The sequence below is a fragment of the Schistosoma haematobium genome, chromosome 6, assembly GCF_000699445.3.
Source record: "Schistosoma haematobium chromosome 6, whole genome shotgun sequence".
Lineage (NCBI taxonomy): Eukaryota > Metazoa > Platyhelminthes > Trematoda > Strigeidida > Schistosomatidae > Schistosoma > Schistosoma haematobium.
The window spans coordinates 4,922,009-4,994,097 of record NC_067201.1 but is presented as its reverse complement, the minus strand read 5'-3'; the positions used below and the strand labels follow the sequence as shown (position 1 = coordinate 4,994,097).

Below are 72,089 nucleotides of genomic sequence, written 5' to 3'. Positions count from 1 at the left end.
GTGCCCAGACCGAAACAAGTGATCTCCTTAAGGGACCACACTCGGAGCCTTCGACTTAAAGGTGTGATTCACAAGGTAGTGGAGCAACGTCAGGCAATACAATGCCATGGTCCCATGGGCATTAAATCACCTGCTCAATATAGCCAGTATATAACAAGTTTCATAGAAGAGATGAATGATGGTCTAACAATCAAATACATATCAAACATATTGTAATTATTATTACAAAGAGAACTATTTAACTATAAACTAAAAGAATAATATTTTGTTTTCATTAATTATTTCTATTACTTTACAGTTGGGAACAACAACAAAACAGTAATGATGATGATGATGATGACAACAAAAGCGGTTTAGTTAAATGACTTATTAATCAACTTATTCAAAATAAAGCATTTCTCATTGTGTTTAAATTTACCTCTCATCTAATTACAAGGACACTATTTCACTTGTGTTAAAAGTCTTTGTTTGGTAATTGTAAATAAATTATAAACAACAATTGCAATAATGATAATAATAGCAGTTAGATAAGTGAGTATTGAGAATAACCGTTCGTAAATAATGATAATTGTTGTTTCATTATATTTTTATTGAAGTGGATAATCATTGCTACAATAGAAATCAATGAATGAATGGATAATTACAGATTGAGGGGTGGGGGTAGCGAATAGCTGAACACGTTATTTCATGTTTTAAACTACGAAAACCGAGTTGTTACATATGTATACATATTCCTCGTGAAGGAGTATAGGCTGCTCACCAGCATTATCTACCCAACTCTGTCTTGGAAAAACATTTCCAGTTTCTTTCAGTTGCTATTCATCTTTTTCATGTCTGCTTCCAATTCTTGGTGCAGTGTATTCTTTGACCTTCCAATTTTTCGTTTCTATTTAGGATTCCAAGTTACTGCTTACCTCGTGATGCAGTTTGATGGTTTCTGTAATGTAAGTCCTATCCACTTCCAAAGTCTTTTCCTTATTTCCTCTTCAGTTGGAAGCTGGTTTGTTTCTTCCCATAGTAGATTTGTGCTGACGGTATCCGGCTAACGGAAATTGAGGCTGTAGCTCTACTAAGGCTACTGCCTGTCCCAAGCCCAGGTAAACGAGGAGGGTTGGGAGTGGGGTCGGTAACTCCATCCCGTAAAAAGCAACCATGTTAAAGAAACGCTAACTATATATGACAGGTCTTGGATTTTGACACGTAATTCATTCATCTAATTGTCTAAATAGCCTCCTGGCATTTTAGTTGATGTCAGTTTGTGATAAAAACGCTAAATCTAATTCCTAAGCCTAACTATCAACTATAAATCACAATCCTTACTCTTCATACTGCTTTATAACCATCATTTAGCCCTAGTAGGTGGACATTCACAAGATCAGTTCAGCATCACTCAGAGGTCGTCCATTAATTATATTCTCACCAATTAAGCATCTTGGTAACAGTTTATTTTCATATAACAAAATATAATGATACCACTTTTTATAAGTCTATACTCACATAACATTCGAGTTTGTTGCTAAGACACTATACTATGGTATTTACCCCCGAAACCATAATAATAATAATAATAATAATAATAATAAGCACACTTTCTTTTGATGGTGCCTTATACTCTGGTCTGAAAGGTTAACAGTGGAGCTTTTTTATTGGCTTCATCGTTATGGATATAATCTAGGTTTACTTAAATTTTAAAATAAACTTATGAGTGTAATAAAGTCATTATAACGAATTACCATTGTAGTGAACGAGAATACACAAGTGGGGACTAATTGAATGTATGTGAATACAGAATTGCAGAACGTCTTAGTAAAATATGAGAATCACACAGTATATGCTTCATTTGAGAAATATCAATTAGTTGTCTTACTCTTCACTGTTCCTCTATTTCCATAGTGATCACTCTTTGTTCTTATTCTCTTTTCCTCAATCTTCCTCACATTTTAACTCCAAGCATTTCATTTTCGATTGATGATACATAATACTTATATCTATCGACATCAGCAGCACACGCCACATCATAATAATTCACCACATTTTAAAGTAAATGCTATGAAGACTCAGTAGCTAAGTGGATAACGCGATGACATTTGGAGTGAACAGTATTTAATTCGAACCGCACAATGAACGTCAACTCTGAGATATAGGGTATATCCGACTGACGAATCCCAAATAGGACGAAACGCGCGTCAAATTGGATTCCACTTCTAGCCACCATTCATCTTTGCATATAATGCTAAATAAAATTTTCAAATTTATGCAACATCATCTTACTTAACCAATCTAATAACAATAAACTTATTTGTAAGCAATGATGGATATTGGCTAGCATTGGAGTCCAGGACGCGCGTTTCGCCCTATTTGGAACTCATCAGCTGGAGGTACCTGCATCTCAGAGTTGATGTTCACTCTGGAACTCCAACCCATTACCATTCGCTTCAAACGCCATCGCGTTATTCACTCAGCTACTGAGTCCTGATAGCCACTTGCTTGTGCAATGGGGTGAATTTAAATTCACTTGGTATTGTTTTGCTTGTATCTTCCAATTGAGGTTTAAGACTGCAATTGATCAGGACGAAATGCGCGTCAAACTGGATTCCACTGCTAGCCACTATCCATCATTGCTTACAAATAACTTGTGAATTAAGGCAATATCGAGGCATACGCACAGTATGTACATATGCCAATAACAGACTGATCAATTGCAGTGTTAAACCTCAATGGGAAGATACAAGTAAAAGACAATATCAAGTGAATAAACCTATTTTTATGTAACGGGATTATTTACTTTATCATTACAATAATCCTATTCTTTACATTCCATTTATAATTTCTTTCCTAAGATTATGTAATTAATTAGGCTATTCAATTCATTATGGAATTTTTATATGTTATATCAGTAATTAATTCATTTATTTAAGGTATCATAATTATCATGTAACTTGTAATACGGTCATTATTACAGTAATCAAGTAATTATGTTATACCTTAAGACTAAATGTTTTTTTTGATTATCAATCTAATCAATATTGCCATGGTAACAATGTTTATGAAAAAAATAGACCTAGATACTTATCACTAAAGAATTTTATTAGTGTTCACATTAATTTCTGAATTTCATTACATTTTTCTTTAAATATAGAATTCCACAGAAATTCACCTGAATTTACTTTTAGTGTAGAAATAAAAGAAAATAAAATAAACAGAGATGGATGGAATACTAGAACACGTGTTAAGTCTTATTTAGAATTCATTAATTAAATACACCTAAGGCAGTATGTAGCTAAGTAGATAATGTGATGGCGTTCGAAGCAAACGGTACTGTATTCGAGTCCTGGAGTGAATATCAATTCTGTGATGTGAGTACATTAAACTGATCAGTCCTATATTTTATTGCTAGCCACCATTCATCTCTAATTATAATGTTTGTGACTTAAGATAATATCGAAGCAATCCGAACAGGATGTATATTTACTAACAAGAGATTAATAAATTGTAGTCCTAAACGTCATTTTCAAATGCCCTGGTACGGCAGAGAGTGTGGAGAGTCACATGGTCGCGTGCATGCAACCAATATCAGGAAAGTTCTACTCACTAACTTCTCGCGGCATTACTGTTTTTACGAAATTTGGAGGACGAAAAGTGAATGTCCAGCGATTTAACCGGGTTGGTGGACACAGAGAGCTTACCTAGGTGAGCTGAAAAATCCTTATTTCAAAGCAATTGTGCACATGGACTCCAGAATCCTGAATGAATACATGGAGTATAAACTTATTGTTGGTCACCAGCTACCATGGTACTATATTTCCTAACGTTGCTCCACAGTCTTGTAGATAAGACCTTCAGGTCATAGGCTTCAATTTATATACTTCACAGTTCAAATAATCTTTCTTTACTGTCATTAACTTTGTTTCCGATCATTTAAATAGTTTGGAAAAGAACTAAATCAATGTTAATAATTCAATGATTCTAGATTAGTCTTTCTTGAAATTGAACCAATGAAAGTAAACTTTTAGTATAGCATTAAAAGTACTATTAAATAAATAATATCTGTTGGTTGGATACTGTCAGTAACAGTGTACTATGGGAGGAAACAAACCAACTTCAAGCTGAAGTGGAAATTAGGAAAAGACAATAGAAGTGGATAGGACATATATTATGGAAATCACCAAACTGAATCGTGGAACAAGCGCTAACGTGGAATCCTGAATGGAAACGGAAAAGTGGAAGGCCAAAGAATACATTACACCAAAAAAATAGAAGCAGACATGAGAAGGATGAATAGCAACTGGAGAGAACTGGAGACGATTTTCCAAGACAGAGTTGGATGGAGAATTCTGGTGCGCGACCTATGCTTCTCCACGAGGGGTAATAGGCGTGATTAAGTGGGTAAATAAATAAATAAATAAATAATTTTCTTTATTCTCGTTTAGCAATCATCAACAGTAGGTATATATTAACTAACTGGAAATTAAAGAAGATACCCATAGAAACCTTAGGTGAAAGTTGAATAGACTTTTTTGGCATATGTGAATCCTCAACAAATTCACATAACTCAGTGAATAAAAATTCACCCAAATCATCCACCTGATGTACAAATCTCTTCTATCATCTTGGAAGGCTTTTTGACGCACTTTAGATGCTTACAAATACTGTCATGATATGCGGTTTCAAAGCCTGATACGGATATGCAAACTTTCTATGCATACACGCACTTGGCCACTCGAGTGAAAAGACTGAAAAGGAGAAGGAAAGTCAATTCGCTAAACCGAGTTGATGTGCTTATATATATATATTTTTTCATTTCTTAAAAATGAAGGCCGTTTCTTATTCAATCACTTGTGATTATTACTCGGCTGATTTCTAATTGGCCCAAAGTGCCGAATATAGTTTATATTTAGCGCCATATTATGCAATCGGTGACTTATATCATCACTTCAATTGTTTGATATCAGTTCACTTAATCATAAATGCAACTCCGCCTGGAGCCTCTCTGGGGCTACTGACGGTCGCAAGCCCGGACAAAGGGGGAGGGTTCGGTATGAGTTTAGCAACTCCATCCGTAGAAAACGAACTCCTTAAAAAGACTAGCCATAAAAATAATCGTAAATGCACCATTCTGTAGGATTTTAAAAGAAGAAAAATGAATAGTAAAAAGGCGTAGTAAGAGAAAAGATAAAATTTAAAAGTTTTACATAACTTGTACACAAAAATGACCAACTAACATTACAGCGCTTTTTAAACGAAAGTTGAAATTTTTAATCAGGTAAATATGTAAACGTTTTTTGTGTGGATATTATAGTAAGTTCAATGGTTGAGATCATGAGTCATTTGAAGTTAGACCACCATGAGAAACCTGAAAGCACTCGATGACCGTTTTGTCCTAGAATGAGACTCTTAAGAAGTGTGAATTCACGATCCCACTCAGCGAGATTCGAACACAACACCTATCGGTCTCGCGCGTGAGTGCTTATCCTCTAGACCATTAAGCCAAGCGGCATCCAACGGTGTTAATGTCTAACTTCAACTAATCCACAAAATTGAGTACCATCGTCCACCATTGTCATCAGTGAGTTACTATTTCACAATAGACTCGGTTGAACTCGAGTGGTTACTGGTTCTCACTAGAACTCCAAGAAATACCTTTTGGAGCGTTTATATACTTCCGTTGATGCATAAAGGAAATCAGCTGAATATTCGGACTTTGATATATATACATTCTGAAAGTATTGATTCGATATTGCTGTATATTCACAAGTTTTCAGTAAAGTTTGATAGTGACCAGCAATGTAATCCTATTTAGAATTCGTTATCAGGATGTACCTGACTCTTAGTATCGATATTCTCATTGGAGCCCGATCGCAGTACATTTATCTTTGTATGTACATTCTGTAATCCACTGACAGCTACTGTCAAACTTTATGAAAAACTTGTGAACATATGGCAATATTAAGGCGATTCTTTCAGGATGAATATATGCCAAAACGAAAGTGAATAATTGGAGTTCTTCATATTGACAGAGGAACAATATAAACACATAAAATTTTTATTCGTTCCTATTGAGCAAATCAATGATCATTTAAACTCATCAGCTTAGTTTATAAATGGTATGAGGTGAAAAGTACTAAGTTCGAGTCTCTGTAGGATTTCACTGATAAAGTATAGGTTTATTCAGTTGACTAGCTACTAACCAACTCTCCTAAAGACTAGGTAATGCTAAGATTCTGCCGGTTTATTAATTAAAAACCCATGTAAATATCCACATTTTTTCTTATGATTATTAAGTTTGCGCGGTTGAGTTAGATTTGGGAACAATTTGAAACACTTAGATTTATGGACTGGTGATCAAATAAAACTTTCACAGATTGAAATCATGAGTCAATTGAAGCTAGAACGCCACGGAAAGCCTGAAAGCGCTGGACGGCCGTTCCGTCCTAGTATGGGACTCCTCGGCAGTGCACATCCACGATCCCGCACTCTGCGAGTTTGGAACCCAGGGCCTATCGGTCTCGCGCTAGGCGCTTAACCAACTAGACCACTGAGCCGGCATCCAACGGTGTTAATGTCTGACTTCAACCAATCCACGAAGTTGCGCCACCGTATACTATTGTCTTCAGTGAGCTGGCATCTCACAACAGACCTCGTTGAACTCCACTGGAATCTCGTGGGGTGCGGGATCGTGGATGCGCACTGCTGAGTAGTCACATACTAGGATGAAACGGCCGTCCAGTGTTTCCAGATTTTCCATGGTGGTCTAGCTTCAATTGACTCATGATTTCAATCTGTGAAATTTCTAAAATCTCCACAAACCCCTTCTGAAAATAAAAATTTATCCATTTTGTCCTTTTGGTTTACTTGCTTCAAACTATACATGCAAATACACAAGTATTACTGTAGCGAAACAATATAAAACGTATGGAGTAGACCTAATTATGAATAGGAATCTTTAATCATAATATTTCAGCGGATAGATTTACCAGGTTTATAATTGGCAAACCGTTCAGAAACAGGTTTTTTTTAAAAAAAGTTTCAAGCCACGAAGCATGAAGTTGCCTAACGGAAAAATAACGTTACATTTCATTCTTAGAGATTCCTATTCGAGTCCTAACTCATTTTGAGATGTTATCAACTAAGGATGTCTTCCCGAGTTGATATTTCGATACTAGGTACAGAAATGGTGTTATTAGAGTTTGCTTAGGAATATAGTCAATTTAAAGTAATTCATCGTAAACTTCAGTAGGAACAAATCAATATTCACGTTGGCAATGCACTAACTGAATGCTTTCCATTGCAAAACATTGGCTTATCTCCATTCATCAATAACAAAGCACAGATTGTACAAACTGAAAGATGTTTCATGTAACATGTTCTCATTTTGCGTTTTTATACATAAACTTCAGTATTAGGACATATAAACATCTCTTTCAACTTTTTATTTCAGTAGTGTTTTACTGTATAACTTCAAAATTTTGTCGATATACATTCAAACAGTTTTGAACCTATGAAGAAGATGAACTCGTAAACCATGAGTTACATTTGATGACACATTAAGGATAACTTGAAAAAGTCCTATTTATATCTTCTTGTTTTTCTGTATTAATTAAGTAAGATTAGGGCATTTATTCATTCTTATGCCTAACCAGGTACGCTAGTATTCGCAAATGAATGGACGGACTTCTTGAAAAATCCTCCCTACATACTGAGCGGTTGTAGCTTATTTAGTCAGTTTACTTATTTTTCAGAATTGTAATAATCAGATGATTATAAGATATAGTATTTAGCTTGACTGCAATGTATGTTTTCTGTTATACCTTTTCGTATTTCGGTTCTGGAGATACTGATATCTTCGAAATAGTTACTGCCGCCGGTAATATTTTCAGCTGGTTTCTGTGTTTATTAGTTAATTTCTTTGATCCAGGCTAAGATAATTATATAATTTTTCTTTAATGGAGTTGTTGAGGTACATAACTTTAGCATAATGAATCAAGATTTTCGTAAATTTTCTCTTCCATCTAAGATCTATTGTTTATTTGACAACTTCCCGTTTGTGTCTTATTCCGTCATCTTGATAACCGGAGATCTAAAAACGAGGTGCTGTTATTTTATTTTATCTCTAAAGTGAATGTGATAGATGAATAAATGGCCATAAATATTTTGAGCCATTTATTCTTTTCAACTTTATCATAAACGTATCAATAATAAAGCAATAGTAAAATGTTATATGGTTGATTACATGTTTAAGCAACCCAGTTTCATGTTCTGGAAGAATGAATTCTGAAAGTAAATGACTCATTAGTGATCCCATAGCTACACTATCCGATTATCTATAATACTCATTAATGAAATAATAATAGAAATTCGGCGAGACTCTAATTTATGGACGAGCCAATCAGAAGAGTTTTAGAGATTTCAAGGTAACGGAGACAACTTCAATGATAGTTGAGCAGCTATAAAAAATAAAACAGCGGGACCATAATTTGTGGGCGAATTAATCAGGTATAAGATAATAGTTCTAGGATTTTAACACGAGAGCCTTTCATCCATTTAGCTAAATAAATTTCTGGCATTATAGCTGATGTCAGTTCGTGATGAGAACCACATATATAATTCCTAACTAAGGCAAATTACGAATATTATTGCGAACTGGATGATAAAAGCACAAGTAACATTGGCTGCAGCCAGGTGCTACAATATATACGGGTGTTTGGAGAGCGTACAGACTCCTACGTAGGCTTGCTTATGTGCATCGTGTCTATATCCACAAGTAGCATTTTGTGCACTCAACAACCGGAGTGCACATAAACAATATTGAAGCTATGTGGTCGAGGTTGAAAGAATATTTGAGACTTGATCATGACTCCAGAGGCCGACTATTCTGTAGCCATATGGATGATTTCCTCTACTCCATGCATTACGATTTTAGAACCTCTGAACCTTTGAACCACGTGTGAGTAGTGTATTCACTTTATTTCCTTGGTTTCGTATAACATATTTTTACTCTATACTGACTGTGTAGTGATTGGCTAATATTTCTCGAGGTCACTTAAGATTCGTTCAAAGGTCGTCCATAAATTAGAGTCTCGCCGGACATTCATTACACTAACGTAATACTTCTAGACTATACAGTAATCTATATGAATATTTATATGTGAAAATTATATTTGAAATATTCTCAGCGACTGAAATATAACTAGTTCCAACGTTTCGTCCAGCTAACTTGTCTGGACTTCTTCAGGGTAATCATCAAAATCATCAAAGAAATATATAGCGTTTTAACAATCAAATCAGATCAGATCTATACTGTGTTAATCCAATTATATTTGGATGTTGATTTCAGTACATAGAATAACATGAGTCAGTTAAATGCTAATCGTGTTTTCTCGCTGTTTCGTCATACTGTGGAACTCCTCAGCAGTGCGCCATCCAATGCTTCCAGGCTTTCCATGGTGGCCTAGCTTCAATTGACTCATGATCTCAATTATTAACATAATTGAATTGCCTAAAAAAAACTCACACTCATTTCAGTCAAAATAACGATGCATGTGAAATAAACAGGTTGAATAAATAAAGGGCCCAATCACTTGAGAATGAATATTTGCCAAGTAGTTGGTAGCTGAATATCATCCTTTCTGTTTAGGCTGTTCTTATTCGTCCATATATACAGCGCTTCTGATGTCAATCTGTTTTTTATAAGTGTTAAAACATTTTTGAAGTTATTCGGTCCCTTCAAAATTAATCTGTTACAAAAACGAACTGGAACAATCTGTTCCTTTGAACATAACTGACTTCACTAAATAGATTTTAAATATTATTATTAAAGTTATACAACATTTAAACTTTCAGATGACTAATGTTTTACATTTTATTTAAAATCTGAGAATCAAGAAAATATTCATAACGACTTTCTATCATTGGCTGATATGTTGTAACAAATGCTCAGATGTTGAAATGATCCATTCGAGAAATCTGAAACGTAGATACTACTTCACAGTACTACTACTACTACTACTACTACTACTAATACTAATACTAATACTAATACTAATACTACTATTTCATGCCTAATCATAATCACTGTTACTACATGATCTCAACTTGATATACTTCATTATGTGTAGTAGGAGAAAAACATTAGATCAAATTATCTGTAAACGATCATTTACGGTCGGTTAAATTAAAAGTGGATATATGATATAACTACAATTGATTGATCGATGGGTGGTGATCAATGTCATGTGTGTCAAGTCCTTATTTAGTGCAGATCGAATGCTATCGACCATGTGGCAATGTGGCCACCAGTCTAGGTGACTCGACACTGCGTGCTCTATATATTCAGATTAGATAGTGGTTGGAGGTAGTCAACAGGAAACCCTGGACCCACCCAGTTATCAATCAATTATGATTACATCTCAGTCCTACAGGAGTTCAGTCAAGGCCCGGATAGCTCAGTGGTAACGTCTCTGACTGTAAAGCGGGGTGACACAGGATCGGACCCGCCAGGGAGCACCAGTTCCCTCAAGATTACAGGTACACCTTGCTGACGAGTGCCATGTAGCACGAAACCCGGGTTCAGGGTTTCTTGTCGACTACCTCCAACCACCATCTAATCTCAGTATGATATAACTAACACTTTTATAAGTAGTTCATTCATAATCTTGAAAAATATTTAACAAATGAACATATCTAAACAAAACAAAAAATAATAACTTGGCAATAAAAAAATAACAACCGATCATTAAACCAGTTATGACGTGCAAAAATGTACAAAATCTATTAAATTACTATAATATCCACAAGACCTCTCTCAGATTATAATCATCACATGTTCACTAGTGACGATCTCCAAAAGGTATTTCTTGAAGTTCTAGTGGGAAGCAGTAACCACTCGAGTTCAACCGAGTCTATTGTGAAATAGTAACTCACTGATGACAATGGTGGACGATGGTACTCAATTTTGTGGATTAGTTGAAGTTAGACATTAACACCGTTGGATGCCGCTTGGCTTAATGGTCTAGAGGATAAGCACTCACGCGCGAGACCGATAGGTGTTGTGTTCGAATCTCGCTGAGTGGGATCGTGAATTCACACTTCTTAAGAGTCTCATTCTAGGACAAAACGGTCATCGAGTGCTTTCAGGTTTCTCATGGTGGTCTAACTTCAATTGATTCATGAATTCATCTACTAAATTACTAAAAAAATTATAGATTTAATTAGTTTCCTAGTGAAAATCAATAAAGTAAGAGGATTAATCTTTTATCCTTAGTATTATCGATTTTACAATTATATTATCTCACTTCCTAAGTGTTATTATAATCGATATATAATCATATGCTTAGATTACAATATTTCTCTTGTATAATTCAATATTAGAAACCAAGTGTATTATGTCCTGATTAGTGTGATTTCAATCTATGGACAAAAAAAGAACAAAGAACACGTTTCAATTATATAGTCATTGACATGTGACTTACAAAATGCATGTAAAATAGATCGTTTTTATTTAAAAAAAGTTCTTTTAATATGGTCAATGTCATTTTCTGACACAAGGTATTAGGGAATGATGGTAATCTAGTTGATGAGGTTATGAATCTTCATCGACTGAGATGATTAGGCACATGTTACGTATGCTTGAACATTGATTACCACGACGTGCAATGCTGACAAGTGTTGGAGATGGTTGGAAGAAAGTTAGAGGGGGCGGTCAAATTGGCCAAAATATGATATCAGTTCACAAAGTCACGAACTTCTAATCTAAACCATGTTGGTTAATGCAGACTACTTGGTCGGAGTGCGCGTGATGACTATCGTGACCAATGGTTGTAGACTGTGTGTGACATGGTTCAGAATCGATCACAATGGTGTAGGTGCATACACTCTCTGTATTCTCTTAAATTAAGAGATTGAAATCGCTTCATACTTTCTTTCTACGAACGATTTTTTTCTTCCTGTACTATATCCTTATTACGATCTTTCTTTTATATATTACTATCATTGAAGTAACTACTATGAATTTGGTATTCATCTTATTGTGCTAATGAGGTTTGGCAACTTGGACCGATGCATATATGTGACTGATCCTACGTTGTAGTTGACTGACTGACATTTGCTAACGATTAAATAAAATTTTAAAGCTTTCCATAATTAATTAAAGTATACGGATCGATAAATGTGAAGCGTAATGCAAAAAGTCAATTTGGAATTTAAAATCTACATTACGTTTACTTTGAAGCCTGTTAATTAATTTTAAGGAAAAAATGCAAAAATATTTTGTGAAATGTGTGTAAAATCTCAGTCTCTGATTAGTTTATAGGGTTTGGTGAAGTCAACGTATCAGTCAGGAGTTGAAGAGGGAGAGTGATTATGAATACAGTGATCTCGAGTGGTGTTGGAAGTACGAGGGTGGTTAACACTTCCCGGTCGCTCACTCCCTGGAAGGGTTATTCTAGAGGTAGCTGAAAAGAAAATTGGGTTAGAGGTGGCCTTAGTGATCTGAGAGCGTGACCGCAGTGCTCAGAGCACTACTGTTTGAGGGCGGTCACACACGACCTTTTTGTGAGTAATTTTCGTGTTAACTCCGTAATTGTTGAGACCTTACCGCCGGTGACAGATATCCGTGGGATAAGGTGAGGTGTGCATCTTTAGAGTCGACCTTTTCTAACCCCACTCTTCCTCGTGGGATGGCAGCATCGCTATTATACTGGTCGTCTGAAGGAAACACCTTACTGCTGTCACACCTCTGTACAGTCAGCAGTACAACTTCGCCTTCGGACCTTGGGTTTGCTGCTTTTATTCTTAGCGTTTTTCAACCTACCTGCCTGGTATAGTAGGATCTTGAGGGACGATTGTTCCAACCGTTATAGCTCGACCGGTTCATTACTATAGGCAAGCCCGACCGCCACATCAAAGTAGCAGAAACGGTCAGCAAATCAATGTGTACCAGCATTTGTTTGATGAATATTAGTTGGACAAAGCATGAATGATCATTTGATAACATTTGTAAGTTATAAGTTAAATAATGTACACCTGAATAGCTAAAGAAGTGTTCAACACCTTATGGAAGCTACATGGATTCAAATAGAAAGATGAAAGTATTGTACTATAAAAGTATTGATATGATTTTCTTAAATCCAAAAGACATTAACATATTCAGTCAATAGTGTAAGCAAAATTATCAACATCATGGTACAATTTGCTAATGTTAGCTGGTTGAATAAAATTAATAGAAAGGTTTGAATTTAAAGGTTTCTCTCTAGCTTGTGGTATTCAGTAAACTGTACCTACAGAATATGCGTAATCAATGCCATCAGTACGATTAAAACCAGCTTCAACCATTATTTCTATCATAATCACTAATAATGAACTATTCCGAGTTTGACTGATCCTGTGTAGCACTGGGATATTCACAGAAATTAATCTCTGTGTAATCGATCTTGTATTTCCTGGTCCTTATTTCAGCTCAAGCTCAATATCTCAAGTTTTAATATGGTTATTGGTCTTAATGGTTTTATATTATTGTGTAGATATTAAGTTATTCGGCTTAGGAACAATAAGGACTCTCAGTGACAAGTTTGGATCTCACGAGTGACAGATATAATTTTCTGTAAAGTCCCATCTATCATGAAATTTTGGTTCAGAGTCTCTTAATAATAACACGACTATAATCAAGTAAGTCATTCAAACAAGTTACTCTATGGAGATCGAGAAAACATTCACTTTGTATTGTTTCTTTGAATCTTCCCATTGATATTTAAGGTTGCAATTGATCAGTCTGTTATTGGCGTATATGTATACTGTGCGGATTGCCTCGATATTTTCTTAATTCACAAACATTATAAGTAAAGATGAATAGTGGCTAACAGTGGAATCCAGGACGTGCATTTTGTCCTATTTAAGACTCGTCAGATGGATATACCTACATCTCAGAGTTGATGAGCACTCCATAACTCGAACCCAAGACCATTCACTTCAAACATCATCGCGTTATTCACTTAGTTACTGACTCCCGATATAGCCATCTGCTTATGCAATCATATGAAGTTTATATTCACTTGGTATTGTTTTCTTAAATCCTTAACTGTATCATTTGAAAAAATCAACTAGCAACTAACACTACAAGTGTATTTATGAATAGAAAAAAAGCAACAAAAAAAAGAAGTTAAAACTGATCTACAAATCTAGTAACTAAATAGATAAACAAATAAAAGAAATAAAGAAAGAAACACAATCGATTACGTAATCTTTCTTTTATTCTACAATAAAGTACTCTCTTTACAAGTGTCATGTTTTGTTTTGTTATCTTTGAGTCACGTTTTTGGTTGCTTACTTAAATTTGATTGTAGTGGGAAGATTGTTTTTTTTCTAAAAAAAAGGCATAAAAGTAGTTGTCAAGATGGGAATTAGAAATGATGTAATAATTATAATAAATGGGAATTGGTAGATCATGACAATGATGATGAATTTTGTTTTTTTTTATTATTTAAAAAAAAACAATGTAATTGGTATATAAAGTAGACGATAAGATAAATGATGTGCGTGCGTGCGTGTGTGTATGAGTGTATGTGTTTCTTTTATTGATTGATTGATTGATTAATTGATGGATGGATACAAAGGGTTCGAACAAACGGTAAAAAAGAAAGAAAAAGAAGAAAAGGTCACCAATATGCGATGAAATCAATTGTTATTTGGAATTTGAAAATGTATATCTTCTTTTGAATGATGCACACAAAAAAGACGAATTCAGGCCGAAATTTGGTTGAAAAAATCAAAACAAAAATACGATTTTTCTCTACTGTCGAATGTTACTACTACAGGGACACATAAATCTAACTATCTATCTATCTATCTATCTATCTATCTATCTATCTATCTATCTATCTATCTATCTATCTATCTATCTATCTATCTATCTATCTATCTATCTATCTATCTATCTATCTATCTATCTATCTATCTATCTATCTATCTATCTATCTATCTATCTATCTATCTATCTATCTATCTATCTATCTATCTATCTATCTATCTATCTATCTATCTATCTATCTATCTATCTATCTATCTATCTATCTATCTATCTATCTATCTATCTATCTATCTATCTATCTATCTATCTATGTATCTATCTATCTATCTATCTATCTATCCACACATCAATCTATCTATCTACTATTGATGTTTGTTGTCAGTACATTATCTAAATATAGTAAGAACAAACAAAACAAAAAAGAACTTGTATTCAACCTGAAATGATGTGTATATTTATTTAATTCTGTTTAATGAATACAAGAATACAATAGAACAAATAGATTGTTATGCATACATATTTTAATTATTTTATCTTATACAATTCTATTAAACTATGTGCATAGTAATTAAATAAATAAATAAATAACCGAAATGTCACTCAATTACAAGTTAGAAGATGTAAACAAACATGTTGTGCAATGAAAGATATGTACGTTTATTGTATACACATGTATATTGAAATAAAGATTCATGATTCAATTGAATGAGTATGATAAAGTTTTGTTTTTGTTTCTTGAACTGAATAGATGAGTTGTGGAACTTTCATTTATTCTCTTCTGATTAAATATCATCAGAAGGGTACAAATTTCTTCTATATATATAACTTATAGCTTTTCTTCGGGATGTCAATGTGTTTTGATGATGATATCGTTCAGAAGAAGCTTCACAACTCAATTATCTAGTTTAAAGAATAAAACTTTATCAAAATACACACCCACACACACATATCGTTTCTTTTCTTTTTTGTTGTTGTTTTTCTTTTTCTTTTTCTTTTGTTTTTTTTAACATTTTTTTAATTTAAATTAAATTTTGTTCATTTTTTTTTATTGTAAAATGTTTTCTAAAAAATTTCATAACATTATTAGCTGGTGTTTTTAATACTGTAATAGAATTTTTATGTTTTGGTGAATGATTTGATCCTTTTCTTTGTAATATTACCATACGATCTAATCGTTCACGTTCTTTTTGTACATTTTTTTGTTGTTCTTTAATAGAAATTAATATACCAACTAATAAATCATCAACACGATGATTAATTGATGTAGATATTTCATAATAATTACATGAATAGATTTGAGCTAAATTCTTTCCATCTATATTCAATTAAAAGAAAGCATATGAATTACATAAGAACATTGATAGGTAATTGAAATATTATAATATATATAATTACATTTTAATGAATAGTTATTACAAAGGTTGAAATCATGAGTCAGTTGAAGCCAGACCACTATGGAAATCCTGGAAGCACTGGATGACTGTTTCGTTCTAGTATTGGACTCCTCAGCACTGAGCATCTACGATCCCGCACCCCGCGAGATTCGGATCCAGGATCTACTGGTTTCAAGCCCGAGCACTTAACCACTAGACCACTGAGCCGGCATCCAATGGTGTTAATGTCTAGCTTCAACCAATCCACAAAGTTGCGCCACCGTATACCATTGTCTTCAGTGAGCTGATATCTCACAACAGACCCGGTTGAACTTCACTGCTAACGGCTTCTCACTAGAACTCCAGGATTATCTCCTGAAGTCTAGCTTCAATTGACTCATGATTTCAACCTGTGAAATTTCTAAAAATCTCCACAAAACCCATTCTGAGAATAGTTATTACATTGTATTATGCAACACTGATTACCACGACATGCAATGCTAACCGATGTTGGAGATGGTTGGAAGAAAGTTAGGGAAGGTGGCCAAATTGGCCAAAACGTGACATCGGTTCACAAAGTCACGAACTTCTAGTCTGAACCATGTTAGTTAATGCAGACTACTTGGTTGAGGTCCGCGTGACTATCGTAATCAATGGTTGGAAACTCTGTGTGACATGTTTCGGAATCGATCACAATGATGTAGGTGTATACACTCTCTGTATTCCCTTAAACTAAGAGATTAAAGTTGTTTCATATCTTTCTTTCTATGAACTAATTCTTTCTTCCTGTACTATATCCTTATATATAATCTTTCTTTTATATATTACCACCATTGAATTAACTACTTGTATGGATTTGGTATTCGTCTTGCTGTGCTAATGAGGTTTGGCAACTTGGATAAATGTATATATGTGACTGATCCTACGTTGTAGTTGACTGACTAAAATTGTATTATGATATTATTCAGTGGTAGGTTATTGATCAAAGTATTATGCAAAAATTAAGAAACTATGATTTATCATTTACTGTGTCTAATTCAGACAAGTATTAGTAGCTCTTGAAGATTTTAAATGACTCTTAAACTGATATCAACTTGATAAATCGTACGGAATATTGTAATATATAACATAATATCGTTGATAAAACCCAATTTTATTGATTATACTTCGGATCCATTGGTTAGACAAAATCAGAAACAACCTACTATAGGAGATAACAAGCCACAATCCAATGGAGGAAGAAATCAGGAAGAAGCACTGGAAGTGGATAGAACACACATTGAGGAAAGCATCAAAGTACGTCACAAGGCAAGTTCTTACATGGAATCCTCAAGGCCAAAGGAGAAGAGGAAGATCAAAGAACACATTACACAGAGAAATGGAGACAGACATGAGAAGAATGAGCAACAATTGTATGGAACTAGAAAGGAATGCCCAGGACAGAATGAGTTGTAGAATGCTGGTTGATGGCTTATACTCCATTGGGAATAACAGACGTAAGTATGCAAGTTACTGATTATCCAACTTTGCATGATAGAAAATAATTGTGATAATGTGATGAAAATGACTGTTTATTCAATAAATTTTCTTGAAATGTACCTAGTTACACTTTGCATAACTTGAGATAACTAACTGTAAATCCCATTATTTCATTAATAAACATGCATATTATATTGAAGTCTTTAATATATAACAATACTCCTACGGTTAATTTTGATTATGGTTAACTTTTGTCAAATCCTTTTAACTAACTTATTTAAGAGACAATGTTATTTGGATAGTAACAATTTCTATGTATGTTTATGATTACTATCTTGTCTGTATAAACGTGTACACCTGATCACATGTGACAGCCTACGCATATATTCCTCATTCTACCTCAAATACTAAAGGATTAAATATCGCTCAATGAATCATTGTTTTTCCTCATATACATATATATACTCAAATCCTATTAATAGCCTTTACTGTGCCTAGTTGCGACTTGAGTCGATTATTCCGTAAGTATCAAGTTAATATCTATTCCATCATACATTTCATGACTGCTTATTTTTGTAGATTTTATGATCTACATAAACTTTTGTATTCCTGCATTTATTAGATTTAACTCTGATCATGTTAGTGATAAATCTTATTAAGATGAAACGAAAAATTTGATCAGTATCGATATGTCTATGGGTTGCAGACTCATCCTAATTCTATACTTCTACAAATTCATTTGAAATTAAGATTAACATTGATCTGATCAATGTCATGCATGTCAAGTTCTTCTTAGTGCAGATCGAATCCTAACGACTAAGTCACAATGTGACCACCAGTCTAGGTGACTCAACATTGCGTGCACTATGTTGAGATAAGATGGTAGTTGGAGGTATTTAACAAGAAACCCTGAACCTAGGTTTCATGCTACTTGGTACTCATCAGGAACGTGTACCTGAAATCTTAAGGGAACTGATGCTCCCTGACAGTTTCGATTCCATGTCACCCATCTTCACAATCAGAGACGTTACCATGGCCCAAATAGCTTAGTCGTATAATGTATATCTTCAACTAATCCATGAAATTGAGCGACACATCTACCATTGTCTTCAATGAGTTACTATCTTACAATAGACTCGGTTGAATTCCATTGGTCACGGTTTCTCACTAGAACTCCAAAAAATACCTCTTGGAAATCGTCACTAGTAAGCATATGATGAATGAAGTAAAAAAACAAAAGAACTTATGAATAATCTAGAATCTTGGGAAAAAATTTTCGGGGGATGGTGGTGAGAGAGAGCGAGAGAGAGAGAGAGAGAGAGAGGAAGACAAAGAACAGATGTATCAGCATCATTACCAAAACACTTTCAAACCATATCTTACAAGTTAGTGATTGTGACATACACATATTAATTTCATGTCTATCACATGATTAACACAATGAACTATTGATAGAACAATAAATAGGGAAGGATAAATGGGAGGAATATATATGTATATACATATACATATATATACATCTATGTTGCCAATAACTTGATTGAATACATAAATAAATAATGAAATATTTTCTTGTTTGTTATTTTTTTCGTTGTTTTTTTTCTCTCTCTCTTTTAAAAGCAACAATCAGATAAAGAGAACTAAAGAGAAACAAAACTGATGAATAATTCATTAACATAACAAATGAATTAATTCAATTAGTTCAGTTTATTTATGTATACATAAGTCATTTTATTGTTGTACATAGATATACATCAGTGTTTTGATGGTTAATAGTAATGAATCCATGTCATTTCATTTATTATTCTTATTCTTAATAAAACGAGAATGAAAATTAGTAGAATGATGTTCCGTGAATTGGTTACACTTATACATGAATAATGATTGGATGTCAGTCGGCTCAATAATCTAGAGGTTAAATGATCGCGCGCAAAACTGACAAGTTCTGGGTTCGAATCTTATGGGATAGGATTGTAGATGCACACTGTTGAGGAGTTCTACAATAGGACGAAATGACCGTCCAGTGCTTTCAGGTTTTCCATCGTGATCTAACTTCAATTGACTCATGAATTCAACTATTAAAAATGGTTTTATTGATTGATTCAAGTGTTCAAATTCGTTTCAATTATTGATAAACTCAATCCAATTTTTTTGATTGAGATCATGAACTGATAGATGTTAGACCACCATTGTAAACCTAGAAGCACTGAATGGCCGTTTTGTCCAAGTGTGAGACTCCACGATCCCTAGGCTTTCGGTCTCGCGCGCGAACTTTGAACCTTTAGACGGATTTGACTTCTATTGCAAAAAACTATTGTAAACTGACGTAAAAATGAACGAAGTTTTCAAATCACTTCTTTGTCCCAGTATAAGATATTTTTTATGCTAACGATATATGGCATCTCTTTGAGAGTAAAATTATAAATTTTAGAACTTTTAAAGAGTATGTTATTCAAAGACTATCAAGTTGATGTTTATTAGAAAGATGTTTCAAATTTAGCAGTCTAAATAAATTAAAATCCTCCAAGAACTATTCATGAGGATAGTTATGTTTCGATTTCCTAGAGATTTAGTTAAAACACTTTATCTATGGAAGTAAGGAATATATCGATCAACAGTTTCCAAAGTCATTGTCCTTTTCAAGAAATATTAAGTCTTCATAAGCTAATTATGTGAACTGTTGTCATTTGTTGTCTCTCAAGATGAGCAGAGAATAGGAACAAAACTTTTATCTTGGAAAAACATTTGATAAAACGCCAAATAGAGGTAATTTGCATAGGATTATCATATACCAACAGAGATTAGTCAAGATTCAGCCAACAATATCGAAGTTGATATAGTGCAAACACTTTCAAATCATGATATAAGCATCACACCTGTAGAAAGAGCTGGCAGCAATCTGAACTCAGTGGCTCAGTGAATAACTTATTGGTGTCCAAAATGACAGATACTAAATTAACATTAAAACGCTAATACATTCAGCAATTCAATCAGAAATAAGGTTGAACCTGTATCCTTGATATCACTGCTGATCACAATCCATCTATTTCCCAAAAGCATCTGATTTACATCGAATATATAGTATACTTCAACAAAAAAGGTTTTAGTAACTTCATCTTAGTATTATGAAAGCTTTACATAAAGAGAGCACAAGTTATCAGTATGGGGGTTTGTGGAGATTGTAGTATTTTCACAATTAAATTCACGAGTCGATCTAAGCTGGACCATCATTGTAAACATGAAAGCACTGGACGGTTGTTTCGCCCTTCAGATGTGCGCATCCAATCCATATCGGGTGTGAGACAGATATCCACCTCAGACAATAGATAAATTGTTGCGTGTGATAATGAATTGATTGAAGTTAAACATTAACACCGTTAGGTGCCAGTTCACTTGTATACAGGTTGAGATCGAGAGTTCTGAATTCGAGTTTCGTGCACTGGATAATGGGTGCGCAACACTCAAGAGTCCCATTCTAGAATAAAACGGCCTTCGAGTGCTTCTATGTTCTCAATGATGTTTTATCTCAGATCGACTCATGAGTTCAACTGTGAGAAAACAAATTGTAAATAATTTAACTTACCTTCACTAGATACTACTCGTGTTCTCACTAAATCAGATTTATTGGCTGCAAGTATTATAGCACTGGAACGTTTACATTGACTTAACAACAAACCGATTATTTTTCTTGCTGTATAAAATGAACCACGATCATCAACTGCGTATATAACAAGATAAGCATCGGCTGTATCAACAATCTATTTAGTTGAAAAAAATAAATGAAAAGAAACATTTGATACAATCATTAGAATAAAGCAAAATGTTAATTAGTGCATTATAAGATAAAGTATTAACTCATAAGTATGATACAGTATGATAGGAAATGATAATATATCCCGGGATTATATATGTACTTTAGGTACATTTCACTTTAAAACAGAGTTATATAACGGTTAACAGTGGAATATACGATGCATATTTTGTCCTATTTGAGAACCGATAGGTGGATACATCAACATCGCCAGCGAACTTTAAATGTATACAGTTGACGAGTCACAAATAGGATTAAACATACATCATGAATTCAATTGATATTATTTATCCTTCTCTATATAAAATGCTTGTAGCCTGGTGGGAATGACGAAGCAATCTACAAAACAATTATACAATTAGTATCAGAATGAGTTTTGTGGAGATTGTAGTAATTTCAATAGTTGAGATCATGAGTCAATTGAAGCTAGATCACTATGAAAAGTCTGGAAGCACTGGATGGTCATTTCGTCCTATTGTGGGACTCTTCAACAGTGCGCATCAACAATCCCGCCTTGCGAGATTAGAACTCATCACCTATCAGTCTTGCGTGCAACCACTTAACCACTAGACCACTCTCCGTGTTCTCCCAAATTCCAATCTTCTGAGTTCTTCATGTCCCTTTTTTCCTCTTTCCAAATTTATTTCACTGGATTATACTCTTTAAATAACATCTCCAAACCCTAATCTTCCCGATTACTGCTTATACTCTTATTACCTCTACCACTACGGGATTTGAATCGACAACTGCATCTCTGTGCTAATGTAATGTGGCAACTCGAACTGATGTACGTACGTACGAAGTTCTACGTTGTTACTGACTGACTGACTGACTGACTAGACCACTGAGCCAGCATCCAACGGTGTTGACAATTGTGTTATACAATTGTCAAAAGAATGTGATCAATTACTGTACTTAACATCAACATCTAGAACAAAATGACCCTATAAAAGAATCGAAAATGAGTTTTATTCGAAATGTATTGCCAACTATTTAAGCTTCTCAGTATAAGTAACGAAATTAATGTTTTGTATTATCGTTAGGAAGAATAATTTCAAAATTCAATTAAAAGCAATCTAATATAACATTGAATTATCAGATTTAGGATCACAGATCTCCGATTTTGACTCGAAATTCACTCACCCATTTGGCCAAATAGTATCTTGGCATTTTAGCTGATCTCTGATCGTGATGAAAAATTATAAATTTAATTCCTAATACTAACTATCAACTATGAATCATAATCCTTATTCTTTAAACTACTTTATCACCTACATTTAGTTAGTTCTAGTAAGTAGGTGTAGACATTGTGAAAGTAACTTTGGCGTCGCGCATAGATTATAATGAACTAAATAAAAACATGTAACCAATTAGTTATTTCATTTTCAGATTTGTAATTTTGATAAAAATCTGATCATTTCATCTTATCAATTACCATCTGGATAGTAATCTATAGATAAGATAGAAAAAAAATTACAATGTATATAACAATGAATGAAATTGTAGGTCTATAAAAATGATTAATCACTAAGAAAAACGGGTGGGTATATTCAACGTTTACAACTTTTCATCAATATCTGTGATAACAGTTAGTATTACTTTGTCTACACGGATGGGACATTAATTTACCTTAGACGAATATCTACACTAGACTCCTTCTGCCAGTGTCTATTCTACAAGACTTCAACACAATGCAGATGATCAAGAACACATCATTATTCTCTTCCACATATCAAACTCTATAAGGAGTATAAAAAACTGAATTTCAGTCCTTGTAGCAATCATGATACATTGGGTCGACCAAGTTAATATATAGAATGAGATAAATCGTTCATCGTTTGTTCTATACCCAATATGATTAAACAAAAGTTTTCATGGATTCGTATTGTAGTGAACGAGAATACACAAGTAGGGACTAATCGAACGTATTTGAATGCGAAATTACAGAATCTTTTAGTAAAATCTGTGTACCATACAGTAAATTTCTCATTTGCAAAATGTCAAACATTTGTCTCAGACTTCATTGTTCTTTCGTTTCCACATCAATTATTCATTGTTCTCGTTCTCTTGTCTTTGATCTTCGTAAACTTTTGCCTACAAGCATTTCACTTTCGATTGATGGTACATACTACTTATATCTGTCGACATCAGTAATACATACCACAATACTAGTAAGAAATAATTCAACATTCCTTATTTCAACTCATAATAGAATTGTGGATGCATACTTTTGATGAGTCCTATCAAAGAGTGTATCATATTTACATTACAGTATACTATTCATTCATTATCTTAAGTTATTTCATGTTATGAACAATAAATCTAACAAACTCTACAGAAGCATTTCTAATAATAAATTTAATTTTTGTTATATCCCAAGTGAATAGGAGCGAAAAATGGCATTTCAGACGTTTCGTGACTTAATATAAGCCACTTCTTCAGAGTATATAAAACACATCAAAAGATTGATCAAAACAAAATGAATATTTTATTCAGCTGTTCAAACTCATGTATAAATGTAACAAATTTCCAAGTTAATTTTTCACAACAAAAACACAAAGAAAAACAAAAGACTTTTTAAGCGAAAATGGATAGTGGCTAGCACTGGAATCCAAGTAGCGCGTTTCATCCTATTTGGAACTCGTCAGCTGGATGTACTTGCATCTTAGAGTTGATGACCACTCCGCGATTCGAACCCAGTATCGTTCGCTTCAAACGCCATCGCATTATCCATTTAGTTACTGAGTCCTGATAGCCACTTGTTTGTATAATGGGGTGGAGCTTGAATTCACTCACGAAACGCGCGTCCTGGATTCTACTGCTTAAAAAGCTTATGACTTCAGGCAATATCGAGGCAGTCCGCACAGGATTTATATAAACCAACAAGAGACTGATCAATTACAGTCCTAAATAACAATGGGAAGATACAAGTAATATCAGAAGGGGCTTTTGTGGATATAATAATAATTTTTTATGGTTTAGATCATTAGTCAATTAAAGCTAGGCCACCATGGAAAATCTGGAAGCACTGGATGTCTGTTTCGTCCTATTGTGGGACCCCTCATCAGTGCACACCCACGATCCTGCCTCGCGAGACTCGACCCCAGGACCTATCGGTCTCGCGTGCAAGTGCTTAACCACTAGACCACTGAGTCTGTCGGCATCCAACAGTGTTAATATCTAACGTCAACTAATCCACGAAATGAAGCGACACACAAGTAAATCAACGCCAATTCAATGTAAAACAATAAACTCTACAAAATAATAATTCGTACCATCTTGTGAATGTTTTAATCAGTTTAACTTTTCTTAAATTAAAAAAAGAATAGACAAATATTTATACTACTTAACTTCTTTTTTTTCTAGTTTAATTTAGTAATATTCTTGTCTATTTTTCGTAACCATAATACTATAGTAACTATGTCACAACATTGTTATCATAAATGGATCAGCTTGTTTATATTGAATACATATTTTCTAGGGAACTAAATTATTGCCTGTTTGACATAGCCTTGTAATGAATGGGTGGTATAACTACCTAATTACATGCATACATACATACACACAAACATACTACATACATACATAAACATGTATATCAAAGGAGAATAAGTCAGTAATTTCGACTACGGAACAATGACAAGATTTGTTGAGATTATTTATGGATAGGTAAAGAAACAGGAAAACGCAAGCTGATCAGCTGATAATATTGACGGAAAATTTAACATAATTATGTATTTATTTTGTTTTGAAATACTAAATAAACATGTAATAACTATTAGTATACGGTTGTGGAGATTGTTGAGTTAGACTATCAATGAAAACTTGGAAGCACTGGATAGTTGTCTAATCCTAGAGTGAAACTTTTCAATAGTGCGCATCCACGATCCCGCACTTACGACTTGAATGCAGGATTTTCGGTCTCGCATGTGAATACTTGGAATCTAGACTACTGTGCCGGGATCCAATGGTGTTAATGTCTAAATTCATTAATAATTACAATGTAGAGTCACCATTTTGGAAGTTTGATATCAATAAATAATGTGTATTTCGATGAAGCGAAAATACAAAGCGCGTTAGTTTTGCGAAACGAATATTTCAAACATTTAAACATAGTTTATATTATGAACAGAAGTTTGTCAGATAATCAGTGGAAACTTATGATCGTACTGGAAATAAGAAAAAGACCTTCTACTTTATGCTGTGAATGGGTTTCTTTGAAAGCACTATGTTGAAATCCAGTAGTTTTCATCTCAAACTGTAATCCATTTGCAATGTAACGTGATAATCATACATGGCTATAGATATTTGTTACAATCTGGCGCCTAAACATAATCTTTAGATGGTGGTTTGAGGTAGTCGATAGGAAACCCTAGATCCGGGTTTCGTATTACTTAGCACTTGTCAGCAAGGTGTGCCTGTAATCTTAAGAAAGCTGGTGCTCCCTGACGGATTCAACCCCGTGTCGTTCATCTTCACAGTCAGAGATGTTACCACTGAGCTATCCGGGCCGCGGGTGGTGGCCACATTGCAGCTTGGTCGAAAACATTCGATTCGCATTAATAAGGACTTGATACACATGACATTGATCACCACCCAGTGATCAATCAATTGTGAAACCTAATCTTTCTCAAAGCTTATTACTTATGAGTTAGTTATTATTGTTAGAGTAGGATTTTTGTAGAAAATTTCCACGATATGATGAATGAATTGTCCAACCCTCCATGGTTTTCAGTTGTTGATCAGTAAAAGTCAGTCTGTGATAAGAATCTGTTTGAGTAATAAGAACAGTGTATTACTAATGATCAAAATGGGATCAAATATATAGTGTTTCACATATTCTCAGTATTACACAAGCCGATCGTAACTAAATAGTAAAGGAGATTCTACTATAATACTAAAAATAATCCTTTTTTAATGTAAGGAATTTTCAGATTCAATTCGTTTTTGTATTGCTTGTTTGAATCTTCCCATTGATATTAAGGACTGAAACTGATCAGTCACTTATTGGCATATACGCGTCCTGTTCGGATTACCTTAATATTGCCTTAAGTCACAAGCATTATAAATAGAGATGAATGGTGGATAACAGTGGAATACAAGATACACATCTCATCTGATTTGGAACTGGTCAGCTAGATATACCTACATCCCAGAGTTGAAGTTCAATGCAGGACTCGAACCCAGAAGGTACATCGAGCTGACGAGTCCTGAATAGGACAAAACGCGTAGTCTAGATTCCACTGTTAGTCACTATCCATTTCTACTTATAATTTGTAGATTATTTAACAGCACTGAAGCATACACATAACTTCTAATAATACAATATTCAACAAAGCTTCATATTTAACTAATCAAACGGCGAGACTATAATTTATGGACGAACCAATCACGTATAAGATAACAAGTCTCAGATTTTGGCGCGAATTTCACTCATCCATTTGACCAAATAGCGCTTTGGCATTATAGCTGGTGTTAGTTCGTTATGAAAACATTAAGTCTCTTTCCTAACCTTAACCATTAACTGTAAATTATAATTCCGATTCCTCATACTGATTTATAACCTTCATTTGGTTCTGGTTATTAAGTGGACACTCTCAAGTTCAGTCTAGCGTCGCTCTAAGGTCTTCCACAAATTATAGTCTCACCATATTTTCTTTAAATGAAACTGTAAAATAGAAAACATCATATTTTATCTAAATGACATTTATCCCATCTGTTCGAAAATTCAAATCTTGGCGTAGGTTTTAAATAATGCGAAAATACAAAACATTTTTTAATACATAAAGATTCCTCATTTTCATCTTCCTTTTTTTCTCAAGTAAAATCATCAAATTGTTTTATTTTTAATGTTGGAGATTGGTGTTATTCAATAGGAAACTGTAAGCCTAAGTTTAGTGCTATTTGGCACTCGTCAGCAAGGTGAACATGTAATCTTGAGAGAACTGATGCTCCTTGACGGATTCGATCACGTGTCAGTCAATTTTACAGTCAGAGACGTTACCACTGAGCTATCCGAACCGTGACTAACCTCCTGTAAGACAGAGGTGTATAAACAATTGATTTATGACTGGGTGGTGATTAATATCATGTATGTCAGGTCCTTCCGTCAAAAAAGTATTTCATTTATGAATCTGTGTCATTAAGATTAGAGTTATTGTTTTCTTTTTATGTTACAAAGTCTAGAATAGCAAACAAGTCGTTGGCAAACATTTAGTTCTCATCATAAGTTATTACATCAATCAGAGTAAAACTAAATGTTAGCAGTTAACTGAAATCAAACGGTTATTTTAATCTAAACGGGGTTTTGTGGATAATATAATGATTTCATAGTTGAATTCATGAGTCAATCGAAGCTAGACAACCATGGAAAACCTGAAAGTAACAGACAACTGTTTCATCCTACTATGGGACTTCTCAGCAGTGCGAATCCACAATTGGTTGAAGTTAGACACTAACACCACTGGATGCCGGATCAGTGGTCTAGAGGTTAAGCGTTCGTGCGCGAGAGCAATAGGTCTTGAGTTCAAATCCTGCGTGCGGGATCGTTTATGAAGACAATTGACAATTACTTTCATACAACAACATATCAAACTGTAACTTGTTGACAAACAAAATGTAAACTAGTCACTGAATAATACTGTATCCTTCAAGTGGTTCAGATATAGTTGTTTCTCGGAATTTACCAATAAAACAAGGTTTGGACATTTATAGAAATCAAATTTTTAGTTTTTAGATGAAAGATCAAATACAAATTGCAATAAAATGTTCGTTTAAAGACAACTATGCACATCATCTCATCAATTTTTGGTTTTGATTGGTAATATGTGTTGTGTTCTATGAAGGAATTGAAATTAATCTAATGGAGCATTATGGAATGGCTGATTTCTTGTTCACGTTTTGAAGTGTGTAAACACAAGCCTGTTGAAGTTGCAGGATATAGGCATGTCCGAATGATGAGCGCCAAATACAACGAAATGCACGTGTTGCATTCCACTGCTAGCCACCATCCATCTCTGCTTATAATAATGGTGACTTAAAGAAATATCGAGGCAATCTGAACTGAACGTGCATATGCCAATAACAGACTAATCAGTTAAAGTCCTCAATGTCTATGGGAAGATTCAACACAACCAATATATGATACTTTGCCTATACAAGTTAATTAAGATTATATTAAAGAACAAAACATAACGTAATCATTTGTATTTAACTTGATTTAATTAATCATCATCATCATCATCCATCTGACTATAAACCGATTCTACTAAACATTGATATGTATGTATATAACAAAAGTTTAGGAATTTGTCTTGTTGTCATTATTATTATTTCGACACATAAATATCGGTACAAGAGGACACCAAATATATATGCGCCACACCATATTTGTGTGTGTGGGCTGTGATACGCCCCGGGTACTCAGACCGAAGCAGGTGATTTTCTTAGGGGGCCACACCCCGAGCCTTTGAACTAAAGGTCTGATCCACAAGGCAGTTGAACATCGTGAGGAGATGCATACCCATGGTAGCCGGTGACCAGCGATTGGTTCATACGCCATTTGCTCCCGCAAAATACTGGAGCCCATGTGCACCATTGGTTTGGGATCCGGTTAAAGTGCCGAACATTCGCTTTTCGTCCTCTCAGTTTCGTAAACAACATCCTCGCCACGAGAAGGCAATGAGTTGTTAATTCTATAGGAAGATTCAATTGAATTCAACTAGTCAGTTATTAGGTAAAAATTATACTTTTAACTGTAGTCTAGACCACTGATAGAATTTAGTTTCTTTTTTTCTTTTTCAGTTAGAATATTGTATAGTTAAAATCAATAAGACAATAACAGTTGACATGAATATTTCCGGTTACATAATATATATGCAGAAAATGGTTGTAAGAAGTTTTTGAAGAGGAAGGTATTGTAAATCAGTAGACAAAATTAGTAATATATAACAATGTATATATATATCTATAATGATAGGAAACCATTTTCACCTACCACAGAGTTAAGTTCATCATCTGTATCTTCCACATTTATATCTGTTTCCATAAATACAAGACTTGCTTTCAAGTTGTTAATTTCAACTCTTACCGGATTTAATTGTTCATCACCATGAACTATATTAAAGAGAAAAAAAAGAATATAGGCAAGTTAATTAAGAAGATAATTTGATGTAGAATAACTTTAAAAAAGAAATGAAAACTGTTATATCCTAGTGAAGATTCAATTACGGGTATCTTCGGAGACCTATTCATGGACTAATATTCTATAAATATTCTTATTGTATAGCTATTCAGTAACTCGATTATGTATATCTATATTCCTCTTATTATAAGCTTCATTTTGATCTATAGATTATCATTGTACGACTTACTGTTCTTAAGTTATACTCAGCTTATTAATTACTGTCTCCCACGTTCACAACCACTTTCGGCTATATTTTGTACGAGTGTTATTTTCCATTTTATGGCGTGTTGTGGTATGTTTGTTTGGTATATAAACTCAAAATGTCTGAAATAAATGTTTTGCATAGTGGAGGCTGTTACTGGAATTCTGGACTCAGCCAAACGGGTTAGGCGAGCAACGGACCAATAGGACGCTAGGCTGATCAGACCGAACGAACGTCATTGCTTTAGTACAGTATAAGAGCGAATAAGTCGTATTTTGATTGGCGAGTAGATTACGTGATAACTAGCGGGTCATAAAGTCGCAACCAAAACCGCTAAACAGTTAGGGATGCACTTTAATATCGAATGGTACATGTAAGGTGAGACTGGTTTATCTATATTGTAGACGTGATACATCTTGTGAACGCAAATGATTTTATAAAGAATTGATGAAAATCACATAATTTTCTAGTGAATATCACGAACTAATTAACCTTTGAAAATGTGGAAGTGTTGGATAGCTATTTTGTCTTACATATGAGATTCTTCAATGGTGAGCGTCTACATCCTCATTGAATGTTGAATTGAGAATTTTCACATCTTGAAGAAAGTGTTTAATATTTGAACCAATGATCTATTCTATAATAGCTTGATTGTTTAACTCCAATTCATTCATGATATTTTATGATCGTCTCACAGTGGTATTGATGAGTAACTACCATACACTCGGTATCGTTATACTATACTAGGATTCTGAGAATCAGCTCACGTAATCAGTAGTCAGTGATCGCATCAATATTATTTTGGAGACTGTTGGACTTTATAGTCAACATCACGGTTTGATGATAATGAAACGGCTATTATAACACCGAAACCAGTGTTTCTACACTACTGGATAGTCCCATACTATGATAATACAACTATACAATCCCTTCTGGTTTTTAATGATTATTTAACTAAGATCAAACTGTAATGTTAACTATAAAATTATTACTATTACTATTGATAGTTATTAAAAGTATTACGTAACAGAAGTTTATTAAAATTAGAAATATTTATAACTTCCTTAGTTTGGTTATCTTCCATAATGTTACCAGTTAAATACAAGAGAATCTGAGTTTCAAATTGTCTAACTCATGTACCTGCATATCAGAGTTAATTTTCACTCTAGGACTCGAACTCAGTACCATTCACTTCAAACGCCGTCGCGTTATCCACTTAGCTACTGAGTTCTGATAGCCACTTATTTGTGCAATGAGATTGAATTTCAAATTGTCTAACTAATGCTTATCAACAATGTTTTATAGAAATTGTCAGAATTTGGCATCGTACGATTGATTAAGTAAAATGTATTTAAAAAATGGTAACTTCAAAACTAAAGTTTAATGATCAATAATGAAAGAACAAAAACTATGACCGCTATTAATGATCATAAACAAAAAAAAACACTTCTAAATGAATGATGCTCTTGGTTGATAAAAGATACACAAGATGATCAACATTTGTATAGTAAAACACTTTACAGATTTCAAAACCTTTATAGCGTTTTCTTTAGTTATCAGTATAGGGTTCTGGAGCTGTGACCAGTGAAGCTAATTCGTGTCGGGTAGAGACAGGTAACTACCTCAGAGCAATGAAGGATGGTCACTCAATTTCATGGATTTGTTTAGGTTAAACATTAATACCGTTAGATGTTGACCGGCTCCATGGTCGAAAGCTTAAGCGTTCGTGGACGGGACTGAAGGTCCTGGGTTCGAATCCTGCGGGTGAGATCGTGGATGTGCACTACTGAGAAGTCCCACAATAGGACGAAATAGCCGTCCAGTGCTTCTAGGTTTTCAATAGTGGTCTAACATCAATCGATTCATGATCTAAATCATTTTCTTTCATTATTGATATTAATCAGTCAGTTATGAACAACAAAGAATCTTGAATGGTTGTTCAGCAGTCAAAAAAGCCTTTTTTCTTATTACACAACTATAGTTAAACTGAATATTACTAAGGTGAAAATCGAATAGACTCGAAACAATGAACAGCAATAGTTTAAGAAAAGTTAAACACTTTAATGTTATCAATGTTTTCAGGGTAAAGAAATTCAATGATAATTTAAAAAATAGTAAAGATTTACAAAAGAAATAAGTAATGAATTTGGGATATTATGGTATATGCTACTTATGTCGACAGATATAAGTATTAGATAACACCAATCAGAAGTGGTCAACTTGAAGAAAATAGAAAGAGAAATAGAAGGGAATTATGAATTGAAAGAATCAGACAACGTGTGAGTGCCAATTCATGGACCAATTGAAAATGAAGTGTTCATTATATGATTCTCAGATTTTACTAAGAGATTTTGTAATTTTGTATTCAAATACATCCGATTAGTGAGATGGTGGAGAACGAAGAACCAATCTACATCGAGGTCTACAGGAGAAGCTATGAACCACATGTAGAGAAGTTCGAACACTTCACTTCTACTTGAAGTTTGTGCTGCTGATGTCGTTCAGAAGAACGATGAAAGCTCCACGACTAAACCATCCAGTTCAGAGAATAAAACTCCATCAAAAACATTCCATTATTCCCCATTTGTGTTCTCGTTCACTAAATTATACTTCTCAACATCTAGAAATCAAAGGTTTGATTAACCAATGCACAAATTATGTATCAACTTATCTAATATTGTAGTCAACTTTCATATTGTTCATTACGTCTATATGACTTAAAGTTGCTTAGAAAAATTCATTTACATCAGATGGGTTTTCGTGGAGATTGTAGTAATTTCAGTGGTTAAGGTCATGAGTCAGTTAAAGCTAGACCACCATGGAAAACCTGGAAGCACTGGACGGTCGTTTCGTCCCATTGCGAGGCTCCTCAGCAGCGCACATCTACGATCCCATCTCACCTATCGGTCTTACGCGCGAATGTTTAACATCTAGACCACTGAGCCTATCGGCATTCAACGGTGTTAATGTCTAACTTCAACTAATCCACACAATTGACCGACACATCCAACATTGTCTTCAGTGAGTTACTTTATCACTTGTATAAACATTTATGCTTCAATATTGCTTATCATTAACACCGTTGTATTCCGGCTCAGTGGTCTAGTGGTTAAGTGCTCGCGCGCGAAACCAATAGGTCCTGGGTTCCAATCTCGCAGGGGGCGAGGTCGTGGATGCGCACTGCTGAGGAGTCCCATACTGGGACGAAACGGCCGTTCAGCGCTTCTAGGTTTTCCATGGTGGTCTAGCTTCAACTGACTCATGTTCTTAACCATTTAAAATTCATTTACATTGATGGCTTTTTTCCTTTCTCTCTTTTTCTTTCTCTTTCTCTCTGTTAAATTCAGGTTGTTTAATTATCTTTACATTTTTTTGTTTGTTATTTCTCATGTTAATTATATACTGCCTCATAGAATTTAATTCCTGTATTTCTCATTAGAAGCAATATAACACATACGCACACACACAGACGCATGCACATACACATATACACACACACGCACACAAATATATCAACAAAATGAGGATCTAAAACTGTTTTCTCTCCACCCCCAATTTTTTGTTATCAACCAAGGAAACCACATATGGCAGAGAAATGTGATAATTTCCATAAAAAACTGTATTGTTTGTTTTAAATTATATTGTGATTAATGATGATATCAAAATGAGATCAACTTCGTTTTAATGACATGGAAAAATGAAAAAAAAATGTAAAAATTAAAAAAAAAGGAAAACAGAAAAATATTTCGAAAGAAACAAAAAACACATTTTTGTATTTGCATTATGTTTTCTGACCAATTATGTCAGATATTTTGTTGTTTACTCAATAAAGATAAGGTAGAATGATGATGATGGTGATGGTGAGAAAATTGTTCAGTGTATAAGTTAACTATGATCTTAATTCAAAAAAAAATTCACCTTAATTATGGACAGTTAAATTGTGTATCAGTTCACATTTTGTGGGGGTGTGTGTGAGAGAGAGATTGTCTAGCAGAAAAGGGAACAGATTATCATTTATTTTCAGAAGGGATTTGTAGAGATTTTAGAAATTTCATGAGTGGATGCGCACTGCTGAGGAGTCCCATATTAGGACGAAACGGCCATCCAGTGCTTCTAGGTTATCCATGGTGGTCTAGCTTCAATCGACTCATGATTTCAATCTGTGAAATATCATTTATTTATTTATTGTAGTTTTACAGTTCTTGATTCATGATTTTATTTTTATTAAAAGTCTTGTTTTTTGTTGTTGGCCACATTTTATTTCTTCATTTCATTGTCTACTAATTATCTCCTTTTTATTTTTGTATCAAGAAGAGAGTATAACAGCTTATGTATATTTGATTTTGTTCATATATAATTTGGTTAAGCCCTTTTATTAACTTATTTAACAGACATATTCATTTGTATAACAACAACTTATCTATACCACTGTACTTTTTATTATTTTTAGTAGTTGAGATCATGAGTTAATTAAAGCAAGATCAACATGGAAAACCTAGAAGCACTGGACGGCTGTTCTTCAGCAATGAGCATCCATGAACCCACCTCGCGCGATTCAAACCCAGAACTTATCGGTCTTACTTGCGAATGTTTAACATCTAGACCACTGAGCCTGTTGGCATTCAACGATCTTAATGTCTAACTTCAACTAATCCACACAATTGACCGACACATCCAACATTGTCTTCAGTGAGTTAATTTATCACTTGTATAAACATTTATGCTACAGTATTGCTTATCGCCCACGTACATATTTATTCTACTATCTTTAGTGTTAGTTGCTTAAATGATTAGATGACTCGTTCATTTTCCTATGTAATAATATCTATGTACATTTTAATCCTATTTAATAACTGATTCTCGCAGTTGCTCTTCGGCACTCGCATATCATCCTTACTTTATGTACGTATGATTTTAGTGATCTGTATACAGTGCAATTATAAACTCGATCAACACTTCATCTTCTGATTTATACACCATTGGGGACATTATTGAGTAACGCTTATCAAGACGAGCAGTATACGAAGTTAACGAATGATATCGAATACCAATCACCACAAGAGATAAACATCAAACATGATGTGTACATGAATAAATTTAATTAAATCACCTAGAAAAATCTTTATTTTTCTTTATGTTTTTCTTTCCTCCTAAAAAGAGAAAAAAATTCTCATCTCTTATCTAACACTATCTGTTTTTTTCCTCAAACAAACAAACAAACAAAAAAAAGGAAACAATCCAGAAATTGCATGATCTTAACCATTTCGAATAACATTCACTTTCAAAAACTAACTTCATTAGCGAAACCACAAAATACCTTAATCCAGTTCTTTCTTTAATTTTATTTATTTATTTTTTGTCATTTCAATTAGAAAGATATGAATATGGAATATCTTTATCCCCTCCGTTGCACCGCACCACCCCACCCCACTCCACTCCACCCCACAACAAAATAATTCAACTGTTTAACTGTAGACTCCAATAAACTAACGGTTCGTGTAATAAAATTTAAATAATGTACCATATCGGACATTTTTTGATCGTTTTATTACACCATGGAGAAAAAAAAACGTTAATCTACAATAATCACGAAAATTATTATTTTTTTAAAGAAAAATTTTTATGATAATTTTTCTTAGTTAATAAAGTGAATTATGTGTAGATGAAATCTTGTATTTTGTTATGTTGATTTTCATAGGGTTTGAATTGTTCAACCGAGTCAGTTGTGAGATAGTAAATTACTGAAGACAATGGTGGATTTGTCGTTCGATTAGTTGAGCCTTGGAATGCCGGCTCAGTGGTCAAAAGGTTAGGCGTTTGCGCTCACGAGGCAGGATCGTGGGTACACAATGATGAGTCTCATAAGAGGACGAAAAAGCCATCTGTTGCTCCCAGGTTTTCCCGCAATGCCCTCGTACAACCGATGTTGGGGAGAGTCAGCTCACCTTCACGAGATGCGCTCACATGACCACGCGTATACAATCACTGTCAGGGAAATCTTACTCACTGCCTTCTCGCAGCATTACTGTTGTTTACGAAACTGCGAGGATGAAAATCAAATGTTAGGCGCTCTAATCAGGTTGGTGGATATGGAGAATCCACCTAGGGGAGTTGGAAAACCCTCATTTTAAACCAGTGATGTACATGGGCTCCAGGATACTGACGAAACAAAAGGCATTTAAACCTATTTTGGTCACCGACAGACATCGCATCACTGATTTGTGGATTAAACCTTTAGGTGAAAGGTTCGGGGTGTTACCTCCTAAGAAAACCACCTGTTTCGGTTTAAACTTGCGGGAAGTATTCCAGTTCTCACACAAATCGAATGATTTATATGGCGCATATCTACTTGGCACTTCCTTGCATCATTGTTTATGTGTTTAAATAATAATGATAAGCATAATAATGATATATTACAGATTGTGTAAGCATCTACTGAAAACCTAACGAAATAATGTATGAGTTAATGTTATTCTCCCACTAATCTTTATTTTAGATATTCTTAAATCATAAAAAATATAGATAAGTATAGGAAATATAAAATTTTACAACAGAGAGTTGTTAGGTCTCACACAACAAACAAACAATTTAATAGTTGAATTCATTGATCAATTAAAGCTAGACCACCATGTAAAACCTGTAAGCACTGGACGGCCGTCTCGTCCCTGTATGAGATTCGAACCTAGGACCTTTCGGTCTCGCAAGGTCGTGGATGTGCACTGCTGAGATGTCCCATACTAAGGCGAAACGGCAGTTCAGTGCTTCCAGGTTTTACACGGTAGTCTCATGAATTCAACTACTAAGTTACTATAATACCCACAAAACCGCTTTCTGATTAGAAACATACAATCGCTTAGTTATACGTAGGTATAAGTAGATCAACTTATACAATATAAAAATATACGTAAAAGTATTTCTAATGATAATTCAAGTAACGTCAAGTAAATTATTAAAGCTTAAGAGTACGTTAAAAATCAAGTTACGTTTAGAATCAGTAGTAGTAGAAATGACTGAACGTATTCCCTATGATTTCAGTTAAAGCGGCTAGTTACTATTAAGTCCAAACAATGTGTATGTTTATTCTAGGCATAGTTTTTATGATTTATTCATTTAGTTTTAGAATGGATTTCGTTACAAACTAATGTCAACTTAACAACTGTTTCATTCATTTCTGAAACTCGACAATAACACGATTGATTCTCTGATGTTCAGGCTTAACTGAGAACAAGAAAAAACAAGTCCTTGGTCATAATGATTAGATATCATATTATATATTATAAATTGCTCATCTCTTGACAGCTTCACATTTTTACGCAACGTCTGTCCAGCTATCCGAATTGATTGGAGCTTACAGATAATCAGCTTTTTGACTGACATTATGGTTTTCAGTTTGATCTCCATTGAGATTGTCATAGTGCCATGTTAAAAAGTATCAAATTAGAAGAAAAACAAATATCGGTTTACAGCAATCATAAGTCTAAAGTTAATTCGCAATGTACACTGAAAAGTTGATCATTTCTGCATTGGACAACCGTTTTGTTTTAGTATGGGGTTCCTCACAAGTAAGCATACGTAACCTCCGCACGCAAAACTCGAACCAAGGATTCTCGGTCTCATGCGAACGCACGACCCGTTGACCACTAAGCCAGGATTTAACGGCGGTAATGTCCAACTTCAACCAATTTAACACTGATAGGTTCATGATCTCAATTAATACTCAATAATCTCCACAACCCTATACTAAAATTAGATTAGCTATTCAAATGGATGACAATAATCATTAGTATTAAGAATACAACAAACGATATGCATGCCATAAATATTTCCTTACTGAAATGAATAATAACTTGTTTCCCAACAGATTTATTCAAAAAACTTCAGTTATCTACCCTTTTAAGCGTAACATTTATCACTGTTAAACAGATTATTAACCTATAGTTTTGAGTTAGAGTTCTGTCAATATTTTGGGCATTAAAATTCCTCTGACAAACTCTACTTCGTAAACAGAGATCTAGGAAATGATATCTATTTTGTTAATGGATGTGTCAGTTCTAACTGTACATAATGAATGATATTTGGCGTAATTTGTATTATAACATTATTTAACGAACGGGCACTAGCTTAAAGATTCTAGACTGGTTAAGCATTCTCCTAGAAGTATCGAAAACCCTACATGAGATGTCTGGTGACGTCGTGGCAATCCACTTCTGTGAAATTCCATACTAAAACTGAACAGTTATTTGTATTAACTGTTTCCCAATGGTGCCTCAGTTAAGATAAAACCATGGCAACAAGTTGAAGTGATCTTCAGAAAATCATTTCGTTTTGAAATTTGTGTCATGTATTTTAAAGGTATCTCATACTACTTAAATTATTACCAAGCTAATTTAGAGCTTCAAACAATACATTTTTAAGCAAAGATGGATGGTGGCTAGTAGTGGAATCCAGTTTGACGCTCGTTTCTTCCTATTTTGGGACTCGTCAGATGGATGTACCTGCATCCCAGAGTTGATGTTCACTACGAGTAGAACAACACCAAGTGAATTTAAACTTTACCCCATTGCACAAGCAAGTGACTATCAGGACACAGTATCTTAGTGAATAACGCGATGGTCTTTGAAGAGAACGTTACTGGGTTCGAGTCCCAGAGTGAACATCAACTCTGGTATCCAAGAACATCCAACTGACGAGTCCTAAACAAGACGAAACGCGCGTCCTAGATTCCGCTACTAGTCACTCTCCATCTTTGCTTATAAAGCTTGTGACTTCAGGCTATACCCAGGCAATCGGCACAGTATGCAAATAAATGAAAATTACGTTCGGTCAAGAGATATAATTTGAACTTTTTCAGTCTATACAATCAACATATAAAGATCTACTTTTTTTGTTAAATATTAATTACATAATCAAAATTTACTTTGTTGATGACAATGTCATATGTTTACTAAGCGTGATTAAAACAAAATGTTACTTTTATCCTTAAAAGTTATCTTATTATCTTTATGATCATAATTCCGTAGTTATCTGCATAGAAATACCAGTATTGTTACAAGCTGACAGATCAATGTCATACAACCAGGTTATATAAGTGATGTATGTAACATGTAAGTAATGTTGTTTTTTTCATGAAAGATAATTAACTTTAAATTGTCCCTTTAAAAGTATTTATTAAACTGAAGAATAACTATTCAAGTGTTTATTAACAGTTGTCTACGTAAAATACTTCGGAGCCGTTGATCAGACAATATCACCAACAGCCTACTATGGGAGAAAATAAAGCGAATTCCAGAGAGGAAGAAATCAGAAAGAAGTTCTGGAAGTGGATAGAACACACATTGAGGAAAGTACTCAACTGCATCACAAGGCAACCTCTCACATGGAATCCTCAACGCCAAAGGAGAAGAGGAAGATCAAAGAACACATTACACAGAGAAATGGATGCAGATATGAGAAGAATGAACAAAAATTGGATAGAACTGGAAAGGAAGTCCCAAGACGGAGTGAGTTGAAGAATTCTGGTCGGTGGTCTATGATCCATTGGGAGTAACGGGCGTCAGTAAGTTCAAGGAATTTGTATTGTTTCTTATAAACAAATACATTATCCAGAAAGATATTATAGATAAATGTTCCCTACAACCTACTGTTATCACTTTATTCTAAATTGTCTTTTACTGTAAATACAATTGTTTAAACTATATCTGAGTGAAAATTCCCAGTTGACTTTCATAAGACATAACACAAATTGTCCATATTCTACATTTTGTATAATGTAATGAATCCAGAGAGCTCGACGTATATGATTCGTTATTTGCTCTCGTTTGTAGGATTACTATCAAATGTTTTAAAGATTCATGTGTAGATAAACTATAATACATCATTATGTCCACCAATTGTACAACCTATTCGGGTGTGTTTCTAAAAAAGTTTACAACCTTTAGCTGTACAAGTTACGAAAAGATTTGCAGTCAGAGATATCGTAGTGGTTGGCAATATGCACTGAAATGGATAAACATTATTTAGATGTCGATTTCTAAATTGTTGACATCAAACTGGCGATCACTTAATGCTCATATATTACAGGAAGAAATAGTTGGTAAAAGAAAGGTATAAAGCAATAATATTCTTACAGTTTAAGGAAAGACAAAGAGTGTATACACCTACACCATTGTGATTGATTCTGAGCCATGTCGCCCACAGTCTCTAGCCACAGGTTAAGATAGTCACGTGGTCCCCAACCAAGTAATCTACATCTAACAACATGGCTAAGACTAGAAGTTAGTTGCTTTGTGGTCTGATGCCACTTTTTGGTTTGGCCACTCCTCACTTTCTTCCAACCATCCTCAATACTAGTCAACATTGCGCGTTGTGATAATCAGTGTTCAGGTATACATAACAGGTGGCCCAACCATCTCAGTCTATGAACATTCACAATCTCATCAACTGATTTGTTATCATTGCCTAATACTCTGTGTCTAACATCACTATTACTTATCCTGTAATTCCAGCAGATGTGAGCGATATTTATAAGACATCTGTGACTGAATTCAAGTAACTTATGAATATATTCTACTCTTAATGGCCACGTTTCTCAGCCGTAAAGTAGAACAGAATGTGATCCTGTGAAGTATAGTCGTCGTTTAATTGATAGACGGATACTTTACCTTCGCCATCAGTGACGTAAGTTAGCAAAAACCAAAAGAGATTTCTGAATCCGTCCTGAGATTTCGTCAGACATCCAAGATAAGTGAGGTTGTTGACGCGTTCGTCTACCTCACTCCTTATCTTTATTTGAGATGTTGACACAAACCAGTCCTGAAGCAACAACTTGCATTTAGAGGGGGAGAAACGCATTCCAAACATCCTGGGATTGTTGCTCAGTGCTACCAAAAAACTGCTCTTTATCAGCGTCTTCACCAAACAGGACTAGGTCATTTGAGTATTATAAGTCGACAAGTAGACCTCCAGTGTAAGGAGATCAATTCCTGAAAATTCAGACGACAAAAACGTTGGACAAAAATGGAGATGGCGGACACACTTGTTGGACAGCACTTGAGGGTGCAAAATCGGATTACAGTTCGCCATAAGTTGTGACTAAACTGGTAGTGTTCGAGTAAAGAGTCATCACAAAGTTTATGTAATTAACGTTAGCTACTAATGTAAACCTTAATAAACGTAAGTTAAATTTCATTGTTCAAAGACTATTCAATATGAAATTCAATTATTATTACATCTTCAAACCTAATAAACATACTTAGTTTAAATGATAATATATATATAAACTATATTTGACTAAAAGTTATTCTTAATTTTGGTTATTCAGTAGTTGAGATCATGTGTCAATTGTGAGACTTCTTAGCAGTGCAGACCCACGATTTCACCTTGCGAGATTCGGTCCCAGGACCTATCGATCTAGCCCGCGAACGCTTAACCTCTAGAGCGATGGAGTTCAACCCGGTCTCTTGTGAGGTAGTAACTCACTGAAGACAAAAGTGAACGGCGCTGCTCAGTTTTGTGAATTAGTTGAAGTTAGACATTAACCCCGTTGGATATCGGCCGGCTTAGTGGTCTAGAGGTTATATGTTCGCTATCGAGACCGATAAGTCCTGGGTACAAATCTCGCGAGCTCGGATAGTGGATGCACACTACTAAGGAGTCCTATCATAAGATGAAACAGCCTTCCAATGCTTCTAGATAATAAAAAAAATGAAAAAAATTTTAAGGAATATATTGATCTCATCCAATATTCTCCAACATGGTCACTTTGTAGACATGATGAATAAATATTAATGGCGAAACTTTGGAAGATATGGAATCTTTCATGTACCTGGGAAGTGTCATTGATGAACATGGAGGATCAGATGAAGATGTAGATACGAGGATTGGCAAAGCGAAGGTCTCATTCCAAAAATTAAAGAACATATGCAACTTCAAAACAACTGCCAACCAATATCAGTCAGAATCTTCAATACGAACGACAAGATAGTTAGTTCCACTGTACGGAGCTGAAACTTGGAGAACTACAACAACCATCATCAAGAAGGTACAAGTATTTATAAATAGTTGTCTATACAAGATACTCAACGTCCATTGACCGGATACAATCAGAAACAGCCTACTGTGGGAGAGAACAAACCAGCTCCCAACAGAAAATGGAATTAGGAAAAGACGATGGATATGGATAGAACATACATTACACAAATCATTAAACTGCATCACGAATCAAGCCCTAACTTGGAATTTTGAAGGGAAGCGGAAAAGTGGAAGGCCAGAGAACACATTATGTCGGGAAATAGAAGCACGTATGAAAATAGTGAATAACAACTAGAAGAAGCTGGCAAGGATTGCCCAAAACAGGGTAGGATGGAGATTGCTGGTGAGCAGCCGATGCTCCTTCACGAGGAGTAACAGGCGTAAGTAAATAAGTAAGTAAGTAAGTAAGCAAGTAAGTAAGTAAGTAAGTTAGTAAGTAAGTAGGTAAGTAAGTAAGTAAGTAAGTAAGTATAATATCCTATATTATAAAATGCTCATAGATAGTACGTTTGTGTATAGACATAACCGTCGATAAATGATAGTTACAATTATATCAAATGCAGTACAGTAGTTTAGTAATATTGATCAAATATAGATAGTATAAATAATAATAATAATAATAATAATCTTAATCACAAACAACTCATCTCAACTAGACAATCATTCTCATTTATTGTTATTTCATCTACTCTATTCTATTCTATTCTATTCGATTTGATTCGGTTCTCTCATTTACAATATCTCTCTATTTTCAAAGTTTGTACTATTTCTGTTTACAACATGCAATACCCTTTTCTTTGTATTTTATCAAAGAACAAACATTATGTATATATATGTATGTTCACTATATCCCATTAATGACATAATACATAAATGAATACAATAAGAATGTTATGTCATAGAATCACATGAGATGAACACAACTGTTTTGAAAATGAGTTATATTATTTCATTAGTTTATAATTAAACTCTAACATAATTCATGAATAGTTACTATGTAAGATTCATTTTGAAAGTTTTGTATGTATACATTTGACATTTGTTGCTATGGTTACCTTTTAATTGTATATTTTATTAGCCTTTTTTGTTTTTGATTTCATTTAAGATGGTAATATTTGTATTTTATGATAGTTCTTTTTTTTTCCTGAAATATTTCTTACGCCTTCACTAAGTTTACATGTTTCTTCTAGAATTGTATTTATGTTGTTTTCAGTTGATAGTTCGTCTTGGCGGAAACCATATTGATTTTTATTTGTGCTTTTGATTGTGTTGTTTGCATTCAATGGAATTATACATTTTTCATTGTGAATTGAAGTACTCTTCCAGTATTGGAAACATTGTGTGTTATAAAACAATCAAATATTCACCTTCGAACAATACTATATGTGATCTATCCAGAAAGGATAGAAGAACATTTTTTTGTCGTGATGTAACACCATGGAAAACTTGGAAGCACTAGACAGCAGTTTCGTCCTATCGTGGGACTCCTCAGCGCATCCACGAATTCTGGACTTATCAGTCTCGCGCGCGTGCGCTTAACCATTATACCAGTGAGCTGGCCGGTATCCAACGGTGTTAATGTCTAACTTCAACTAATCCACGAAATTAAGCGACACATTGTTAGGTATGCTGAGGAATATACCAATCATTATCATGTTAAGTCGAATGATGTCCTTGGACTCTAAATGGGCATTCCCTATTGGCCATTATTTATTTCACTCGTTAAATATTGTACAAATGTTGTTTTCTATTTTTATGGTATGATGCGGTCTGTTTGGTTGGTATATAAACAGAGTATGTTTGAAATATAAAGATTCATAACTCATAGGCTGTGACTTGCGTTCTGAACTCAACTGGCTGGGCTAGACAGGGAAGCGGGACCAATCAGGACACTAGGTCGTCCACTACGTGTTTTCCGTGTCACCGTAATCGATCGATATAAACACTGCTGATCATAACCTGCAGTCCACACGTTACAACACACATCTACCATTGTCATCAGTGAGTTACTATCTCACAACAGACCTGGTTGAACTCCATTGGTCATTTATATTTATAATGAAATCTAGAACCGTCATTTACCCAATCACTTTGTTTTTAGTTTCAACTGGGCAATAGCGCTTATGTAAACTACCTAGACATTCATTCTTCAGTCCAAACCTTCGTTTGAATTATACACGCACCTCTTAGCATGATCTTTAGCTTCAGTTGATGACGAAAACTTTATGGGGTGATAATCGTAACTGAAAACACTAGCTCGACTCCAAAGATATATGAATATATGTTAATAAATAGATCAAAATGATAGAGAAATTTCTTTTTTCAACGTGAAAGAAGATACAATAATTGAGAAAACAAATTATAATTAAGAATAATGATTGATAGGTTAAATAATGAATGTTGTCAGAACAAATTTACGCTTGTATAAAATATAATATCATTATCAGCTTGATATATCTAACGAATATTCATTTTTAATTAATGATCAATTCAAGTAAATGACTATATTCGAAAACATTTTAGACTGAACATTGTATTATGATAGTATGGAAACCGTCACGGTTTTACTCTTGTAATTTGTTACATGAGTTTATATGAATGGTCTGCTTGAATATCCCGTCTACCTGTTTCTCCCATCTGAATATTTCAACAAGTTATCTATTTTCTTGTTTGTTTTAACACATTATTATGCTTATTAGTCGCATAACCTATTCAGGTGCGTTTGTGAAAAGTTTATAACATTTCGTTGTATAAGTTACAAAAGAGTTCAGTCAGTAACATCTTGGTTACTGACAGCAATATGCATTGAAAAGAATGTACATTATTCAGATGTCGATTCCTGAACTGACCATTCAATATTTATGTCAAGGATCGATCAAGAAATAAGAAAAAGGAAATTTGTGGAAATACTGGCGAACCAATCAGATTTAAGATAACAGGTGTTGAATTTTTGCGCACAATTTAATTTATGTATTTGGTTAAATAAAGTTTTGGCATTATAACTGATGCCAGTTCGTGATAAAAACCCTAAATCTAATTCCTAACCATAACTAGCCAGTGTAATTATTAATCCTAATTCCTTACACTGGTTTATGACCCTGAATTGGCCGCAGCATGTATATGGACATTCTCAAGGTGTTTTTTAGCATCGCTCAAATGTTGTCCATAAATTATAGTCTCATTCTATGTTTCAACACAACGCTATGTTTCTTTCATTGACATAGTTATGACCATCTCAATAAAGTATTTTATGTAAGGGTTTATTTAGTAATGTAATTAATGATAACTTTCATGGTTATAGGTGTTTATATAGACTGATACTTTACTTTGTGACTTGATTACAGTATGATTACCAATCAAATTGTATGACTTGCTAGTTAGTTAATTAGCTGCTTAATGTTAAGTTATTCGTAGCTGAATATCTTGGTTATTCATTGTATTTTAACAGAAGAACTTCATGTTCAAAGACTATGAAAATTAAAAATAAAATCTATATCCTACAATGCAGACGTAAAAACGAGGATTAACAAAGTAATAGCAATGTTCCTATAGTGGAAGAACATATGGAACTTCAAACAACTGTCAATCAACATCAAAGTCACAATTTTGAATACGAATATTAAAACAGTTAGATCTAGTGTATGGAGATGAAAATTCGACAACTATTACAACTAGCATCAAAATCGTACAAGTATTGATGAACAATTGTCTACAAAAGATATTGAATGTCCGTTGACTGGATACCATCAGTAACAACCTACTATGAAAGGGAACAAACCAGGTCACAAATCAAGATACTGGAGGTGGATAGGACATACATTACGGAAATCGCCATGAAGCAAGCACATACTTGGAACAGTGAAGGAAAGGAAGAAGAAGAAGAAGGAACACATTGTTTTGGGAACTGAAAGCAGACATTGAAAGAACGATTATCAACTGGAAAGGATTGCCTAGGATAGAGTCAGATCGAGAACGCTGGATGGTGACCTATGCACTTCCACGTGTAGTAACAGGCATAAGTAAGTAAGTAAGTAAAGTGTAAAATAGATCGATCTGTAAGTAAAGTATTTGACTAACAATAGAATGGTTTTAAAACTCCGTCTGGAGTCCCTCCGGGGGCTACTACCGGTGAAAAGATGAACTACCGATGTTAGACTGAATCGGCAATATAAAAGTCATAGATTTTTTCATTATATGCTGTCGTGTTTATCCAATGCAAACAACATACTTGAACTATACAGTAGTATTTTGCTAATGCATTCTTCTCATTGTAGTAGTATATGATATTCATATAAAAACTGACCATTTAGTATAAAACTCTTTAGCTTTTATTTTAGCTTTATTATTGTATATAAAGTTAGTCATTCTAATATAGTTCCAGATAATGTATTAATATGTAATACACTACTGTATCATTATTATGGAAGACTAGATTACTCTCAATGTATTTCAAGTTAAAGATTCATAATACAATCATACTCACAATTAATTGATCACTGGGTGGTGATCAATCTCATGCTTGTCTAGTCCCTATTAGTGCAGATCGAATGCTATCGATCATGTTGCAATGTGGCCACCAGTCTAGGTGACTCGACACTGCGGGCACTATGTATTGAGATTAGATGGTGGTTGGAGGTAGTCAACAGGAAACCCTGGACCCGGGTTTCGTGCTACTTTAAACAGAATTATCATTGAACTTTCACATTTCAAATAAAAAATTATTTAGTATGATAGAACTAAATGAAAGATCATTTGTTGCTCAGCAGCAACACCAGCAGCGGTAGCAGCCTTCTTTTCACTATTGATGCATAATTTATAATCTAACAAGCTATAATGTCTTAAACTAATGATCATATATAAAATTCAATAAGTGAATTGTTGAGAAGAAAACAAAACAAACCAACTGTTTTCTACTATCATTTTAATTAAATCTCGCGAGGTGCGGGATCGTGGATGCGCACTGCTGAGGAGTCCCATAATAGGACGAAACGGCCGTCCAGTGCTTCCAGGTTTCCAACGACGATCTAGCTTCAATCGATTTATGATTTCAATCAGTGAAAATTTCTAAAGAAAATCTCAATAAAACCCCTTTTGATAAAAATAATGAAAAATAAAGTTTTTGTAAACGTACAGTTGACTGTAATTGTTTACAGCTACCCTTTATAATATCTAGAAATGAATGGAACAGTTTTTCTTAATATATTTGATCTTTGAGACTGTTATAACTTTTGGCCTCTGTGCCCTGTTAATATATAAAGTAACGATAACGCCAATTAGAGAACAATGAATTATCGATCGGATTAATAACGCATAAAACCCGTACGAGAAGTCTAGAGACCTTATCGGTCCTGCTTTCCGCCTAGCCCATCCTAATAAGTCCAGAACACCAATCTCAACCTCTGCAATATGAATCATGTATTTCAAACATACTAAGTTGATAAACCAACCAGACAGACCATATCGTACCATAAAATAGGAAACAATATCTGTACAATAATTAGCCAAATGTGGTTGTGAATGTGGGAGATAGTAATTAATAGACAAGGCATAATTCAAGAATGGTAAATCGTATAATAATAGTTGATAGATCAAAATAAAGCTCATAATAAGAGGGACACGAATATGTATAGTTTAGTTATTTAACAATTATACGATAAAAATTTACGTATAGTATTGGTCGATAAATAGATCCCAAAAGTTATTATTCATTATTCTTATCGTGACATAACAGAAACAATAGTTGTTATTTATGTCAATTATTATTACTTATTATTTTAGTTATATACATAAACATGGGTATAGGGAGGTATTAAATAGATATATGCTACATAAATCATTCAACTTGTATGAGGGCTTGGATACTGCTCGCACGCCTAAACCTTAGCCTTTAACGTAGAGGTTTAATCCACAAGGCAGTAAGCAACGTTAGGAGATACAATCCCGTTGAAGACGGTGACCAACAATAGGTTCATATACCTTTTGTTTCCTTAGGATACTGGAGCCCATGTGACCATTGGTTTGGAATGAAGGTTTTCCAACTCCCCTAAGTGACATTCACTTTTCATCCTCTCAATTGCATAAACAACACTCCGGCCACGAGAAGACAGTGAGTAGGACTTCCCTGGCACTACCTGTCAAACATGTTCGCTAACAGTATAATCTAACACATACTTTTCAATCTGTTCTGTACTTTTCACTGAAGATACAAGCATTTTACTGTTGATTTTATCCCTATAACTGACTAGACAGTTATTTTTTTAGGTGGATAAATGACAAACTTCATCATCTCACCTAACATAAGTGATTTTGTTATCCAGTTACAAATAAAAATCAATAGGTACTCTTCTACTATAAAAATAATGAGGTAGATATATTGTTGAGGAAAGCAACCAACTGCGCCACAAGACAAGCCCTCACATGGAATCCTCAAGGCCAAAGGAAAAAAGGAAGACCAAAGAACACATTACGCCGGGAAATAGAGAAAGACATGAGAAAAATGAACAAGGATTGGATGGAATTAGAAAGGAAGGCCTAGGACAGAGTGGGTTAGAGAATGCTGGTCGGCGGCCTATGCTCCATTGGGAGTAACAGGCGTAAGTAAGTAAGTAATTAAGTTAGTAAGTAAGTAAGTAAGTATATATTGTTACCCCATTTTTTGCCTCATAATAAATAATCTCTAACTGATGAATATTAAGTTCGAATGTTTCTATGCATCACAATACTAATTCAACTGACAAACATTTTCTTAAATTCCAATGTTAAATCCATACAAATTACATGATGGTTAAATAATATAATAAACACTATCAATAATGTTCGATTTATTGTCATTGACTTTCACCAATAGCCTGAAACTATTCAATGTGTCCTTATTAAAGGTCAATAAGTCTTTTACTTGATATGCATATTTTTACAAAATAATCAATTCAGAAAAAAGAGAAAAGTGAATACACAACCGGCATTATGTTACTTTTACCTTTAGATTATTTCCTCAAAAGAAAAAGAAAGAAAATCGATTTGTTTTTCAAAGATAATCATCTATATTCTTTGTGATGATAAGTGGTCTATCCAGTGAAGTATTGAAGTATACTGGATACAAAGAATAGTTCCATAGAAGTATAGTGACAAAAACTAATACTTCATTCTGTGTATACTTACATGTTAATTATGGCGACATGGTTTTACGTAAAAGATATATGATACACTATGCAGAGTGGGGGACAGTATCATGTTTGTGCTATTCTTATTGTTGAATGTATTCTATTGATCAAGTTCCAATATAGGTATTGGTATTAGGTATTATTAGATGGTTGACGATCGTTGACACTCGTCAATTAGCTTCATCTGAACTCATGAAGATGTTGATAATCTCTGGTGTTACTAAGTTTTATTGTGTGAGATGTTACTACTGGGATATTTAGACAGCGAATATCTTCCTACTGGTCTGAGATATTTAAATTGGCTGACTGAGTAGTGCTTAATATTATCTTATTTGGAAAATAGAACTTAGAAAATAGGACGTCTGCCTGAAGTTTATGCTGATGATGTCGTTCAGGAGGACGGTGAAAGCTCCACGACTAAACCATCTAGCTCAGAGAACAAAACTCCACCAAAATAGAACAAATTTAAGAGATACTGATAATGTCTTTTTTCTACGGATAAGATTTTTGCTAGAACGTTCTCACTCAATGTTATTTATAAATAAACTTTAAAATGATTTATGGAGTGTTTATTGTTAACTATTTTCGGATAACTAGTGCGGTTGAACTCTATTTATCTAAACACTTAAACATTGATAATAAAGGGCACCAAAATATATATGTGCCACATAAATCACTTATTTGGTGTGTGGGCTGGGATTCTGCCCGGGTAAAGAAACCGTAACAATTCGTTTCCTTAGAAGATCACTCCTCGAGCTTCTAACATTAAAAGATTCACTTGCATGCTAGCCTGTGACCGAGAATATAATCATACCCCCACTTGTTACCTCATAATCATGGAGCCCATGTGCATTACTAGTTTTGAATCAGGGTTTTCCAACTCCCCTACGTGGACGCTCCGTACCTATGAATCCAGTTAAAGCTCCAGACATTCTCTTTTCTTCATCTCAATTTCCCAAAAATACCCGCTTCGCGATAAGGCAGTGAGTAGGGTTTCCCTGTTATTGGCTATATTCTTGAGGTCATATGAGAGCATTTTGAGAGGGAAAGGACCTTTCCTGCCCTCAACTGTTATTTAGGCGTATGAAGTGAATTCGAGATTGATATGCCAGCTACAGTTGGATATTAAAGAAGAATCTGCGTCGTTTCATGAAATGTGCCATATAATCATTTTTTGTTTGCTTTTGAGTGTTTGATGAGATTCTAAAATACAATTTTATTGAGGTTAATATAAATCGTTTGCTCGGATGTCTAACTTTGTGTATTCTGTGTTAGACTATACTTTTGTATAAGCCTTTATAATGGAATTCAGGTACCTGAACTAAATTTGTTTCAGTAAGATTCAGAATTTCAACCACTTGGTCATATTACATATTTGTTATGGAATATAGATATCTGCTGTTCCCCTCATATAATTAAATCCAGATGTCCTTAACTCTAACTGGAAGTAAGACGCTAGAACCATAGAAATATTTGATAGGTTCTTACTTCTTACTTACGCCTGTTGCCCCTCGAGGAGGAACCTGTAACTCTTCTAAATTTACTGCCAGTCGCGAGCCCACGAAGGAGGAGGGTTGGGAGTGAGGTCGGCAACCCCGTCCCACGGAAAATACCTTGCTAAAGAAAGCTAACCAGATTAAACAAATTAAACCCAATTAGACTCTGCCCTGGTAGTTGAAGGAAGGATTATAACACCTCATTGTGAAAGCCGAGATGCTTCGGAAGCTACGAGGCCGACGCCCCTTCTAACAACCAGAACAACAATTAATATATGTACATGAAATTTCTGAACAATGTGGGACACCGGAAAGACCAGTCAAATAGCAACGGAAATGAGGAGACATAACGTGATGGTTCTCGAAATCAGTGAAACATATTCGAAGCAAACTGAACAGAGAAAGATAGATTCGATAGGGGTACTGTTGTATTCCTGATGCAAAGAGGGGAATGCTCCACACACTCAGGGGGTTGCTCTAATGCTGTCCAAAGAAGCACATAGTGCGCTAATAAGATGGGAATCTCATTGATCCAGAATCATCAAAGCATCATTTAAAATAAAGGAGGGAATCATGATGAATGATATAAGTGCTATGCACTCACCAATGATAGCATTGAGGACGATAAAAACCAGTTCTATGAGAGGACACAATAGATCATAGCGAAGTGCCCAAGAAAGAATCTCACTATCCTGATGGGAGATCTAAACATCAAAATGGGGATGGATAACACCGGATATGAATATATCATGGGACGACATGAGAGATTTACAAATCTATGCGTGTTCAAAAAATTGGTTATAGTTGGCATAATATTCCCACACAAAATCGTACACAAAGCTATATAAGCGTCATCGGATCATACAACAGAGAACCAAATAGATCATATTTGATCAATACTACGATTTTTTGAATAATTGACGTCTTTCATATATTTTTAACAAATAAAACTGTAAATAACTTATATTCACTTGGTGTTATCTACCTGTGTCCTCCCATTGTTATTTAGGACTGCAATTGATCAGTCTCTTGTTGGCATATATGCATCCTGTGCGGACTGCCTTGATATTGCCTGAAGTCACAAGCTTTATAACAAACATGGATAGTGGCTAGCAGTGGAATCCGGGATGCACGTTTCGTCGTATTTTGGAATCGTCAGCTGCATCTCAGATTATTATAAGCGTATTATAAGAGTATTATTAATTACAGTCCTAAATAACAATCGGAAGATACAAGTAAACAATACCAAGTGAGTATAACTTCACCCAATTGTACAAGCAGATGGCTATTAGGATTCAGTAGCTAAGTGGATACCACGATGATGTTTAAAGCGAACGGTACTGGGTTCGAGTCCCAAAGTGAACATCAACTCTCAGATGCAAGTATATCCAACTAACGAGTCGCAAATAGGACGAAACACACGTCCTAAATTCTATTGCTAATCCCTATCTATATTTGTTTGTAATTAACTTCATCTAAAAATCTACAATGTAACCAAATTCATGACTCATTGAACTGTGAAAGTGATGAATCATTTGTTATTTCGAAACATGATACAGTAAACAAATAAATCAATAAATAAACAAAAAAAATCAATAAATAGTGTCACTATTCACAACCATATTTGAAAAAAAAAAGAAAGAAACTCTCCCATAATTTTTGTTATGGTCAAACTTCATTATTGTTTTCTTTGTTGTTAATCCGTTGGAAATACCATATTTTCTATGTGATATACTGACTTATTTGTACTCCTATTCATTATTAGTAAAAAGTATCGGTACAGACTGTTGAATTGATCTTAGTTAAATATTAATTAAAATCTATAGAAGGGATTAGATAGTGATATCATCTTAGTATGGAACTATTCAGTAGTGTAGTAACAATGATTCGTGAATTAAATGAGTTATTTCACTATCAGAAGGGGTATGGTAGGAATTTTAGTAAGTAATTTCAATAGTTGAGATCATGAGTTAATTGAAGCTAGATCACCATGGAAAACATGGATGCACTTGACAGTCATTTCGTCCTATTGTAGGACTCCTCAATAGTGTGCATCCACGAGCCCACCTCCTGAGATGTTATGGATTAATCTTTGTTAAATATTAATTAAAATCTAGAAGGGATTGGATAATGATATCATCTTAGTATGGAACTATTCAGTAGTGTATTAACAATGATTCGTGAATTAAATGAGTTATTTCACTATCAGAAGGGGTATGGTAGAGATTGTAGTAATTTCAATAGTTGAGATCATGATTCAATTGAAGGTAGTACACAGGTGAGTAAATTACGAATGACAAAGTCATTTAGACTTATTTCATATATGATAATTAAAAACTATGTGGGGGAAACATGATACCAAATACTAGAAACACCTTTTGAAATGAAGTTACGTTTGATGCTTAAACAATTAAAATGTAATTTCAGTAGTTAAGATCATGAGTTAATTGAAGTTAGATCACCATGGAAAATATGGATACACTGGACAATCATTTCGTCCTATTGTGGGACTCCTCAGTAGTGTACATCCACGAGCCCACCACGCGAGATGTTATGGATTAATCTTTGTTAAATATTAATTATAATCTATAGAAGGGATTGGATAATGATATCATCTTAGTATGGAACTATTCAGTAGTGTATTAACAATGATTCGTGTGTTAAATTAGTTATTTCATTATTTTCAAATAGTATTGTTAATTATAAAATTTAACGATTTCAATAAATCATTATAAAGTGAATATAATAATCATGTGAATACTGGTGACTGATTTTGCGAGGTGATTCCCAAATTTCTAGTTTGAAGCCGTGACCGGTGGAGTTGAACCATGTTAGGTGTTGAGGCCGGACACTCAAGCCAGTGGTCTAAACGGTGTGGACCAGTAGTTAAACTTGAAGGTCCTAATTCTGATTGCTGTCTTGGCCGTGAATTTTCACTGTTGACAAGTTTGTACTTGGTTAAAATAACTTTTCAGTGCTTCCTAATCTTCAGTGGTTGTTATTCCATGATGTAAACTATCAAATATGTATTTGTTTCAGCTTTAAACATTTTGTGAATTCTTGGTCAAATCTATTACTTTTTTTCGTGTTGCCAGATATGGGTTGAATCGGTGAGTTCTAATTATATTCACTTGATTTTTAAGTAAAGTACCATGGAAGATCAATTTTAGGAAAGTGGTTATTCGACCAACTTTATGATATACTTTAAGTAGTACTTTCATATGTTTGACAATCGTAACCGCTGAATTCATGAGTCAACCTAAACTAGACCACCATCGAACACCTGGAATCAATTGACGGCCGTTTCGTCCTAACATGGGTCTTCTAAAAAGTACGTATCCACGACCCCTCATGTTGGACTCGAATTCGTGACTAGTAGAGTCCAATCCGCGTCTATTTTGAGACAGTTATCCATCTCCGACAATTGATGAAGAGTCGTACAGCATCACGGATCGATTAAAGTTAGATATCAACACCATTGGATACCAACTAAGCGGTATAGATGTTCAGCGTTAGCACTCGAAACCGAAAATCCTGATCATGAGTACACACTTCAGAAGAGTCTCATACTAAGACAAATCAGTCATCCAATGCTTTCAGGTTCTCAATGATAATTTAACTGAGATCAACTCATGAAGTCAACTGTTAAACTTACTACAATCTCCATAAATCCTCATTCTATTTAGGAATCATTTAAACAATATCATAAAATAAGATAAATAGCAATTATAGAAGTGTAGTCTTTCTTCAATTTATGCCTTCTTTACTATATTTAGTTACTTTTTTTATAATATACAATATGTACACACTGGTTACCATAGTTTTAATTGACGTTTTCTATAGTTTCATATATATATATACAGTTACATAGTAAGTAGTAATTTCCTTCATCATGAATTTACTATTCAGTTCCCTTTCAATTTAAGATTACGTAATAATTCTTTCGTAATTTATTTATTTAATGAAGTAAAACCAAAAAAATCTTATTATCTGATATTCCATTAGTAACTAAAATATTGAAATGTTTGATTTCTATATATAAGTAGTATGTAACAATGGGGGGGAGTAGAAGTGGAATACCAACCATTATAGATGTAAGTATTATTACTATCCGCAACAATAAACTTCTACCTCATATTTGTGCCGATGAGGTCGTTCAGAAGAACACGATTAAACTATCCAGTTCAGAAAAGAAAACTCCATCAAGAGTTGGAGTATAGATGATAAACCTACCTAAGTACACTATATTCCTATATTATTTTCGTCATGAAAGATTAATTACATAAGCGAACATTTTTATGCATTAAACTTTTATTTTACCTAATTTTCTGTCATTCAACGCGGCCTCCTTGAATATTTGAGCTACCTGTTTCTGCCATCTGTATATTTCAACCATCAACTGTAAATCATAATTCTAATTGCTCACGCTGGTTTATATCCATCATTTGGTCCTAGATATTACGTGAACACCCTCAAAGTCATTTCAGTGTCACTCATAGGTCGTTCATAAATTATAATCTTACCATTTAAACTAATTTTATAACTTAAAGATTAAATAAAACCAGAATACAACCGTAAGATTTGTCTTAAGATGGTTACATTGTAATATCCATGCCAGAATTTGTGATATTTCAATCTATTAATCATTTAATGTAAACACATCAAGTTATGCTTATCATTACATTTCTTAAGTAAAAATGATGTAACAGCTTACTGTCTGTTTTTATAAGTCAGGATACAATGAAATAATTTTTGTTTCAAAATAAAGCTGATCCAATCAAATTACCCTTAATAGGATTCTTCAAATTTACTATATAAGACATTCATAAGTTAATCGGTGTCGGATTTTGTAGAGATGGGAGAATTTCGGTAGTTTTCAATCAAAAACTAATTTTATCTAGTCGATGATTCAAACCTAGAGGTATTAGCGAGCGTTTCATCCTAATATGAGACTCCTTAGTAGTGTGGATCCATGCAACCAGGAACCGAATTCAGAATTTTCAATCTCGTACGCAACTATTTGACCTCTAGACAACTGAGCTGGTATTCAATAGCGTTAGCATTTACTTCCAATCAATTCACCATATTAAACGACTATATCACACTGAACATGATTGAACTTCACTAGTCACAGCTTCTTACTAAAACTACAAGATTTGTATCTTCAAACTAGTCATCCAATGATTAGATGATTATTATCAGTTTTCGTAAAAATCAACGGTTCTAGGTTCGATTTCCTGCCGAAGAATAGTGTATGCACATTGCGATAATGAGCTCCATATTTGAATAAAACATTTGTTTAGTACTTTCTAGTTTTAAGATATGGTTTAATTGTTTTTGTTATAACTTATGGCCTCTGTGCCCTTTTAATGTATAAAGTAACGATAACGCTATTTAGAGAGCAATGAATTATCGATCGGATTAATGACGCATAAAACCCGTACGAGCAGTCTAAATTCCTTATCGATCCTGCTTCCTGCCTAGCCTATACCAGCCAGTTAAATCCACAACACCAATCTCAACCTCTGCAATATGAATAATTTATTTCGAACATACTAGGTTTATATACCAGTCAAACAGACCACAACGTACCATAAAATAGGAAACAACATTTGTACAAGATTTAGCCAGATGTGACTGTGAATGAGGGAGGTAGCGATTAACAGACAGGGAATAATCCATGAATGGTAAATCGTATAATAATAGTTGATAGATCAAAATAAAGCTTAGAATAAGAGGAACATGAATATGTATAGTTTAGTTACTTAACAACTATACGATAAAAATATACGTATAGTATTGGTCGATAAATAGATCCCAAAAGTTACCATTCATTATGCTTATCGTGATATAACAGTTTTTAACTTGTATCTATTATCTTTATAATTCAATAGTTTATTTAAGTATTCCACATAATACACACCTACTCAATCAGACAATGTTGTAAGAGTTTAATTTTACTTAGAGATTAATAAAGAACTATATTTAGAAAAAAAATTCTTCATGAAATTCATTTTAGTTTATTTATATTTTTTATATAAAAATTATTGATTTCTTTATACACGAAAGCCATCATCCACAAGATACAAGTGTTTATCAACAGTTGTCTACATAAAATACTTTGGATCCCTTGACCAGACAATATCAGCAAAAACCTACTATGAGAGAGAACAGACCAGATTCCAGTGGAAGAAGAAATCAGGAAGAAGTGTTGGAAGTGGATAGAAGACATATTGAGGAAAGCACTCAAATGCATAACAAGGCAAACCCTCACATGGAATTCTGAAGGCTAAAGAAAGAGTCGAAGACCAAAGGACACATTACGTCGAAAAATGGAGACAGACATAAGGAGGATGAGCAACAATTGTATAGAACTGAAAAGGAAGTCCCAGGACAGAGTGTGTTGGAGAATGCTGGTCGGTGGCCTATACTACATTGGGAGTAACAGGTGTAAGTAAGTAACTAAAGTAAATTACATTACTGGCACGAAGAAATATGATTATAGAGAAGAGATGAAACAACAACAGAGAATATGCCACGTTCTTTTCAGATACTATGTAAACAAACAATTAGTTCAATTTCGTGTTTGATCACTTTATTTTATTGATTAGAAAATGTACTATTCTTATCACTAAAACTTGAACATTCAATCAATTGTAATCAATCTACTGATCTACAATTTGATTTTAAGGTTGTGTATACGATTCGTCCAAATTTATATAGATTTATTTGTATCCAACTCCTAAAAATAGTCGAAACTCTTACCATTCATGAGGTCAAGCCAGAACTATGCATAAAGATGAAGTATGTCCTATCGTTATCGTTACATTGGCATTAATTTATTACTATTGTTAGTATTACTATTATTACTCCACTTCTCCCTTTACTTATGGCTCATATTCTCATTATTTTATTCATAATTGCTCATGATATCACTTCATTAATTTCACACCACAGTTACCTTTAATTACGTACAATTATTCTATCAAAAACACTTTAATAGTTTAATTTACGAGTCAATTGGAGTTCAACCACCATGGGAAGCCTGGAAACACTGAACAATGGCGTAATTTCGTGGATTGATTGAAGTCAGACATCAACACGGTTAGAAGCCAGCTCAGTGGTCTAGAGGTTAAGCGTTCGCGCGCGAGACCAATAGGTCATAGGTTCGAATTCTGCAAGTGGGATCAGAGATGCGCACTGCTGAGGAGTCCCATACTAGGACGAAATTGCCATTCAGTGCTTCCAAGATTTCTATGTTGGTCTAGGTTCAATTGACTCACGAATTCAATTATTAAATTACTAGTCTCCGCACGCGCCCCCCCCCCGACATTCACGTTATAATACGTTACAAACTTATTAAGTCTATTGTTAGTATTGGTATTACGTTACCCAGTATGATAATCTTTCTATTACATCATCTTAGTTATTCCTTATTCACATTTCCTCACGGAACTAGTACTTTAACGATTGTAAGATTGTACAGCTTGATAATAAATTCGTTGAAAAGAGATCCCTTCGCTGAACTTCGTGTTTTTAACTAATAAATTTGTCAGTTTAGGGGTTGTGGACGAAACGGCCGTCCAGTGCTTCCAGGTTTTCAATGGTGGTCTAACATCAATCGGTTCATAATCTCAATCAAAAATAATAAATTTATCTTCAGTTTTTGGATTGTTGAAATAAGTTTATCGTTAAATTTATGAAATAGCTGATAAGAAAACATTGACCTCGATATGATTATGATGAAGTTTTGTTCTGTGAGCTAGATGGAGCTTTCCGTGGAACGACGAAAGCTCCACGACCAAACCATCCAGCCCAAAGAACAAAACCTCATCAAAATCATCCACCTGAGCTACAAATTTCTCCACCACCTAGATATAAATTTAAATACTGAGAATTTTATTTTGAAATCTAAAAGAATGTTATGTTATATTGACTATTAGATAGACAAAAGGTTTATATTAGGATTTTTCAAGATGATTTTCTAGTTTAGAAGGATGGTTTGTCATAATAAGACTTGCGTCAGAAAGTGAATAACGATCAGATCAGTTGTTTTGTTTTTTGTTAAAGACACCCTAGTAGCATCCAGGTGAAATTCCTCATCTAAGTGAACTATAAAAGATCAAGTCGAAAACTATACACCATCAAATTCTATTTAATTGTATTTGAAATATTTCACTGTCCTATTTTAGGCTTTATTGGACTTTCATTTGTCACTTTACAGTTCAGAAATTTCTATCATTACTTTAGAGTATCTAGTTTAAAGTCAGTTAAAAATAACTTCTGAAATGGTGTTCTGATCGATACAACTCGATTAGCATTAAAACAGACTAGACAAACAAAACACTTTACAGTACTCGAAAATTAATCGATCGTACAAAATCATTCTCATAAAAGTCTATTTGTAAGCAGAAGAGTTCAACGGTGACTTCTTAAACTGTGAAATTGAATGACACAGAATCGGATCATCAGTTCCCTTAAAAGTACAGGCATATTTTGTTGACAAATCTCTAACAACGCAACACTTAGATCCAGAGGCTAATATCAACTATTTCCAATGATCTAATCAATAAATTCAACTTCGGAAATAAAAAAAATATTTATCAAGTGAGGTCTAAGATAAAAATCCTTCTCATATCTAAATAAATGTATAGAAACCTGTGCTTAGTCAATAGTTTGTACTGTTTTTCTTTTGTAGATGGAGTGACTTACATCTCTTGCTACAGTCAGTTTCTTTTTTTAATACTGAATACATATTTATAATTGTAACTTGTATTACTTTACTTAAGCCTAACATAAGAGAAAGAAACTAGTTACGCTCACTCTCTCTCTCTCGCTCTCTCTCCCATCGACTTATCAAGAGTGTTCACATACAAAGAGAGACACGCAAAGAAATTGGCTTTAAGCCTAAATTATACTTAGTAAATAGGTTATATTTTGAGAAATCAATTTAAATTTTCTGATATACGAAAGAACTAAGTTTCTTTCTTTCATCTGAAAACAATTTTTATCACGATCATATTCCTTCAACCATCCTCTATAAAAAGTTTTTATTATTACCCATTGTATTAAACTATATGATTACAACTATAAGCATTACAGAACTAAGAAATGTTTTAGACTTATTTTGTTTAGATAGAAAAGTCCTCAGATGCCCTGATACAGCTGAGAGTGAAAAGAGTAAGCTTTTCCTCTCGTAATGCTCTCACATGACCACGTGCATACAACCACTGCAATGGAAGTCCTAATCAAAACAACTTTCAACCAATATCAAAGTGAGAATCTTCAATACGAACGTCAAGGCAGTTCTACTGTATGGAGCCGAAACTTGGAGAACTACAACAACCACAATCAAGAAAGTACAAGTATTTATAAATAACTGTCTACGCAAGATACTCAACATCCATTGGCCGGATACCATCAGCAATAGCCTTCTGTGGGAGGGAACAAACCAACTTCCAGCTGAAGAAGAAATTAGGAAAAGACGATGGAAATGGATAGGACATACATTACGCAAATCGTCAAACTGCATCACAAGGCAAGCTCTAACTTGGAATCCTGAAGGGAAACGGAAAAGAGGAAGGCCAAAGAACACATTACGTCGGATAATAGAAGCAGATATGAAAAGGATGAATTACAACTGGAAGGAGCTGGAAAGGATTGCTCAGGACAGGTTTGGATGGAGAATGCTGGTGAGCGGCCTATGCTCCTTCACGAGGAGTAACAGGCGTAAGTAAGTAAGTAAGTAAGTAAGTAAGTAAGTAAGTTTTGTGAAGATTGTAATAATTTCAATAGTTGAGATCATGAATCAATTGAAGCTAAACCGCCATGGAAAACCTGGAAGCACTCGATGACCGTTTTGTTCTAGAATGGGAGTCCTAAGCAGTGCGCATCCATGATCCCGTCTCTCGAGATTCGAACTCAGGACACTCGGTCTCGTGCGCAAGCGCTTAACCACTAGACCATTGAGCTGGCCGGTATCCAACAATGTTAATATCTAACTTCAAACAACTATAATCTAGTTTAATATGAAAGGAAGCATCTATTACTACATTAAACTGTTTTAGTAAATTACTTCATCAAAATTTATGATCTTGTATTATGATGATTATCTTAACTGACTAACTGTCAGGGAATCAGAGACAATCGTCACAAACATATAAAACTCCCAATTGTATTCCCTAAATCAAATATGTAATATCCATTTCAGAGATCAGATACATTGGGAGTTCTCACCAATGCTTATTCACGATCTCTTACGCGGAAATTCAACACAGAATATTTGGTATCGCTTGTGAAAGCTTAACTTCTAATTAATTCAAAATTGACTAGTAACTCAAAAACGAAACAACGTAAAATACAATAAAAAATGAAACATTAAAAAGAAAGTGTTTTTTAACTCTTCTATTTTGTCAAGTTTCAAAATATGGGCTTAGTTACTCAACGATACCGTGTAATAATATGAGAACGAAGATTATTACATAATCACGATAATGTGGTGTGGGATACTTATAACCACACAAGTAGTATATAACGGTGGTCAGGCATAGAATGTATTTCAGTAGAAGGTCGATGAGGAAAGAACGAGAACGGAACGCAATTGGTATGAAAACGCATGCACAATGAAATCTGAGACAATGGATTTGTGTCCGCAACAGAAACATTCAAGTTTCATATGATGGATCGACATTTTGCAAATTAACGATTTACTACATGGTTCTCAGATTTTATTGAGATACTCTGTAATTTTGTACTCGAATACATTCAACTGTCCCCACTGGTGTTCTTGTTCACTAAGATAGTATAATGGTTAAATAATAAAAGAAATCACATGGTTTCCCTCTTAAATTTATATTTTCCCATGACTAACGATTTCTGGCTATAAGCAACAGGATTTTTAGCTAAACAATATGTTAAAACGAATGTAGACTGTACGTTGTGTCAGTATTTCTAGAACCAAATGTACAATAATAAACCTTACGATCGATAAATGATAGTAGTACTGTATCAAAAAGAGACTTAAATGGGACAACTAGATTAGAACACAGTGATTTGGAAGCGATATCCTAGTATTGGGCTCCATAGTAGTGCCCGTCCACGACCAGACAACTGGAAATAGGATTCAGGATTTTCAGTCCCATATCCAGACGTTCAGCGGTTGAAAGGTTAGACAATTCTGCGCGAGGCCATAGGTCCTGGGTTCGGTTCTCGGCTCTGTGGTCGTGGATCCGAACTATTATGGGGTCCTATACTAATATGAAACTGTGGTATGTTGCCTTCGGGTTTTCAATGCTTATCTGACTTAGATCGGTTTGTAATATAATAAAATATTTCATATATAAATAACTTACTTGAATCATTAGGATCTTCAATTGATTCTGAAGTATGAAATTGCATACACATACTTGTCTTACCAACTCTGGCTGTACCAATTACTTGAACTTGAAGTAAACGATCATCTAGAAATAGTTCACCACCAGATGGTGATTCTAATTTATTAGGTGAATTATCTGGACTTTCTGTTACAATTGCCCATGATTTAGAACGTAGTCTAGTCTCTGGTATAAATCCTCTAACTGGACTACTTGCACGCTTACTGTAAATTTTAAGTAAACCATCATTTGAAGCTCTTGGTGAACTAGCCAAATTTGTAGTGATTGCCGGGATCTCAATTACCTCATCACTTAATGATGATTCAGAGAGATTTTGACTACTTTCAGGTATTGATCGTGGATAAACCACTGATCCTCGTGAATCACCCGACGGACTCCTGGATGCAAATATCTCTATCTGTGGAACATCTCGATCACCTTTACTAATAACATCACCATGTTTATTTCGTTCAAAACGTCGAACACGTAACATTTGTTCATCTGTCTGACTGATTGAATGACGACTAGGTGAATATTGAGAGAATGGATGATTTGTTGGATGTAATGTTGGAGCCGATGGTCTTGATTTATGTTTTTCTTGACTTCTTGTACGTTTATAACTAGTTTCTTTCATAGATCCTGGTCTATCACGAGTAGTACCAAGTCTATACATTGCTGGAGAACATGAATAAGGACTTGAAGATTCACGACTTGTATCTAAATTTTGCCAATATCTTTGTGTATTATCATTAGTTCGTAAAACATTTGTATCATTTGATTCATTATTATAATAACGAGAACGTTGTTGTTGTTTTTGTCTATAATTAAATTGATTTAATTCATTTGAATGATCCCATTGTGGACTAGATCTAATTGGTGATCTAGTTGCACTAATTTCACCACTAAAACTACTTGGTTGAAATGATTTACGTCGTTTAGGTTCTCTAAAACTTGATGCACGTTTTAATGATTCCACATTTAATGTTGATAAATATTCTGATTGATTAATAGGTGTTATATTATTTCCACGATAAGTTGGTTCAGTTATTTGTATTGTTGGTGCTAAACTATCTCTTGGTGAACGTTGTGCTATATGACAAAATCGTTCAAAATCATCAGTTATTTCATAATTATCCATATTATTAGATGATCAATGTTAAATGTGATCCACAATATTACTAAGCATATATAATACAATTGTATAATGTTATAATGATAAGATCAAAAAGTGTTTATTTCAATGCCTTTGTTATTTTAATTTTTCTTTATACTCAGTGAAGGTGGAAATTTTTTTTTGAATTTTTTTTCCCCAAATGATATTCATTTAACCAATCAAATTGTTTATTATTATTGTTGACCTTATAAAGGGTAAACATGCAAACAATCATAAGACACATCCATATACATAACGGGTAATAATAATAAACTTCTCATTTTTGGGGAACTTGTTGGTCATTCATATTATTCATAGTCCCAGTAAGTTTGTTTGTATGCTTTGAACAAACACTATATGTTGTCTGTCTCTCTATCTACCTGTCTGTCTGTCTAACGATCTATTTGTGTGTTATATTTTATTTCCCAATAGATATGAAAATAGTCACAACAACAAAATTTCTTTTTTAGGAAATATATTTATTTCTTGATGTTTTAATGAATACATATAATGAAAAGTTATGGCGTTGTAGGATCTGTGATAAGAACTATTAGTTATAGAATGTGAATTTAAAGCCCTCAAATGCCCTGGTACGGAGAAGAGTGAGAAGAATCCTCTCACCCTCTCAAAATGCTCTCACATGGTCACATGCATACAACCACTGCCAGGAAAGTCCTATTCATTGCCTTCTCGTGGTTGCAGTGTTGTTTACGAAATTAAGAGGACAAAAGTGAACGCCTGGAGCTTTAACCGGGTTGGTGGACATGGAGAGTCCACCTGAGTAAATCGGAAAACCCTGATTCCAAATCAATGGTGCACATGGGCTCCAATATCCTGAAGGAACAAATGGCGTATGAATTAATAGTTGGTCACCGGCTTCCGTAGGACTGCATCTTCTCACGATGCTCCACTGCCTTGTGGATCAGACCTTTAGATCGAAGGCTCCGGGTGTGGCCCCCTAAGTAAACCACCTGCTTCTGTTTGAGCACCTGGGCAGTGTCACAGCCCTCACACAAATCAAATGAGATCTGTGTGGTGCATATGCATTTGGTGCCTCCTCATACCAATATCTATGTGTTAAAATAAATAAATAAATAAAAAGGATATTCACTGATCGTCATCAGAATCAAAAATATTGTAGTGAACCACATTAGATACATGCAGATGTGACGGCGCGGATCGATAAAACAAAAGTATGATATCTACAATTGAAAAATATCTGGAAATCAAAACAACTGTCTGTCAAAAAACACCAAAGTCAGAATTTTCCATACAAATGTCAAGATAGCTCCACTATATGGTGCGCAAACTTGGAGAACTACGAAAGCCATCATCCACAAGATACAAGTGTTTATCAACAGTTGTCTACGTAAAATACTTTGGATCCCTTGACCAGACAATATCAGCAAAAACCTACTATGAGAGAGAACAGACCAGATTCCAGTGGAAGAAGAAATCAGGAAGAAATGTTGGAAGTGGATAGGACACATATTGAGGAAAGTACCCAACTGTATCAAAAGGCAAACCCTCACATAGAATCCTCAAGGCCGAAGAAAGAGTGGAATACCAAAGAACACATTAAATCGAGAAATGGAGACAGACATGAGAAAAATGAACAAAAATTTGGCAGAACGGGAAAGGAAGTTTTAGGACAGAGTGGGTCGGAGAATACTGGTAGGCAGCCTACGCTTCATTGAGAGAAACAGGCATCAGTAAATAACTAAGTACATTCGATGCAGAGGAAGCCAAACATAAATAGGCACTGAAGGGGTTTTGTGGAAACTAACAATTTTAATAGTTGAGATCATGAGTCAACTGAAGCTAGACCACCATGGAAAACCTTGAAGCACTTGATGGCCGTTTCGTCCTAGTATGGAAATTCTTAGCAGTGCACATCCACGATAATGCCTTGCGAGATTCGAACCCAGGACATACCGGTCTCGCGCGCGATTTGACTGTTGTCCTGAGTTCCATGGGAACGTTTCCCTTACTATCTTAACCCTTAATTTAACGTATGCATAAGATCATCCTTGTACATCGATGGTGCAAACCACACGATTGAAAGATTTCACGTCCTCCAGAACTTCTCCATCAAGTGCGATTGAGTTGATGTCTCTGTGTTGTATTTCGAAATGTCGCTTTGTCTTCTGTAAAGATCAAATCAGCTAGTTGCATACAAACTGTACATTACATTCACACATTCTCCTTAAATGTGGAGTTCATCATAATAAAGTCATGAAATAATAATTGATAACACATGTGACAATTGCAGCATCATCCAACTATACATATCTGTGATTATTAAAGATGAACTTGGTTTCTCAATATCATTCAGTGAAAATGTACAATTCACAATCATTTTCATCAACTAAATGACAAGCACTAATTTCATGACCACTGAACACATCAAGACAATATCGTAGATTCCACACAGCTCCAATGACAATGTATGTCGTCAACTGATTTCGTTGACTTTTCATCAATCCTCATGCAAAATTAAATTCACACATGTCACCAACCACTATATTGGAAAAAGTCTTTCAGACAACAGAATAGTAATCAGTGCACACATACGGAATTGAATGAATGTGTGAATTGAAAGTTCCAAAGAGAACAGATTGTCAGGTATTAAACACCATTCCTACACTCATCATATTGACTATGTCCACACAGACACGTTCAGTAAATCAAAGTGTACATAAAGGAGGAAAATGACCAACCGTTCATTACGTTTTATTTAGAAGTGAATTACACGAATAAGACGACTGAACCAATCTCGAAATTCACACTTCAATTAAGCTCATTTTCCAGAACAATTAATTCAACATTCACAGAAACATTGATCTCATGACATACATTCAGTCCAAATACACACCAACATCATTCTGTCAACAAATCGATTGTCTCCAGCAATTCATACTTCGGTTAGATTGATAATAGAAACAGGTAGGACACCAAATACCCAATTCATACACACCATCACCATCACCATCAATAGTCGTACATTTACAACAAATCTATCACTGTTCACTCATTTGTCACAACAAAATCCGACTTATACGATGTGTGAGATAAATTCACATACTACTGTATTATCTTTCACACCGCCTAAAATATACCGTCACACACAATATCACATTGATCGCACATTATCAACATTATCAACAAATTTGGTCACCTAATACAATATACACTGAACAATGTAAACAACTGTTATGAGATGGAAACAGGTGAAAATGGATAAGTGAATCAACTAATTCCAATCGATTCCACTTACAATGGTGCAAATGATGCAATTACATTTCTCCCCTATCTATCACTACTTCAATAATTGTAGGTAAATTCAATGGATTCCAATCATGCGCATTAATTCATTCTTCCATACAAAATATGTAAATCCACCATTTCACACGTAAATAATAGAAACCGTCGTTGTAGTGACTCCGATAAGAAAAACTACGTTAAAAGAACACATTTAACTGGTTCAACTAAACAAGTGCTTTCAAAAAGTTCTGTCAAGTTCATTTAGCATTCTACGTAAACAGTCAGTTCATGCGTGTAAATGCATTTCGGTGTGGAAAAATGATCAACGATATAACCAACAAACTATGGTGGCGCATTTGAATCGATGGACAGATTGCAATAAACCATTCCACAGTCTCGAACATTTACTCATACACTAATTCATACACAGATCAAATTTACAGCTGCATGATAACAGTTCAGTGAGATTCATGCAGAAACATACGAATCGAGGTGTGCAGTTGAGCAATGTTAATATAAATCAAGGAAAAGAAGTAGCATTTTACTTTGTCAACATACCTAACCAAATGTTAGCAGAATAAAACGATTGGATGTGTCCACTTCCAATAGCATGAGTGATATAAACAACAGCTCTCAAAACATGGATAAATTTTCACCGTCAATAGATGTTGGAACACATCAGGCTGGACTGTTCACCATAATAACTTCCAATCAACACGAACGATCCAACTCAAAATCAGTTGCCAAAATTCAAATCGAATTGTGTTAATGATGAAATATATCAGACTGGCACATCTCGAATTGTCACTTCCAATACATTTTCAATCACTTCAACAACAATAATCTCAATTGTAACATACACACGCTCTCCCACAAATAATAAATCCTTCCAATTTCTCTATCACGTTACTCACATGTTAACATCGTTTAGTCAACAACAAGAATTTCATTTCATACAAATTTCGATACATGTTGTTTACATGGGTAAGTATAGTGATGAAATATTACTACTTCCTCTATTCACAACAATGATACATTCCATTGTGAATGATTGTTTACAAGGTAATTATCGAAATAGATAAACAAATAACTAGACCATTGTCTTCTCCTCTTTATCGAGCACACATTATTCATTCCTCGAAACAGTTAGTTATCGTTCACTGTCCGACTAACACAACACGTATTCAATCACGTTCTGTTCTACACAGTCACCATCCCATTTCGTATACAACATCATCATTTTGTCCATAATATGGAAATTCATCGTTATTTCAAACTAACCACATTCAGTTATGGTTGTGCACATTTTCATCAGTAGAGTATTCAACAAGTTCATTGAGTAACTACAGGATTTCATTCTCGCAATAATTTTCACTACCAAAACTCATCGATAATTCATCTACTGTTCCCATTTTCCTTTCACACTTTTCCACACCCGTCAATTATATGATCACCAATTGCATAGTTTTGTTCACATCCTGACACAATTGATACTCTTGAATAATTAATTAGATCACTTGTCCATGTAAAATAGATGTGAGACATTTGATAAAAAAGTGATAAGTATAATTTGGGTTAGATCTCAAGGAGTAAAATCGTTGTGTTTAAGACGTTTCGTCACTAAATGTAAACAATTCCTTCACAGTAAATATATAAACGGATTAAACTAAAACAAAATTTAAACAGTATCTCAGTGAATTACATAGAGAATTATTTATATCACATTCAGTTTCAAGTTACGAGTAATCATCGAGAACAGTCGGGATTCATTAGTGTTGGGGACGGTAGATCACAAAACTCATATTTTGACGACGACAGTTCCAGTTCGAAAAAACAAAAACATAAAACCCGAATTATTCTCTCCACATATAAGTATTTAAAATAGGTTAAAGATAATTTGAGAATGGTCAAAAACAATACATCTTGAACTGATAAACTTAGGATAGACAACATTTCAGCAACACTTTCCGATTTATAGTAGAATGAAGTGGTTGCTCACAGCTGAAGAATCTCACTGTAGGACGAAACGGCCTGTTCAGTGCTTCCGCGTTTTCAATGGTGGTCTAATATTAATTGGTTCATGATCTCAATTAAGAACTTAATAATCTCCACAACCCCTATACTGATAAGGCACAAATGTCTGTTTTTGGTAAAAATTTCTTACTATTGATGATTAGAAAGCAGAATAATTGACAATTAACCAATGTAACAGTTGTTCTTTTTACAATCGATTCTCCACAAATTAACATATTTAACTTAAAAGCTATTAATGAAATATCCCCATTGAAATATTCAAAAAGACATCCCAAGCCAACTCATTCATTGTCACAATAGTTCTCTGAATAATGTTAGTGTTTGACTAAATTTATCTTTAACCCTCGTTAACCATTTTAGCTAAAAGTCTTAACAACTCATAGAATTAAGTTTATTCAATATTGTTTGCTTGAATCTTCACATTAATGTTTAAGACTGTAATTGATCAATCTCTTATTAGCATATGTAAATCCTTTTCGGATTATTTCAATATTATCTTAAGTCACCAGCATTCTAAGCAATATTGAGACAATCCGAACAAGATTCACATATGCCAATAAGAAATTGACCAATTACTGTCTTAAACATCAATGTTAAGATTCAAACAAACAATATCAAATAAACGTAAACTTCATTCCATTGCATAAGCAAGTGGCTATCAAGGCTCAATAGCTAAGTGGATAACGTTATGATGTTTGAAGTGAACGGTATTGGGTTCAAATCCTGAAGTGAATATCAACTCTAGGATACAAATGACAACTCTCAAATAGAACGAAACGTACATTCTTGATTCTATTGCTAGGCACCATCGATCTTTGCGTAAATATAGTTATCTAAAGCAACAATTACACATAACAATCAATAGTAGGTATGTATACTTTCAAGATATTTCATTTCTGTAAAGTTATTTGATACCCAATTCAATTAATTGATTTTTTCCCCTAAGAGAATAGTTAATGTTTATTAAATTCCCATTGATGAATTTGATAATAACAGTCTAAAAGTTAACAAACTGCGTAATTATGATCCAAAAATTTGTGAAAGAATTCTACAAGGTATACAACGAATTATTCTCTTAGGATATAAATCTACTTCTGACGTATACTGTTTTCATCTCTATACTGAAGATTATTCATTATCATTAATTCAAGGAAGCATAAACAACTTAATTATTGTGAATAAAATTATGCATGGTTTTGTAGTTAATGTCATCAAGATGGATTCGAATGTTAACGAACATTCAATCGATAGTAGTATGATAAACGGAGATACAACAATATATATTCATTTTCGATACAATAATTAAGTGACATTCTAAATGTAATATGCTCAGAATTTCAATCGACGATTACATTGTTATCATGAACTGTGAGTGTTAGGATAATTGTTATTGTGGACACATATTGTGTGTGTGTGTGTATGTGCATGTGTGTGTGTGTGTAAGTTGTAGATTGACTGAGATATAATTTGTCGCTGAAACAATGAATAATGTAATGTATTGTGATGAGCACTCACTCAAATCCAAAACAACGGACTGTGTAAAATGCATTTGGATGTATCTTACAACGTGATCGACTTCAGTAGAATGTTGAACCAATGATAAACGGCGAATATGGAAGAGGTGTTCTCACCATCTTTATGACACTCGATTATTGTGAATCATTGACACTGATAAAGGAATTACATGTGTGCTACACACTCTTCATAGTCTCTATTCAATCAACAGATAAGTAAGATTTACTCAGTGTGATTTGGCGATCTGATCGTTCTGTCTGAGAAAATGTCGTAATCAACTGATTGCTTCGAATTTCCAATCGTCTCACTGATTTGTGTATTCATGTCTCTGATTGTGTTTTCGAATCAATATGAATAAGTGTCGAATGATTTGTTTCCATTTGGCCTCAATATATCATGCAGAGATTATTCACAATCACAGTGACCATGTCTTACTGAAATAATCTTATTGAACTTCACACGAAATTGTAATTATGCTGATGAACTGAATCATTCAGTGAAATTCACTAATCTCTTCTTCCACAATCAATCAATCAACCAACCAAACCAACCAACATGAACAACAACAACTGTGAACATGTGACGATAGACAATGTGAGACACGGAGATCAAGTAAATTGGCAATCAGAATATGTTCATCTATTGGATGTGTAGGTAATCTGGTTTGTATGTGTGTGTATCTGTGTGAGTGGATGGGAGTTGTATTTATTCACTCACTGCACTATTGAATGATAGGTTTCATTCGAAATGTGTCTAATGAGAATTTAATTAGTTTGGTGATGTGTACAATTTGTGTAAAATTTGAACGAGACTGTATGTTGATTGTAAATGTGTTAGTATGAATTCAGATGTGCAATGAATGCCACTGAACATTCATTTGTGTCGATGGATGTGGAATATGACAAAATGTAATGGGTCGAATTATTACGTTGTGTAGAATGACGATCAACCTACTGAGCGATGGAACTCAGTGTTTCATATTTCTTCTCATTGAATGAATAAGCGTATAAAGTGGATTGGTTTAGCGTAGTTGATTGTTATATGTAATGATGGTGAAGATGATGATGATGGTGTGAGAAAGTTTCGTGTGTTTCATACTTCATTTTACTTGAAATCTGAAAGCGTTGCCGAAATGTTGTCTATCCTAAGTTTATTAGTTCGAGATGTATTGTTTTTGACCATTCTCATATTATGTTTGATACAGCTGAAAGACTTTTATACAGATAGAGATTCAAAGGGATTCGTATTTTCTTGGTTTTGTTTTTCGACCTGGAACTGGAACAGTCTAATGAATCCCGACTGTTCTCGATGATTACTCGTAACTTGAAACTGAATGTGATATAAATAATTCTCTATGTAATTCACTGAGATACTGTTTAAATTTTGTTTTAGTTTAATCCGTTTATATATTTACTGTGAAGGAATTGTTTACATTTAGTGACGAAACGTCTTAAACACAACGATTTTACTCCTTGAGATCTAACCCAAATTATACTTATCACTTTTTTATCAAATGTCTCACATCTATTTTACATGGACAAGTGATCTAATTAATTATTCAAGAGTATCAATTGTGTCAGGATGTGAACAAAACTATGCAATTGGTGATCATATAATTGACGGGTGTGGAAAAGTGTGAAAGGAAAATGGGAACAGTAGATGAATTATCGATGAGTTTTGGTAGTGAAAATTATTGCGAGAATGAAATCCTGTAGTTACTCAATGAACTTGTTGAATACTCTACTGATGAAAATGTGCACAACCATAACTGAATGTGGTTAGTTTGAAATAACGATGAATTTCCATATTATGGACAAAATGATGATGTTGTATACGAAATGGGATGGTGACTGTGTAGAACAGAACGTGATTGAATACGTGTTGTGTTAGTCGGACAGTGAACGATAACTAACTGTTTCGAGGAATGAATAATGTGTGCTCGATAAAGAGGAGAAGACAATGGTCTAGTTATTTGTTTATCTATTTCGATAATTACCTTGTAAACAATCATTCACAATGGAATGTATCATTGTTGTGAATAGAGGAAGTAGTAATATTTCATCACTATACTTACCCATGTAAACAACATGTATCGAAATTTGTATGAAATGAAATTCTTGTTGTTGACTAAACGATGTTAACATGTGAGTAACGTGATAGAGAAATTGGAAGGATTTATTATTTGTGGGAGAGCGTGTGTATGTTACAATTGAGA

General features: G+C 34.2%; 1 protein-coding gene across 1 annotated transcript; it reads right to left on the bottom strand.

Annotated features, from left to right (window-relative positions):
* Nucleotides 1–15,233: 15,233 nt before the first annotated feature.
* Nucleotides 15,234–63,046, bottom strand: RGK1 (Ras; the record flags this gene model as incomplete). The annotated part of the gene is made up of 4 exons (XM_012936389.3): nt 15,234–16,115; nt 21,236–21,410; nt 29,460–29,578; nt 61,888–63,046. The coding sequence occupies 4 exons, from the start codon at nt 63,044–63,046 to the stop codon at nt 15,820–15,822; spliced, it is 1,749 nt and encodes a 582-aa protein (XP_012791843.2). The 3' UTR covers nt 15,234–15,819.
* Nucleotides 63,047–72,089: the final 9,043 nt, after the last annotated feature.